This window comes from Rhopalosiphum maidis, chromosome 1 (genome assembly GCF_003676215.2).
Source record: "Rhopalosiphum maidis isolate BTI-1 chromosome 1, ASM367621v3, whole genome shotgun sequence".
NCBI classification, from domain to species: Eukaryota; Metazoa; Arthropoda; class Insecta; order Hemiptera; family Aphididae; genus Rhopalosiphum; species Rhopalosiphum maidis.
Genome location: NC_040877.1, coordinates 13,850,807 through 13,922,895, shown reverse-complemented (window position 1 = coordinate 13,922,895; position 72,089 = coordinate 13,850,807). Strand labels below are relative to the sequence as shown.

The following is a 72,089-nucleotide window of genomic DNA, read 5'->3' as shown; positions in this document are numbered from 1 at the left end:
AATATACTTTATAAAGTGTCGTACCCAATCATATTTAAAACTATAAATGCATTAGTTCGTAATGCGCAGTTTATTATTATACATACATTATAATATACATCATATAGTTGATAGTATTAGTATACAGGTATATATATATATTCAGCTAAACGTTAATTGTGCATATACGATTTTAGGTCATGTATAATATTACTATTACATGGATATACACATTAGCAATTATTATTTTAATGCACATATTTGTTCGTGACTATAGAATAAAGATACGCAATACATATAGAATAATCGATGTATATGTCTGACAAAAACAAATCGTACAAAAGTGGTTATTATTAGGTACTTATTAAAGACTTAAAGACTCAAGTCGAAAAGAAGTTATAAAGACGAAAATATGACTAATTAAAAACAACAGTCTAATTTTTAACGTTTAAATTTTACTTGAGTATATTTAAATCCAGTGTTCGTTTAAATTATGTAAACTAGGTCAACGCGTTTTATTGTTTACCGTTTATAATACACAATAATATAATATGTGTGTCAATACTGCACTAATTTATCACGGTCACAGACGATCTTGAGACTACAATGTTTACCGATATGACGTGTGTAATTGAAAATATAGTAAAAGTGTGAAGTGAAAACAAAAACATTCTCTTATCAACCGCAAATATGTAATTAATTACAATTGAAAACAACAAAAGAATATTTAAGTATACACTAAACTAATTGATATATATATATATTATATAGGTACAAGTGTACAACCATTGATTATAATGCAAAGCTTACATAATATAACGAAAGTTACACTTCAATTAAGAAAATAATACTGTATAAAAATAAATTATTTAAAAAATAATAATAATAATAATATTATAATTATATTGTTTTGTTTTAAATAAATGCTAGGGTTATAAGTACATGGAAAATTTGCAGTTATAGTTTTATTCTTTTATATTTTTTTTCCTACACCGCAGTGGTCCTGCATCAACCCATTACAATATTTTGAAATATCGTCGGATTTAGACTTTGTAGAAAAATATTTATCCGATGTAAACGTACGGAACTGAAGTAATTACGATCAAAAATGATATAATTTGTGTATAATTCGTGTTTGAAACCAAAGTTGAGTATTTCAATTCGACGCAAATTAACATAAGAAAATAAAATATGAATTTTTTATTTGAAATAATTGATAATTTTTAAAGAAATTAATAATATATAAATATAGTGACTGTCGTTAGAATAGCACATAATATATATTATACATTTGTGTCCGGTATTTTAATGAACGTAATATAATGTATACTAAAGCAATATACTTTCATCGAATTTTCCATAATGTGTATTATATTATAATATATTTTATGTTTGTATTGCTTACACCGCTTAAAAGGAATTGTTTTGTTATAACTACGATGAAAAACGGAAGTACCTATAAAAAAAATTGGTCTGTCAAAAGAATTATAATAATTTCTCAGAAAATATCTGTTGACCTTTTAGGAGGAAATCGTATCGTTAAATAATTGTTCTCGGAGTCACAGGTTCTAAAAACGCTTTCACCAAATACGTATTCAGAAATGTATATTATACATTTTACGGTTGCTACCTAATATTTCATGAATTCTATTGATATAAAATAGAGTGTGGCGTGCATGTATATAGCGATATGAAAATACGACGTCGATACCATGAAATAATAATGTAGTACAAAAGTATCGCAGTTTTTGTATAGCTTCAGAAATGCAATGCACCTATTTAAGTATAAATACACATCAATTGAAATGTTGTACATTTCTTTATTAAAAAAAATTACAAACATACTCGTATAAATGTCAAACATTATAATTGTATCCAATATTGCAGCTGACCTTAATTATATTTATCATTATGAATTCCAAGAAAGTCGGGAGGATAATTAATTGAAACCTTGGATAATGATTTCCACGTGAAAAACCTCCAATATACGCAAAGTGATTCGCCAAGCAAACCCATCTTGTTTTTTTCTCCATTTTATTAAAAAATTCTGATTTTCGAAACTATTATGTAGATATACTTATAATACATACCAAATTTAAAAAACTAAGATTATTTATGCCAATTAAGAAGTTTTCTGTATCGATTCATATTTTTTTTTTACATCCATAAATGTATTTTCTCGAGAATCTATCTACAGATTATAAAATACTTTTTTTTATATACATCTGTGACTTATTATCAGTTAACATTAGATTACAATTCATTAAAATAAATTGTTATTAACACGTAAATAATATATGACCCTAAATAAATTTATTTTTTGAATTATTTGAAATTGAAAATTCATTGTTTATGATCTATTTTCTTTTTTTTTTTACTATAAATTGTTTAGCAGATCGTTTTATTAAATAATTTTGGTGTATTTAAATAGGAATTTAACTGATTAACTTCTTAATTATTAAATTTATATACTTTATATAAGGGTATAATTTCTCATGATACTTTGGCTTAAATATAATATGATCATTATGATTTTAAATTAAAATAAATAATAGTAATATATTATAAAAGATGTTTAAAAATATATTTTATATTAATGTAAAACCGTATAGCCGAACTAAGAGTACCTAAAGTTAAATAATCTAAAAATAAATAATTTTAATTACAATTTATAATCGCCAACATTTTCAAGAAAATAATTTGTTGACAAATTCGTTGTAAAAAAGTTTGTTTTCGTTTGAAAATCCAAAGTTTAAATCGAAACCGGAAGCTTTTTAAATGGTATAAAAATCTAAGAATTTATAAATATGATTTTTAAGTATACTTGAGAACATCTTAAATTACAACATGAATAAATGCATTTATTGAAAGATGAAATCACCCTGCATGATGATTCGTGAGAAATTTTTTGTTATATTTTGTACTAGGCATCTCTAAATATTATGCGTTAATGATTAACTCTGGTATATTCAAGTGAAATCCCTATAATATAGACGCAATCTTCTAAAATGAACTGTTTATAATTTAATTGTATGAACTTTAGCACTTTTGTGAGCACACAAAAAGACACACTTACTTACACACACCCACAAGTCACAATAAATTATAACGTGTTTACGAGAATCCCAGATTAATATTTGTAACGCTTTAATTAAGCCGGTATGATATTCCTAATTAAATCCTTCCTGTTTTAGTCTTAAAAGCGCCACTCTTACATATCGTGATTTGCATACAATTTTAAGAACGTGTATATAACAATATAGCTGTTTAACATCTTAAAATCTAACAGCGGTATAGCGATAAAAAATAAAACGGAATTAGTTCTATAATTTTTATCATAAAGTCTCTGGAACACACAGACTTAAATTAGTATAATATAAATATATAATAATAATAAATAAAGAACAAATAATGAATCATATTATACTTCCTGTACTTCCTGACTCCTTAAAGAAAATGAAAAATATACAATATAATACAGTACTTAGTTATTTTGGTTTTAATGTACCTCAGTTCGTGGAAAAGTCGATGCCAGCGTAGGTGGTATTCTCCTGATTTGAAACTAGTAAACTAAAATTAACACCGTCAGTGTACATCGTTGTGTGTGCAAATCTAATGGAGAATCAACAACGAAAAAAAAAATGATTTAACGCTATTCCGATGTAATTCAAATAATTGTTTATACTTTTTTTGATATTTAAAAAAAAAATTGAATTTTTGCAAAATTGGTGTAATTGTTTTTGAATTAATTAATTACAAATAATATACACAAAAATTCCTTGTATATATATATAAATACTGAATAGAAGAAATATCTATAGTTAATATAATTATTGAAATTCGTAGAGCTTAATTAATGGTAATTTTATTTGTATTTAATATTTACTGTGACTTTTTAAGTACATATTTAAAATTTTTATTTTTATGTCATTCTACAAATATTATTTCATGTGTGATGATTGTTTACGAAATCCGGGAAAACCTGTGACAAGACGTGATGTACTTAACTTTGCGTTTATAATAGTAGGTGCAACCTAAATAGTAAGCAAATAGTATATTCAATGATAGTAAGTATGTAAAGTACCTACCGGATATTAATAAATTATTCTCACAGTTAGTATATATAAAATAAAAAAATCTTGGTCTCTAAAATTACATAATAGTAGTACACGATATATAATAATTACATAATATTATGGATTCAAAGTTTGATTGCAATGAGAGATTTAATATCCACTCTTAGGATTTAAGAATAAAATAAAAGGTGAGCTAGGCACAACATATGAGACTATATAAGTTACATAAATTAAATACTCCTAACTTTATTAAATGCATAGTTGCTAACAAATTTATTGTTGATAGATCAAAAGTATATAAAATATTGTAAATATTATTGGACACTATAGTGTCTTATACTTAAGTATAAAGTTTAATTATGTATTTTTTTTTTTTTTGTAATTGAGTTAGTATAAACTAGAAACAATCTAAAAAGGCACTTCAGTCCACGAATTGAATTCGTTTAAAACTTAAATTATTATGGATGTTGCAAATAAATATAACGGTGGCAGAACCGCTGGACTCGGGAGAAAAAATACGTTTATGGTCACTGTTCAACATTTACGTTCTACGTCAAAGTAGTTTTAAAATTAAACTATACTATAATATATGTTTGTCATTGTATTGGAAATAAATAATTATGATTGATAAGAATAATATTGCCACCGATGTATTGATGCAATATGAACGATCACACAAGTAGTAGGTACCAGTAGTAATGTATTATAATTTTTAATATTATATTAGATCAATTTTCGCCGTACAATAGATAATAGATTGGCAATAGCATTATAAACGTCAGTCATATTAAATATTCTCTATTACGTACAACCTTCACTAGTGCGTGTTCGTCTTTTTTTAAGCTTAGGTACTATGCATTTTTATGAAGTTATGACTGTTTACAGACTACGTTATAATAATAATAATAATAATAAAAAAATGTTATTATCTGCTTTTGCACTTACCTTCAAGTATCTGCATATAATATTATAATAATACCTAACTTAAAATATTTAAATATTTTTAACTCAATTTTTTCGTATTAAATGCAAATAAATAATCTCTTTCCCTCTTGTATGATAGTATTTCACAAACATTTAAATCATATTACACCCTAAAAATTAAAAAAATAAATTATTATATTCTAATTTTTTATTTATATAAGCATTGGCAATCGGCATATTGGCTGGAGCTATATAGGTACTTCACATCTTAATTATAGAGTTACAGAAAAAAAATATATTATTAAGTAGCTATCCAAACCTATACATCTTACTATCTTACTGACACATATTTATTTCGTTGTACCTAATCGTGGTAAATTCTTTAGGGTCCACATAATATGATACGTTTATTAAATTATTGATTCACAATATTCACATTGCGTTTTTGATTTTTTGTTCTTCCGCTTTTAGCTCTTCTAATAAATCATTTAATAATAATTTGAATACATTTTTTATATCTAATTTAAATTATAATAGACGCAATTATTAGTATTTTTTACGATTGTGTACATTGTTAAATTGTTTATAAATCTATAATCACTTCGTATATTAAACTATAGCTCAAATAACGTCTAAATATCTTTAGACTTGTATCTATATAAGAAATATTAATGTAAATGTTTGATGAATATTTACGGTTACACACACAAAAAAAAAAAAAATCAAAATCTATTTTGTCGAAAATCTATTTTGCGTAAAAGTTCCCATTTATCCTTCTTTTTTTTTTACCCAATTATTTTGAAAAATACTGTACATTTTTATAAAAGACCTATTAAAAGTACTAACTACATTTAATTTGCTATCAAAAACCACCCCCAAAGACAAAGATCGAAGTTTTTTCTACTATAACACGTGTACACAAATGCAAAAATTTACAAAACAACTTACACATCATCATTGCAATGGAAAATCAATTCATCGGTCGTTGCTAAAAATCAAAAGTTATACAGAAGAAAAGACTGGAAAACGTAGGTTTTTATTTTTACAATAAATTATACTGTTTTTTTCTATGAAAAAATCAATACCGACCCCTCCACCTACGATTGCGCTCTTAATTTCATATAATTTTCTGCTAATTAATACCCGCCATTACATAAATATATTCTTATACCGTAAGGTCGAACTTCTATACTACATAAATATTATAATAAAATTTTAATACGCCGCTTATTATTATACGATAAAATCGCGCGAGGGGGTAAACATAAAAAGCGATCAAATTATTCGCCCCGTAGGCCACACATCACACTATTATTAAATATACTCCAATAGATATAATATATGTTTGTGTATGTTATCACTTATTTAGACATTATTTCGTTTGTTGCTCGTGGAGATATTTCTGACTTAAGCGCCAATGCGGTTCGGCGTCTGTGCGGAAATCAAAAAAACACCACAATAATATTATTACACGCTCATTATTATATACGTCGTACGATATTATCCTCCGCGTGTTTAACGAGTGCAACGTAAACGCGGTTGGTATATTATATATATTATATGTAAAATAATTACGAGCCGACTACCTCTATGGAATATTATACGCATTTACGGCGTGCACGATTTAGAGATCAAAGTGAATTCACTGTAATACGCACAGTATGTGTGGCTGTGTGCGTATGTTGTATACCTGTATATATAACCGGTGGATAAGTCGACATAAGTTAACATATTATTGTATTAATAGTTAATACTATACGCACGTGTGTATTTGCGTCAATCCGTTATTCTGCGGTTGATGTCTATACACAATTACTCATATTAGCTATAATCCATGTACCAAACAGTAAACATATTAGATGCTGTTCGCGATGACGATTTATGAAGATAATCCGCGTAATAGTAGTATGCATTTATAACAATTCCACTTTACTTATTACAATAAATATAACAATAACAATACACTAGATATAGCCATATAGGTATTTTGTTTTAAAACGCTCCTATCATCCTATGGTATACTCGTGCATTCTAGATAGGTGCAATTTGTTATTGGAAAAGAAAATCTGTAAAAAAAATTGGAAAAAATAATATAATTTACATTACGTTAACGTCATAATTTTGTTATACTACTTTTTATACTTTTTTTTTTTTCATAATTCCTATAATCCAAAAATAAATATTGAGAACATTTTCAATGTAATATTATCTTTCAGACAGGAGAAGGTTCAGAGTTACGTCTAGTCTGGGCTTCGAGGTTAGTTTCTACTCTGCAGTGTCTTAAGAATATCATCAAATCAAATCATAATATTGTCAGATTTTCTATATAATAATAACATATTTATTACAATTAAAAAGAGCAATAGATAAAAAAACTTTTTTGATTAAATACATTTTGTTGAGAAAAAAATGGTTCTGTTTAGTATTAAGATAAAAATAATTTTATATTTTTATGTATCATTAAGCTGGTTTTATATACAATTCTTGATTCATTTTTTGTTAAATATCATTATTATTATTAGAACAATACACGCATAAAAAAATTTAAATTAACAACTAGCTATATTCAAAATAACAAATAATTAAAAAAAATTTAAATGAATAAATAATAATGAATGAAAATTGTTAATAAATAAAAAGTACTAATATTTAACAATACAATGTAGCTACGTTTCTAGATAGTTTTAATATTATGTATAGATATGTATAGATACATATTATAAAACGTGTCTTAAAAATATTTGTTAAATTAAATAAACATTTTTATTGTACTTAAAAACTTTAATAAAGTGTCTTAAAGGTTAACTGATGATTCAATAAGATGACGATGTACAAGTTCAGATGTAGTTCCATGAATTTTTGGAAGTATTTTCATTTTAAGATGTTATCAAATACATTATATTGTCTAAGTTTTATCTTCTGTTTGTAGATCAACAAAATTTTTTGAATGGTTTACAATTAAATTACTATAAACATAATTTTTAAGACTTTAAATGAGTTTCTACTCATCTGAAATTATAAGTACAGATTTAAAATTTACCATTTCACTATTTAGTCTAGTACTTATTATTACACTCGATTACTCGAATAATTTCTACGAATTTTAATAATTTTAATGAATACTTTAATAATCTACATAATATACACATTCATATTTTATATTAGGTATTCAAATTAATAAATAAATTAATATAACAATATTTAATTCATCACAATCTCAACCTATTATCATGAAATATTAACTATTATTATGAACTAAGAAAATACTCGTTTAAACATTGATTTATAAAAATTTACAAATAATATTCAAAAAAAAAATTTGAATAAAATGTGGTCCTTGATTATATTTAAAAGTGTTAAAAATCATAATGTTTACACCATATTATTAAACAATGTAAATCTGTTTAAAAACAACATTCAACCATACTCCTCAAAGACCAGGTAGGATATATTATTCAATATTTATAATAGAAAACAGGATAATTTAATTAATTTATGCACAGCATTTGGAATAAATATGAAAAAAAAAATTAAATTATTATTATTAAACCGGCGTGCTGTCGCTGGATGGCTTTTTTACTCAAGCCATATGCCTATCAAACCAAATGATTCATCTTTTTGCTCATTTTACTAAGGAATAAGGATGTGCAGATTGTTGAATTTCTCAAAAAAAAATTTAAAAATAGACACAATTATTATTACTACTATTATTATTATTGAAAGTTCAGTTGTATCTTATTCAACAACATCTTAATTTAAGTCACTTTATATCGGATGATTTATTCATTTTCGAATCTAAATTAATTTTTAATTTTAATAAATAACATTCATAATTGCGTACGTACTATTATTTTAAACACGAAACGTATGCAATTTGTTGTAATACTAATATAAAAATGCAGCACAATAGTCATACAATTATATTTTGTAATAATTATTTAAAAAAAAAATTACTGCAGTATGACATTTATTTATTATAATATAATATAGAGTACTTAACCCGCAATACTACTGGTACGTATTATTACTTTGTTTTGTTGATATATACCATATTATATTGCTTAATTCAATTTTATCGTGTGCTCATAAGCGAATACAAAATATTCACGTTTATAATAGTTTTTGTGAACTGAAATTCGAGTTTTATTAGATATATACATACAAAATATATGCATCTAATATTAGTCGAATTAAAAGAAGGTTCGTTAAAATGTGACTTCTGTAAATAAAACGTAATTCGTGACGTGATGTCCTATTATACTGCAATGTGTATATACTATATTATTTAATTATCCGTCTGGTAAATGTAACTATAAGACGTCGAGACAATATTATACGCCACGTCCACAACGTAAAAACAAACCGCATTAAATGATAATATAAAAAATATTCATCGATTTACAAAATGCACTTCGCAGTAGTTAAGTTTTCGTACTCGAGCGGAGTATAATGCGATCTCGGGACAATCGTTACGCCTTTACATTATCTATGTTATATTATATACTATTTGTCACATTCGTTATTCGAGTATAATTATTTGAGTTAAAGTAAAAATTTAACATCCAACACTGGCTTATAAATTAGACATTAAATAGTAAAACGTCGTTTAAAAAATTGTTATACTGAAAATATGAGCATGTTTTGTATGTTATTTAGAGATAACTGCTTAAAAATATTTTATTTAAAAAAATTTGACATATTCTATTCCGTATATATATATATATGTACATATATTTTTATATAATAAAATTGAAGGTATATACATTATAAATAAATACAATACAATATCTTTCTCAGACGTACAAGGATAATAATAAATTAATAAATAATAATATTTTATAATATACATCATATTCTATAGTCAGTAATGACCATTTGATTGTTTTATAATATTTTTCATACATTTAAATAATTGTAAAGTTTTAAACCAAGTTTATCCAAAAATTGATGTCTAAAAATATAATTCATCTTATAATTATTTTTAGCATAATTTGATCTTCTTTCACTAGTTTGTTTAGTGTTATCCACGTTTTATTAGTTTTTTATATCCTTTATAACTTAGAATTAGAAATTTTTATTAACTACTTCATAGTTAAAAGTACCATCAGCAAATATTACAAAAAACTGTTTACATATTATTTATTATATTATACGTAAATCTAATAAAAAAATATTAACTTATTACAAGGTAAGTCAGTTAAATTTTAATGCATAAACAGATATGCATTATCACTAGTTAAATTAAAATACGACACATTTAAAATCACTAATTTTAGCTGTTAAATCGTACATTGGTTTCAGAAAAACCTAATTAAAAAGTACCTGTAAGGCTGTAAGTATAATATTTAGATATTATTGTTATTCACACTTCTATTAATTGTTTATTGTACTCATATATATCTTCAGTCCAAAGTATATATAATATATGAGTAATATTATTAACTTGTATGTTGTTTGATAATTATGGAACGAGCGATATGCCATAATCAAAATTCTACAACATTTTTAAACTATAAATAATTTTATAGAATGTTAGAAAAGTTATTATTATTAAATCTCACTACAAAACAAATAAAATAAGGCGATGAATAGTCTTAAGATTTGAGAAGACAGTTTTCAATATTTTATATTATTTCCATTTAGATTATGTACGAAAAGTATGCAATCCGTTTATTAAATAAAAATGCCAATATTAATCGTTAAAATATGTAAATTGTATGTACATAATATTATTGTTATTTTAATTTCTAGTTACTCTAATTTTGTTCGATATTGTATGGGAATCACTATTAGTAAATTTATTCAATTGCAAATAAAATAAAACTGTTTTTATTACGAATACTTACTATAATATAGTGTAATATGGATAAACGTCGTTGCCTATTTCATCGAGTAGTTTTTAAATGTACAATATTATTCGGTCTTGATTCGATGAATATAATAACTATACATGCATGCTGTTTCGTATTATGTTCAATAGTCTATACGACTTAACGTTTTGTTAGACAACTGTGGTCTAGGAATGAGCATTAATGTTACAACGCGATTGACCGATAATGAAACTGCATTTGTTCTACAATTGTTATTATTCGCATTTTACTGCTATGTATTTCTACACGCGGACTTTATGTATAATTTCGTCTTCTTAAGAAATGACATTAGCCAACTGATTTTTCGGTCAGATTTCGATCTGATATAATAATTTCTGTAGCGTATTACTGTAATGGAAAACAATAAACATCGATGTGATTATTACGTGGTGTATAAAATTGTTTGTACACTTTCAAGGTTATACAATTTGCTTAAACGATTTCACCTATATTTGCTGGTAGTTGTATAAGAACATTATGCCTCTATGTTTAGTATTATGGTCAATTATATAGCGAATTCATAATTATTCCAAGTTTCTTATGAAATTAAAGGTAAAAAACCCATTATAGTTTCACTCGGAGTAAAAGAGTAAGAAAATAATATGTCGAAAGAAATTCGCGTCCCATGTGTATATAATACACGTAGGTAAGTGAACAATACTATTATAATTATCAAAAAATTTATATTACAAATATTATTGTGGATTTGGCTTTTCATCGGAATAATATTTCAAATCGATTGATATATATTAAATTAATTAATTAACTATGTAAGTGCATTATTTGTTTTTAGGGCCTTGTATAATAAGGCCACATCTATTGATAGCGGGTGTGGATCCAGGGGTCCCTCCTCTCGTATCCACCGGCAGAATATTTAAAACTTACATTTATTTTAGATTGATAAAATTCAATTCTATAAAATATAATTTGGAAGAAAAAAAACAATTATATTATTAATTTATGACCTCCGCCAAAATCAAATATTTGGCCTTGTGTTGACGGTTTTGAAGTGCCGTATACTATTTATTTTTATTATATTATGTATACGAATAAACGCAAATCTAACACATTTTATTATATCGAAAGTTAATAATGAAAACATAATACTACGACCAGCACGACAACATTGCCAGTAGGTAAAATAAATTTAAATGGAAAAACGAATTATATTGTTGTACATTATTAAACATTTATAATATTATCGCATTGATATTGTATATTGTTGAATTGTGTGTACGGTGTATGTATAGTAAATCCGTTATGGTTACCGCATAACACGTCGTACGCAGACGTATTTATATGGGTATTATGTTATTAGATATTATTATCCGTTCTCTCACGAAATATCGAGAATATCACGTAGATGAAAATATAACTCTGGTGTACATGGTGCTGTTATGCGCGTTATGAAATATTATTTAAAAAAATTAATAGGTACGTGTTAACACTGTTAACCTCATAATAATGTGTATACATACGGATAGATAATATTATATTAATTTCGAATGATGTATCGTATTGGAATTTTCACGGCCGAGCTACATAGGTAGGTACTGTAACGCTGTTTTTGTTGTACTTGGCCGCACTTGCATTATTGCCGCATTTCAATAGTTTTGTTATCGTTTCGCGTGCTGTGATTTCGTTCCTAAAAATCTAAAAATTATTTTTAATACAAGTCTAAAATATGAAACACGTGTTACATTTCACACCAGCATCCGTAATGCTATTGGCATAAATTCCAATGGATTTATATACGGAGACGATAATACTTAAGATTATTATATATTATATAGGTACGCGACAAGATATTACTATAGACAATATTCCGGAACAAAATAAAAGTTTATAAAAATAATATTATTATATTATAGCTCGAATGTAAATTCACTTAAAAGCATATAGGCAATATGCATATAATATATACTCATAAAATATTATACCTGTATAGTATATATATTTATATTATATAGGTACATATTATGTAGTTAAAATTACGGTAGGTATTCTAATATATTATGGTATATAATAATATGAAACTTGAGTGTCAATTTAATTTTAAAATTTTGTCAGAAAAAGTATAGTACATAACATATATAATTACATTTTCTATTACACACTAAAATAACATGATTTCCAACAAGTTAAATGTTTCTGAAAAAAAAATTAATAACGAGGTATCTATAGTTAGTTGAAATCGTAAGAATACGCCGCAAAAGAGATTTCTTTTGCGGTTACGATTGTAACCATCGTTCATGAATTGTTTGTTTCAGACGCCGAAGGAGGCGATTCGATGGGACGGGGCCCGTCGCTTAAAGAAAATGATAACTGTAACGATTAAAGACATCGTCATAATATCAGTGTATGGGCAGATATAGAATAATATCACTCGGGCCACTGTTTACTCTCGTTTCGTCGTTCAACGAAGACGGGGAAACTGAAAATCACGGTGGGCCATTACCGTCTCTACGCGTATATACCTCATTCTCGGGAAAAACGCTCGGGGGGCCTCCGTTTGTGTACAAGACGACATATCCTACACACACGTCACACATATTATAATATTATCACCGTACCGTGCAATAAGTGAGCGGGTTCGTGTGCGAATTTCCACATATATCTTAACACATCGCGCGTGCGGGTATTATATTAGCGGACGTGACGCGCGTGTACAACAGTGTCGGCGACCAATGCGTATGTATTATTATTATTATTATTATCATCATTATTATCATCATCATTATTATTTACTTGCTACGACTATGGTATGTGTACTATAATATTATGTTATACTGTACCAGACTATACAATGCGTTTCGTATAAATATTTTCTTCCCGGGCCGCGGGCGCGAAATGAAAAATGTGCCACCTGTTCGCATTCAGGATTTTCGAGGAAATACATCGTAAACAAATTATATTAGCCCTGCAAGTTTGTCATCACTCGAATTGTAAGAACGAGACGTGTAGCGCACAAAGAAAAGAAATCTTTTATAAATGTATACGTATGCGCTCTATAGTGTGTGCCTACCTACACACACACACACACACACACACACACACACTCAAATGCGCTCTGTAAACAGTTTTTCATCCTGCGGACGCGCTCGTAAATACTTACACAAAACCTTTCTCGATATAGACTCGCGCGACATATTATCTTGCGCCCGACCATTGTTGTATAACACTGTGGTTTGAATTCGAAAGTTTTTATGTTCCGTGCGAAAACGCAACTGAAATGATGACGATAATAATAATGAACATTCCGCCTACGACATACTGTACTCCTTAAATAAAAAGACACGCTCCGCGTCACGGTCTACAGTTTTAATTTATCGAAAAGAAAATTCTCATAAATATAACCTTCGTATAAAGAGAATAATAATTAGACGTGTAACGGTGAAAAGATTCAAGTTCTTAAAATTCATATTTTTTTTAAATACCATAAATAAAATAACTGATTTTGTTAAAATTCAAACTTCAAATACCTATCTATATATAAAAAAAAATATGTAGACAAACTATAATTATATATTTTTGGAATTACTTAAGACCAACTATAATGAAACATATTGTACTAAGATGTTAAGCCTCTGTTATCAAAATTGAAAATTATTTTTAACTATGTAATCGTTTAAAAATTTGTTTACATATAAAAGCTTATAAAAAAAGTTACAGCTACTTATGTACTTACTATTTTTGATAACAATCTATCGATTTTTTGGTAAAAGGTTGTTAAAATGTTCGAAAATGGTTGAACGGTTGGATACTTACCAAAGTAGTTATTCCATGGATACAATAACAGAACAAGTTAATACTTAAATGATCACAAGACTATATAATGTTATGCAATTTGCACAATTAGTACTGTATACTATGTAATACAGAGTATATTATAGCTATATAAGTATACACGAGTGTAATCAGAGACGTATTCAGAAATTTGACGCCCGGGTGCTAACGTTTTTCCACCTCCCTCCCCCCACCCAAAAATAAAATTATTTAACTTTTAACCTACCGACCGCGTCGAAGCTAACTTTCCGGTGACCATTACCCGTTATCGTTATGCTTTTTGACGCTTTCTAACATATTTGTTTTTAATATTTAATACATATACTCACTTTTTGTAATCTCTGTAATGGTGGAAAATTAAAAATTTAATCAAAAATATCTATAAAACAATTTTTAGTCGTTAAATACAATTACTTTTCAATATTGGAATCTATAATATAAGAGTAACTAAAGAATTAAATGGCCTATTAATTGGTGGTTATTATATCAATGAAAGAAAGAAATATCTCAGTTTGTTGGTCTACGTTCACTAATTTCATATTTAACAATTTAACATACTGCAATACATTTAAATTACAATTACGCTTAAGGCTTTACACATACAAATCAAAATGATTTACGTCTACGAGAAGTTGATTAAAAGTTAGTAACAAAATAAAGCTGTTTTTAAACTTTAAACATTGTATCATATTTATAAGTTAGTCACAATTAAAAAATCTGATGCCGCCCAGGGCGATCACCCCCTCTACCACCCCTAAATACATCACTGGGTGTAGTCCATCAAACGGTAGTGTTGGTTTCACAACAATTGAAAGGTTTCAAAAAAAAAATTCACCTCTGCAAGTATTAACAAAATAACGAAAATAACAAAATATAATCGCGTTTAACGTTCAAATATCGTCACAATTTTTATACGTAAACGTATAGTATGCTATAGTATTTTATATTATTGTCATTATATTATTATTACATTATACATAATATCTCGCTTAGGTGAACAATATGTAATACACAATAATATTTAAGTATGCGTATATTAATGTAAGCGATGGCGGTGGTATAATTTTGAAGTATCAATATGATATATAATGTAATATAATGTCACGGCTGTGTCGAAAAACACCGAACTTAAAATAATCGATAATATATTATATACATATTATACGATTATAAGCTATACATCAGACTATCAATAAATGTGACTGATCATATAATATCACTTATTACTACGTTCGACAATTCGACTAGGAGAGCAAATACTGAGATGGTTCAATTTATGTGGCCCCCTTTGATATTCACTGATATAAGTTTATCAATGAAAATATATCAAATATCTGAAAAATTATACAATAATCTGACGGATTGGAGTCTCATTAAATATTGTGATGCTCCTCAGTAGTGCCGATTTCTACGTACTGTGTGGCTTATGGTAAATAATAGTTGTTGAATATATACAGTATTAAATGGTACCGATTATGTACGACTTATTCGTCCCATTTATTAAAAAAAAATATAATATCAAGTCAGAATTGTCTTGCGAACTGTAATACGAGTAAGTTGCTAATAACTATATAATCTCAATTAATCATAATAATGTGATAGAAAAAAATATTTAATAAAAAATTAGCGTTCAAAATGAGACAAAATAATGTTTATATATTATTTTTGATTATTTTCCAACGTTGGGTACGAATAATATTATTTTTGTTTATAATTTTCAGATGTTTTTAAAAACACCAGTGTAGTTTTAAGTCTGGCGCATACTGTAAGTTTACTCGTGCAAAAACATTAAAAACACAGTTTCTTCCATCGCAACTAAGCCACTAATTGTACCGAGAATCTAGATACTGTAATTATATTGCTGTAGAATCTAATGACGATTAAATAAATGCATATAAATTAGAAATTGCAAGCGTTACGATGTCATGTCGTTTTTATTTCAAATAATTTGAATATAAATCACGCGTTTTATTTAGATCGAGAAAAGTAAATAATATATAATTTTTCATTTGTAGGTAATAAAATGTCTTATTTTTGCGTGGTAATATTACGGCTTACTGTAGATCAAAAATCATTAGCAATATTAATTATGTATTAAATAATAAATACACACAATTATTTGTTAAAATAAAATAATTTTATCGTATATAAACATTTACTATGTTAAAAAAGGTGTTTACTGTCTAAATATGGTAAGTATTTCATACTTTCTAAATTAAATTGTAACACATAAAAATAATTTATTTAGTTGTACTAGCAGTGAACGTAATAAAAAACAAAAGATGAGATTAAATATTTAAAAAACGGTAATATTGCGTATGTAATCATATTAAATGAACCATTATAAAATTATATTCAAGAATTTAATTGTTATATATAATTTTAAAACAACGTTATAACAATAAGAAAAAAAAACCAAAAAAATGATTTAAAATATTTTCACTTTTTCTTATAAATCTTCTTGCAATAAGTAAAATTATTAATAAAACAGACTTGTTAAAATATAATAGTACTAAGCAGTTTATGTATTTAGTGTACAATATACACATTGAGTATTATTGTGTATATTCGTATGTTGTTTTGAAGTATAAAAATTCTAAATTGGACGAAAATATGATGGTAAAACTGTAGTTTTCTACAGCGGATTCAAGTAAAATAAAATATTGTTTACATCTTAGGAACCTATCTAATAACACTCAAAAATGATTAAATCCACGATTTATAGAAAGAGTTTAATCAAAATTTAAACCAAACGAATCTCCAGTTTTTCTAGTAGCAGTTTAGAGTTCACGAACGAACGAATACTTTATTATTATAGTATTAATAACATATAATTTATAAACTTCTGCTTGATCGTTATTAAACAACATTTAATTTCTTGACATTTCGGACAAGTAGACGTTTCGCTTTAACGAATGTAAGTTTATAGATAAAATATTACAACGGAAACAAATAACCCAGAGTCCTACAGCAGCAGCAGCAGCAGCAGCAGTTATTTATCTATGACTATAGTCTCAATTGAATTAGAAGTTGATTCAATATTTGAAAAGTGTATAGCTATATTAACACAAACCAACTTTTAAATATAGCAATTACTCCATTAACTGTTCGATATTTACTTTATTATCTTACAATAATAACACAAAATAGGGCGATTGTTATTTTTATTATACCATTTTAGTTTCATAAAATACATTTTTTGCACTAAACAAAGAAAATAATATGTTATTTCAGCCTTTGGCAACAGTGTTAGCGTAATAGCTAGCATATCATCCTGTCTTAAGTAGTTTCATCAAGCGAAAAGTTTGTATATGATATTCCATAGGTAGATCGTTTAAAATATTTAATATTTGACATATAATATCTTTGAGGTATAAAATCTTAATGGAATAAATTCATACAAAATACCTTAAATAGTTATCCTTTGCATGTCTTTAAGCAGAATTTGTTATTTCTGAGCTCTTTATTTGTATAAAAGGACGATTAAAACTGTTGAGGACGTATTATTTACTTAATATTCTCTTTTACGCGTAAATCGCAAAAATGATGGAATGGAATTTCGTTCGACAAAAGTTAATTTTTTCCTCTTTAATTTCGTGATATAATCCAGTTAATATAACATTACTTAAAAGTCTTCTTGTAAAAGCTTTTTGTTAAGTAAGAAAAAAGAGATTCAAAGAGGAGACTAAGCATTAACCGGAAAAATTCAAGACTATTTTATAGTGGAACATAATGGTGAGTACGTGTTGTATATTATATATATACTGTAGTACGTATATAATGTATAACATTCATTATGAATATATTATAGCTTTTTATAGTTCAAATTTTGGAATGCAAACTTATTATCACAGAGTATAACATGCTGTTATTCACGGTAAGTCTGTGCTAATAAATTATTTACTCAAAAATCGACGTAATTTTAGACTTTAAAGACTTTATAGCAAATTAGCAGCTACGTGTATAAACTAGTGACTACGTGTTAGGAACACGTCGCTTATATTATATTAATACAGACGTCTTCGGTTCGTCGTATACGCATAAAATAATATGCTGTTGGTCCGAGGGGTGGGGTTATCATACGTACAATATATGGACCGATATTTTGTTAATTCAGTGTTCGTACTTAATGTGCACAAACAATCAAGGGACATTTAACTTTCGGCATACGGTGAACTACGTGTTGAATTATAAATTGCATTGTTATCCTTAACCAGTATAACTGCACGCCACTGCAATTTTTAACAATAGATATGTATACATATAAATTCACGGGACATGTACGATGTACCTACCAATTAAATTCTCGTTGTAGTATGTTTTTTTTGCGATCAGCCACACACGTTAATATTATACAATTTATGTAGTGGTTTCGAGTTTTCGAGTTTTTAACTACCAAAAAATGACAAAAATTGATATTTTTTCTTGTAGTAGAGGTATAGGTTAATTTTTAATCTTAGCAAGTGATGTTTACGCGGTTATGTGACATAAAATGTGTACTAGTCACATTAGTGCGACGCAAGTACTAAATTCGTAAAATCTGTAAAAGCGAATAAAACGCGGAAATTATCATAACTGAATAATATTTTCCCCAAACGTTTTGCAAACTCTATAATTTGATCATTTTATTTGTTCGATACAAACATATTTTACATAATAATAACAACGTAAATTGTTTAAATTGTGTGCTCACTGTACAATCATATATCTTAGACATCGTGAATTTATTATTATGTACGCGTCCCAATACTCCAAATACTACACTTATGGGTATGTATCGAAGGTTTTAAGTTTAGATACTTAAAAGTTGGAAAATGTTGATTGAACAATATATTGTGTTATTTTATTTTAAAACCTTCCGTTTTAGCATATAAACATTATTCTCAAAGTTAGAACTAATATATTATTATGTTAACGAAGAAGAAAAAAAATTTTAAACATGTTAATATTTTTTTTTTAAATTAAAATATTATAGAATATTCAAATGTCCTTAAAATATATACTTCTATGGCTTATGAAAAGGTAGGTACTGCCTTTTTTATGTGCGATATTATTATTAAAATTTAGAAATTTAGAAAGTGTTTGACAAGTTAAAGTTTTAAAAAATATATGATTCCATAGCGTAGGCAACGCTCGCTGTATAAAGTCAAAATACTGAATAAGTCTCATCGTCAAAATAAAATTCATACCATAGAGAAATTCGTTAAAAGCAAATATATATAAATTTGGATTGGTTCTCAAAAATATTTCGTTAAATAGAAAATGTCGATGAATGGAAGTTCGTTATAGTCTTTATAATGATATCAAGTTTACTGTCAGCGTAAGTATATAAATATATACTTTATAAAAGCACTCATAGTTTGTCAACTAAAATTACTTTAAATCTATCCAATAAATAAACTGCGATTTTTAGGGGTTTTTTTATCTTTTAAAATCGAATCACCAAACCACTCGTTTTCGGTTATTAACTTTAGTGTCGTTAAAGTTTAAGCTGGATTTTCGCATTGTGCGTTTCTTCTGCACCCGCGCGCGTCATGTCGTCGCCGAATTTACGTACACAGTAAACGTCTCAAGCAACCTAATTATTCTACGAGAAAAACACGTTCAGTCCTCGTTGGATTCGAAACGGATTGACGTGATTGGATTTAGAATCGTATTATATTTCGTACGACTAAAACAGCAGTAAAATTTACTATCGCCTAATATAATTATTATAAAATACACAACACGTAAATGTAAACGACGACCAGTATAATATTATTTGAGGATGCCTGAAAGCTCGGTACGTTATAGTAAATATTTTAATAATAATATACATAACTAAAAACTCTACATAATATTTGTATATTTCTGGGAAACACGCGCTGCTGTTCGGAAGTCAATTTTATAATAATTACATTGTTGATTAACGCGACAGAGTTAACGAAGTAAGAATAATTACTAAATAATTCAGCAAGGTATATTTTCTTCAAAAATATTTTCTCCTCTGACTAACACAATTTTAATTTATCGCAAGTGCGTTAGTGTTTTAATTAATTTCGTTAACGAATTTGCATTCACCGTGAAATTAACTTAAATCTCGACTTTGGAAAAACACGCCAAGAAATTTTAATACAAACAAGTACGTATAAGTCCATACTTTGCTATTCATATACGAATATAATATCATAATTATAAGTACATCGAGATAAAATTTAGAAAATATATAAAATTTAAATATTAATATTATTGCTAATGAAAGCATAACATGGCATTAAAAAAAAAAAAAAAAAAAATATTTAACTTGTGACTTTAAAATTGTAACGTCAGTCGACGTGTGTACATACGAATCAGTAGCGTAACTACCCTCGTCTGCACCACGAAGTAAAATATACTTTTTGCCCTACTTAATATAAATTCGATTTTTCGATCTTTGTCATTAAAACTTTGAGGTGACAAAATGTATGTTTTTTTTTTTTTAATAAGATTAACTCAATCACACTTATATCACATTAAATAATTTGTTTCAAATTAAATAAAAATAAATTTACAATTACAACCGATATTATTTTATTTGTTATTTTGCGTTCTGAGGCAACTACCTCTTTTGCCCTTGTGGTGACTATGCCTACTGATACGAATAACTGTTAAGTTAACTGCGAATAATACACATATTAATGTTATACTCGCTTATTTGGCGCAAATTTAATAACTACAAAAAATACTATATTATGCAGTAGTGGCATAATTTCAATTTTTTTTTTTAATCAAAACTTTGAGTTGATCTTATGTCTATGCTCTATAGAATACAATATTTGTCGAAAACTACCTACAATAATATGTGGTGCGTATATATTAATATATACATTACAGTGATCAGATGTTTCTATAGTAAAAATATATTTTGTAAACGGTCAAAATTATTGTTTTTATTACGTGAATATCTTCATCAGGACAACGATACAACGAAAAATCGATATTTTAATGGCTACGTTTGATTATAATATTATGTGATTAATGCGTTTTCAGATTAACCTTCGAGAATGTATGTTTGGTTTTGTATAAAGTTGAAAAAATCATAGAAAATGTCAAAATATTATCAAATTATCTTCACAATGTTATGTAGATAATAAAATGCGCCAGGTCTTCTCATCGTGTATAAAAAAGTGGAATTTATTCTCGTAAAGGCTACACATATAAGGTCATAGGGATAGGTTGGAAAGAAAAATCATAGTAAATTATCCGTTTCAAACGGCGGCGCGTGAGACAAAACCACGCCAACGTCCTGGGTGGACCGATACAGCAATAGTGCCTTAAACGAATCACGCACAATATCATATTGATTAAAGCACACACTCACACACACACACACACACACACACACACAGATACCATATAATGTGCGTACTGATTGGGTTAAGTCCGACTGGTGGTGCGTTCTTCTTTGAAGAAAATTACAAAGCTCGTCGTACTAAGCATGAACACACACACACACTCAGTGAATAATCAAATCAAATTCGTGCGGGATTTTGACGGAAAAACGACGACGAACTGCAGGTCAGCCGTTGAATAGTGTAGGTACTTATTTACAATACATAGACGATATAAGCCGGTCGTCCGTCGTATATAATCCGTCAAACGAAAAATCTCGTTAATGAATTTAGTTTTCGAAAACGACCGGCGGCGGACGAATGGATGAGACGAGACCAGAATCTGATCGAAAAACGTCTATACACTTCGTCATGTATATGATATACAGCAGTGTATTTCGTTTTTGTAATATGTATGTGGCTTATGCGACCGCGGACGAAACAGAGTTGGGTCACGACAGCGGTTGATGTCGTTGACGATTTCCGCCTTTCCGGTCAGAACACTAAGTATATGGCGTATACGTACGTATAACATAAAGCATACAATGTGCGTTAAGTTTACCACTGGATATCCAACGATATACTATACTATAGTAATACAAATGTATATTACATTAAATTACATGTTTGCACGGTGTACACCGGTATTTCCGGCGGATTTGTAGGGCCGGACTCGCGCTCGCTCTGTGCGCGGCGTATACAATTGCAAGCCACGTGAACGAGCCACATAATAAACGTCCGTCGAAAACCGATAGATATTTTCGTATTATCGTAATGCGTTGACGAAGCCCATTGCTTCGTTCGCCAGAGAAATGAAACACTAAATACGTTGTCGTTTTGTGGTGATGTAGAGGGTGCTGCAAAGTCACAAGTAAGACATGGACCGCGTAGCTGTGTCGGCTTACATATATTATACAAAACAAATAGGATAGCCGGTAATGAGTAAGTGACGGCAGCGGTGGCGTTTCAATTAGAAAAACGGGTATGTTAACACGGCAGTAGCCGAGAGATAACGGAAGTGCTATATTATACCATAATTTATTGTTACTTATAGCTAGAATGTCTCGGTTTACCGGTCGTTTGAGACGAATATTATTTTTTTTTCAATTTATAACGATATTATTAATGAAAAATAATTACAATATTATTACAATTTACAAATTAAAAATAATAACCCGCTTACTGCCATAAAAAAATTCTTTGCGTTATTGTTGTAGATTGTTGATAAATTACATAAACGAGGCGGCCACGATCAACTATATTATACTGCAGTCTATACTATTGAAATTTTGAATGCTTGTTATACTTTGACCACAGAGTATAGGGCGTAAAAGAGTTAAGTAAATTGCGCACGGAGTTTTTCTAGATTTCTAAAATGAGTATGATAATTCGCGCCCATATAATACCTAAGTGACCTTGAACTCATCAGTATCTGTTTTAAACACAATTGTACGTAGATTGGTTTAAACCTTGATATTTTTTGCTTTAATCATTTATAATCAATGATTTTACGAGTCAATCGTTTGTGAAACATACAGGGCATCTTATGTAGTTACGTACCTGGTTTATTTAAAATACAATAATAATTTTAAAAAAATACAAAATTAATATGCAAATTTCCTTTAGGCGAAACAAAATTGAAACGTAAAATAAAAATGTGTATAATATTTTTGATAGCATTTTGTAGTAAGTGAGCAATTGTAAATATCATTGAAAAAACTAAAAAGTTTAATATTACGCAGAAATTATATTACAATCAAAAATCAAATCATAGAAATAATATTACTTAAAAAAATCTCCTCGGAGCTATTAGCTGCACAAAAATGGATTTCAAAAAATGTAGCATTGACCATTGGGTATAATTTTCAATTTTGGTCCTGTGTTGAGATAATGTATATTTGTCCGAAATTCTTCTCCAAGTTTATTTTGAAAGATTTAGGTCATGTTTATCCAATATTAAATTGTTATCCATCATTAAAATCAATTCGTCTTGATCACATGGTCAAAGTTTGTTTAATACAATAATAATATACTGATATGTATAATATTATTATTATAGTTGTATTGCGATTACCGTGGAAATGATTTATAGTGCGTCTATAGTGTATTTGTACGTAAATCATAATAATCACGTAATTAATATACAATAGTATAAATAACGAACAATAATTATACGATTATATGCGAACATCCATCAAGAATAATCACACAGATCACAGTAACACTAAAATACGATGTTTGTAGTTTGTGTTCTATATAAACCATCTCGGTTCGTTTACTTACGTTAGGGGGAGATGTGACTATGCGTTGAAAAATACAATGATGTGAATATATGCATATTGTGCACGGTGTACAGAGTCCGTTAGATACTTTCAGTGTGATTGTTGTATTATATACTAAGTATAAGTGTATAGTACCTAAATACGTAATTATACATATACTATTATATTGTGTTTATACATGAATAATGATTATCAATAATTATACAGTACCGTATCGTAATCGGATTCGATTCGACCAGCCTCATCATCATGGTTCACTGAGCGTTTGACGTAGTACTATTCGTTAGGCTGAGAAATACTAAACTAAACCTTTACCTCTGAAGAAATCTCTATAGTAATTAACCTTATATTTTTTATTGAAAATAAACAAAATGAGTATTTTTGAATAATACACTTGATTAAAATAATAATTACACTATATAACATAGTTATGAATTGTCGTGAAAATACAAGGTCCTTTATCTATAAAGCTAGTTCTATCAGTAAATTTATTTGTTTTTGAAAATAAATAAAATTTTAAAAACAATTTTCAATACATACTACAATAATTATTATATTTATATAAAATTGTCTAGTGATCATTTAATCACTGTGCACATTTATTATCTAATATTTTTACGGTACAAGTGGTTAACATAGTAATTCTCTGAATTAAAATGCATATTGTAAGGAAAAAAGAAAATATTTTTCATTTGTTTCTCTATAACGTATGACTTGCGACTGCGGTTATAAATAAAGTGTGTACTGACTCACTATGTATGTACGTGTGTTAAAGCTACCGCAGCCAGCAGGTAAATCGCGTAAGTATATTTTTTATTCTAAAAGTGGTTTTGTATTACTCGTAATATTTTTTTTTTTTTTATAAATTAAAATCCTATTAACGCGCTTTGTGATTATTGAATTGTCATCGTTGCGGTCGGTCGATTTAACTTTGAAAAAAACATAAAATGTTCATAACAACTATTTTATAGCTGTACATACAGTACATGGAACCCAAACACTTAAGTTCACAGCAACAAAAAAAAAAACAATTAGATTACACCATATACGAGAGCACGTAGGTCATATAAAATATAAAGATTATAATGTGTTCGTGTACAGGGCTTTATAAAGAGAAGTAGGTCAAGTGATGTCCGGGGAGGCAAATTTATAGGTCATCCAGGGCGTGAGACATTTTAATTCATTACGATTACGTCTTTACTTTGTATGTGCTATTATTTATTTTTATATGTTTTCCACTCGAAAGTCGCAAATACATAACCATCACGAACTAACATTATATTATTTAAACATATTAAGGCAATAATAATATAATCAACGCACAAGTTCGTTAGTCGAAAATAAATTGGTTATATTTTACAACTACTGTCAACAGGTATAATGATCACAATGATAATTTATTATAACTTTGGTTATTGACATGATGATAATATTAAAATCACAGTGTGCGGAATCGTTTCGACCGCGTTCATCTTTTAAATATACTGATAGATGTCACAGCGAATCATAATGATATCAAATATTGAAATACAAGTATGAGACCAAGGCTAATCGTTCGTGGCGTAATTAGGATTTTGGAGGAGCACAAATGTAGAGATGTAGAGCACAAACTACATTTACTAAAAACCATTACGCTCCTCAGTGATCATTTTCAAACACTTATTCAATTATTATACTATAATAATTGAATGGAGCAATAAATATACCTTTGTTAGTATGTACAACGAGACTGTTTTAATTGTCTAATTTACAACTGGTGTTTAGAAAGTAAATTATTAATTTATATAAACATCTACTAGAATATATAATTGTGTTATGTATAGAAAACTATGTGATTGTACATCGTGTTTATATCGATAAAAACATGCTAACTTTTGATGATCTAAAATGTATAGACGATGATTGAATCTTAATAATAATATTATTATTAAAACAATACACCGCGAGTGCTACCTAAAAAGTCTAACCTATTGTCGTAATTGCAAATAACCATAGACTTATGCATACAGGATGATTCGCCATGTATGTTTTAGCCCCATTTTTCTTTAATATTCTTAATAAAAGTATACTAATTAACTATATACGTCATAAGGATTCAAATAATCAGATTTTTAAATTAGGTATTTAAAGTGCCTTATCTTGTGGTATTATATAAACTTTTTTTACAAATGAAATCTGCAATTTTTTACAATATATTTTTGTTGACATAATTTTTCAAATATTTTTAATTTATTTATCATTGTAAATCAAATTTAAATTTAAACATTTAATATCCGAGTCATGCAGCTGTATCTAATATAGATATTCGTCCATAAATCATGATATTATTATGTTTAGAAATTGGGTATGATGATTTAGAAAAAAAAAATAGTACTTTATTCATATTATTTTATATCAATTATAAACATTTAAAAAATTATTAACATTATCTGATTTTGATCAGATATTTAGTATTTATTTTAATAAATACTAGACTAAATATTCCATTTATTTTATATTTGATTTAAACGTGTAAAAGCAATATCCTTTATTTGAGCAATATTATACATTTATCTAAGTGCACAAAGTATAATAACTTTGAAACTGCTCGTTCAAATTCTGAGTTAGTTACATTAACATTTTAAAAACAAAATCATAAGCTTTGTACAATAAAACTGTTATTTTTACTTAAAACATTAAGTTTATATTATGGCCGCAGCACAATCCTTAAATGTTGTAAAAAATCTAAGATCTTAAAAATATGACAGTAATTAAATATTTAAATGTTATATAAAAGGGTCATGGATATTGTTAGATAGTTGTAAATACCCGGAACTCCTTCGAAATGAAAACTTGCTGTCAACTTGTCAAAAGTTATCAAGTTGGCGGGTGCGTTGTACTCATGTTGGAACAGCCACGTAGGCAGCACATGTAAATTCTAGGTACAGATAAATTAACAATGTTTATTATAAATTATAATGCCTTCCGTTCGTAAATGAAACGGTTACGGAGAAATATCGTGACGACCATGGTGACGTACGATGGACCATGAACATCAAAATCGAAATGATAAAAAATGATCGATGTTTTTATTGTGCTTTCTCCATTATACACGATTCATAAACGAGTCATATAGCAAGGTGAATGGTGATCGTAAACCAGAGAATCAATTTTACCAAATATAAGGCAATTTTTTTTTTTTTTTTTTTTTAATGTCCTATAGAACTTAAAATATATAGACTTGAACCATAATATTTTACATTTGTTCTGTCATAATAAAAATATAAAATTGTCTAGTTTAAAGAATCACTACCTGTATAAGATAATACGTAGTAAAACTGAAAAAAAGTACCACGAAAAATCAAACGCACGAATGTGCTCTTTGATAAAAAAAAAAAAAGCTCTTATTTTCGAAAATAACGACGAGAATAAAAATACATTTTTGTAAGCTTTTATGTTTTTGTAAAACGTAAGATTGAACGCAAACTTTTTAAAGAAGAGTTCAACAACAACACCAATTTATATTATACACAATATGTACTATACCTACTACCTAGTAGAAACACGTAGGTTTGCTATAGGTTTTTTTTTTTTTATTATTTATTATTATTATTTTCTATATCGTTTTTCCACGGAAAGAAACAATCTGTTATAACTACTTGTGTTCTTATTCAATTCTTTTTGCATAGCGGAAAATGTTGAAATTCATATTTTTCTCAAATGCGTTTTTCTCCCCGGGTGGCGTGTAATCGGGTATTTATATTCGTTGATATTTCCTTTTGATATTCGTTTCAGGTCGTAAACTGTTTCGTGGCTATACAATGTATTTCATCAATTGTCTAGGTTTAGCGTGTCTTCATACGTAAAATATAAAGGCATTTGTACTTTACTTAAGATATTATATTGTGTTTTATACGTTTGATCAGTGTTTTTTTTATTATTATTATTATTAAGGAATAATATACAATCTAAACGTTGAAAAAATAAGTAAATTTGATCATAAAGTACTTTTATTTTAATTTTTTTACAAGAGCAAAAACTTGTTCATTCGTAGAGAAAACAATTATTTTACTGTGGAAATTAGATTAAAGTTGATAAATAAACACCACTAACATTTTAGGTGGCGCATTGAATTTAAAGAAACTAATTTGATGAAAATCTATACCTAGTGGTGTTTGGTTCCTATTATTATCATAATATTTTGATTTTTAAATTATTGTCGAATGTGTCATATGTTATTAATGTTATTTACTGGGGTTTAAAATTGATAAGATGGAACAGGATGAGAATCTTAAGTTTGGCTTTTATAAATAATAATACCTAGATATCTTATCTTAAATCTGAGAAAATAAAAATATTTTCTCCTTGAAAATATTATTTTAAATCTCTAACGAATATTAGGAACGAATTCAAAGGGTATATGATAAAATTACCTTTATAAAAACCATAATCAAAAAAAATAGTGCAAGTTCACTACTTACTACATCTCCACTCAAAAATTCCAAATTCTATTTAACATTATCAGACAAGTTGAAATTCATCCATTATACACGGGACCATAGAATTCATTCAATATATTAATGTATACTTAAAAGAAAATTAAATATTGTGAACATCTGCACCCATCTCGAGTATTATACAAAATGTAGTTTCGGTAACAAAGGAATTCAGTATTTTTTTTTTTCTTTACTAATAACTACAAAGTCAGTACAAATATAAAATTTGAATCAAAAAAATATGCATACGCCCAATGCCACAATTATATTAAACATACATAATAAGTAGATTGTCCTATAATACGAGTATATTATAATATAACAAGGATCAAAAATAAATAATTTTTTAAGTGCTGAGAATTAAAAAATTGATCTGTAGCTATCGAGATTGAATATAAATATTACTTATTATATTATGTTTATTAAAAAAAACAAAAAAATTCTTCGTCAAAATAATAATTAAAAAAATATTCCTCTCTGTAGACCAGATAGAGTTTGTATAATTTGGCAACATCTTTAATATATTAAATAATTATGCATTTAACCTATACAAAATGGGTCTGTATTATAAAATACAAGTAAGCACTGGATTACACTTGTATTATAACGATATAAATAATCAAAAGTCTCATCAAATTATTTTTTATTATGGTAAATGTATTAACCTTTCAATGCGTATTTTTTTTTTGGAATTTAATTTTTTTAACTAATTTTTAGTCATTTTATAGTGTTTTTTACCTATTACAAAATTAAAACGACAAACCTTATATTATAATAAAATATATAATGTCATATTAGTATGTTTTTTATTTAGTTAGGTTAGTTAAAAACAATTGTATATAAATAAAAAATATATATTTTGTGAAACACGCGCCTATTAAACGCATGGCCCGGATCACAGTTAATAACAATTAGCCTTAATTATAAGTATTAAATAATAAGTAATACATAACAATTAATCAATTTGTATGTAAAAACTATAAGTGTAATTGTATTGTCTATATTCGAAAACGAGACGAGCCTAATGGCACGATATCGACAACGTTCAAATACATATTACATATTATAGGTATAATAAAACATCGAATAGTCATATAGATTCATCGTATAAATATACAATACGATTAATTAACTATACAATACACTTGGCGATAATGATGGCTGATTTCGTCATTTAGACAATGGGCCATATAGCTAGGGTGAGTGGATAAATAGTTACAATATTGCTTAAAGGAATACGGAACGAAAGAAGGTTACGGGGAGTGAAGGCATGAACCAATAAAGTTCACTCTAATATCCTTCGACTACGTGATCCGTGTATTTTTTTTAATAAATCATAATGTTCCACAAAACTGTTTAATCAGAACTGCACTTTTTAATTTCGTGTAAATACTTCAATTTTTTTTTTTTTTTTATTATTATCGTTTTATCGTGTCGTTACGATTGATGTCAGCGTGGACCGCGTACCGATAAGGAAATAGCAAAATAAAAATGACTACATATTATGTCCCGCTAACCACTACCTATTGTGTACATTAAGATTGAATACGTATTCGCTAGACACATATTAAATATTTTAAGTACACTAAAGTCCGCGGTAACGTTATCTCGTGTTATTATACCGTCTCGAGCTGTCACGGTCGTGATCGGCACAAAAATCACACGACAATCGACGCGATTAAATAAAAAACAAAAAAAAAAACTGACTCTTATAATATCGATAGGCACCGCGCGCGTCTTGTTGTCAGTTATTGTACGCACGACGTATAATAATAATAATATTATGTGTGTATCATATTATAGCGCGCCGCTCATAATGGGACAGCGCCGACCCCATGCCGAGAGTTCGCGAATCCATTTTCGGTGTACCTACTGCAGACGAGAGCTACTGTTTTTAATTTTTTCCATTATTATTATTTTTGCACAGCCGTTAAACAAATTAATTACTCTGGAAAAATCGCCTATTGTCGTCCTTAAATTCTATTATCTGCGCGGTTTATGGGGTCAAACGCGGCGCGCGTATCGGTGCTACAATAACGCTGCAGCCGTGACACGAATGATGCCGTACCATCATCGTCGCATTATGTCATTATTTTATCTCTGAAAAATATACGTGCGCGGCGGCGGCCTTGTCCGTTTCCCAATGTCATGGAGGCCGATTTTATTTCTAACGCCCGACAAACGCGTACACAAAATATATTTCTCTTATCAAGTCGCGTTTGCGTTTAATTTTTGCGACACGCCGGCCACGCGTGTGCCGAGTGTTCGCGCGCGCGCTCGCGACCGAGAGCTTTGACGCGCGCCGTTCGTTTGTATAGACTTTCACGGTTCCCGAGGTTGGAGCCCGCGCCTCGTTCGAACGAAACGAGAAAAATAATAATAATAAACGCACCGGAGTGACGTTTTGAGTTTTCATAATACATTGTCGACGGAACGCGTCCGGAATATTAAACGGTACACTTACTAAATACGATCATTATATAATGTTCTGAAACGTTACTTCTGATGCACTGCGATGACGACTGGTGGTCTTACGCGGCTCGTCGTTAGATATAATATAATTATTACTTGAATGTCCTGCACATCCATATTAAAACAGTTCTTATTTTTATGCGAGGAACGATTCAAATTTGCCGTGTTAACAAGTTTTTTTAAGAACGGCACAATATTATGTAAAATTCGAGCTGAACATATATGTGAATACATCATTTTGAATATTATAGTCACTTTTAATCATTTTTACTTTTAAAGTTCAAATTTTGAATAATAAAACAACTTTTTTTGTTTTATATTACATACCTATGATAAAATGTCGGTTGAGTTATAAAAACAATTTATAATAATCGTACTTTTTCCTTTGATCTCCGTATTGCTAAAAACTCATAAAAATCTATTAGTATTACAAATCTCAAGGATTACACGAGCTAAAAATTGTACCTGTTGACGAAACATAAAATATTACAGAGACATACTTATTACAAGTAAAATAATCAAAAAAATTATAAACAAAAAAAAACCTAATTTGATTCTATCACTTGATAGTCTCTCCCTCTTCACTGTATACCACAATTTATCTATAGTGTATATTTAAATAATATACATGTTATTTGTTTATTGTGACGTATGAACACAAGTTGTGAATATTTTTTAATTAAATAAAAAATACAAAATCCCCATACATATTCACGTTTTGTTCAAATTTTACGTAGATGCGCAAAGATTGGTTTTTCATGTGAAAATACTAATTAATCATAATAATATATCATATAGTTTTATACGTGTGCAGTACTGTGTATAAGTCCGAATAATGTTTATCTTTGCTGTCCTTATACAAATAAGCGTAGTCGTAATATTGTAAGATATCTAATAAATATAGATACACACTTTTCTTTGGAAATTTAAGAAACATTTTCAAATTATTTTTTATTGGCTAAAATAGCGTTCTTTCTAGTTTTCCATGCACCCCATATAACTGCGAAAAATCCTACGGCCTTGGACGCGATCATTATACAATGCAAATATCGCGTCCAAGTATAGGTATACAAGAATATTATGGATATCGGTACGCTAGACAGCTGATTAATGCGCATTATGCACCTACCTACACTAGGAAAAAAAACCGCGTATTACTAAAATATGTAATAGCCTAAAAAACATATTATGTACATTTATTTTGTTCGAAAGGAAGTAAGTATAGTATACGTTTTGTTTTTTGTGCGATTGTTATCAGCAATTTATCACAATTCATTTCTAAAGAATTACCTTCGAAATTCTGTAACCAAAAAATGTAGGTACAATTATTATTATTGCCCGTAAATAATTCTGTTCGATCCAGTGGTTATATATTTATATTTAATACATTTTAAAAAATATAATATAGAAACACCGATTTTGCCAAACATAATATTACGACGGTGATGTAATTGTGTTAATAGTTTGACCCCATTCGCATTATTGTCTTTACGAACCCGGCACAACTATTGTGTCTAAAATAGATTTTTAAACGTTTCGATAATTATTCCGTGAAACTATATTTACATTATATTTTAATTTTTGTTTTATGCACTGACGTAAAACGATGTACCTGATACTCAGATTTATCTCTACTTAAAAGCGTATATTGTTAATAGTACGAACAAGGCATATTGTTTGGAAATCTTTTCAAAATAATTATCTACCTGTTAAGTATATCTTGACCATGAATATTATTATTCTAATATGTTGTTTGTGTATGGAAAAAGCTGTTATAACGTGTGTACCGACTTTGTAGAAATAATTACTGTAGGTTTCCACGAATCATGTTTGATGAATTTGAATAATAACAATTATGAATTATGACGCAAACATTAATATATAGGCGAGTTTTAATTGCAAAAAATAAAATATGATGAAAATACTATAAATATTGTGATATGAAATAAAACGATTAAACAAGCGTTATACTTAACCTACTACAATAACTCCATTTTTTTACACATAAAATTAATTTTTACATAAATTGAAATAATTTAAAAAAATTGAACACGCATTATTAAACCTGGTGATAATAATGTAAAATGAAACATTAAATATTTACGCATGACAATTTGTTTTTAAATATATATAGGCATAATTGATTAAAATCGTCGCTCCATTATAATTCTAGACAGTTTAACGGATAATTAAAATGAACAATTATAAGTTCTGAAAATTAATTTTTAGTTTAGAGTACTTAACCAAATAAATATTTTACATTACTTTTTTTTTGACCTAGTAAATCGATATTGCGTAATGCATATTATAAAATTAATGTATTTACAAAGTGATTTTTTAAGTAAACGACTAGATGATGCAAATATTATCTTTAAAAACTATTTGTATATTTTGTTTTAGTTTAAGTATATTTCCTATTTAAAATGCCTATTTTTTTCATAACATCATTCATTACAATATATAAAGTTGTCACATCGTTACCCATTTTTCTTATTTGTTAAAACAATATAAAAAGTTGAAATTTGGAGATCGATAATTGATTAATTTTTACATTTGATCGTAAAATACTATAACTAGATCCACTTTGGTACTAGAAACTATCTCCAAAGTTAAAAATTGAGATTTTTCGCTAACCCAAAAAATTATGATAAACATTATAAAAACCACACATTATTTTCATCGCTCCGCTTTTAATCATGAAGGTATTTTAATTTTGTTATTTAAGTAATATTTTAAATCAAAATAATCAAATTATTACCTGTCTATAAATAAAATTCATACTTTAAGTTTAGGACTATAATAATAGGAAATGGAAAAACCTCGATATTTCTTTTTATGTTACTTTTTTATGTCTTTCAATAATGAAAAATAACTGTTTCGGCAAAAAATCATACAGTTTAATAAATTATTAGATTGCTGCCTATGTTATTTTTGGAATTACAAAACAATATAATATTCAAATTGTATCAAATTATTTATGATTTAAATAGAACACTTTATAATACTTTATAGTATATAATATTGAAAGTTTGTTTATTCTGCATTCAAATTTGATGAATAATTTTTGCTTCATTCTCCATTCGACAGATTACGAAATTCGTTTAGTTTCTTCTCGTTATTTTGCTTACCATAAATATACGCGTACCATCTACAAGGTTTGAAAATGTTCACGGTTCACTATTTTTTTTTAGAATTAATTAATCATAAACAAGTGATAATCTATTATACCAATGATAAGCTTTTATCGCATGCTAAGCAAAATCAAATATGATGGTTGAGAACCAAGGCTCTATCTAACATAATACCTATAGTGTGTTATATTTGAACACCCATATAAATCTTATCATAGGTAAAATTAAAAAATGCGTGAAATATGCAAATTGTGCCCATATCGTCATTATTGTCAATAAAATATCTACTGACTGTCGCTATTCCGATAACTAAATAAATGTTAAAATAAATAAAAAAAGAGCATTTTATTTATTATTACAAAATATACATACGCATTCGTCGTTCGATAAGATATATAAGTTGTATAAAGTTTATATTTTATAGTATCGTTAAAAAGGATGACGTCCAAAATTTATTGCGTCGTACGTAGCACTTGCCTGCGTCCATCGTGTACAATAATATTATTATTCGAGTTACGATATTTTTCATAACTTGCAACGATTTCGTTTTTACGATCTGAAGTTGTAACGGCTATCGGATTGCGCGGACGTTATGCATATAGATAATGATTCACTCGTATAAACTCGGAGACCCGTACGTAGTATAAAGCACTATTTACTAAATAGTATAAGTATATATAAATTGGACACAAAAATGACAAGTAAAATACAAAATTTAACGAGTGTATTCAATATGATATACGATAAAAATATAATGTACAAAGATATTTAGGTCATATACTTCCACCAGTTACCCTGTCTTTACTGTGTACGATTATTACACGAAACCCGTCATTTATTTTTGATTTATTAAATATACAATATTATTTTATAACCTGCAATTTATTATTAATTTCATTTTTCCACAAATCCGTGACTTAAACCCTTAAGGCTTTGTGCGGTAATTTTTTATTGGTGATATTGTTGAATCGAGTCGGTGTGACGAGCTGTAACAACGGTATTATTTATCGTTTATACAAATATCATCGTTATTATAACGACTACTAAGATGTATCTAACATATTATTTTATTTACATCCACATCAAGCTATGGTTTTGTAATTAGATAATTACTTATTTAAAATATTGTAGTTATTTGTTTGTATACATTTTACCTATAGTTATTTATAGTAAAGTTCTGAATAATTGACACGATTTTAAAAATGTGTGCTAAATGTCATTACCCATTAGATTAAAAAAAAAAAAAAAACATAAAAACATTTACGCAGCTTGCATGGCTAGACAATATGTATGTCATATATTAATACTGATGAGTTATGAATGAGTAAAATTGGACATAACTAATTGCATCGCCTATTACAATTTACGTAGTTCGAAATATTATACCTTCAATTAAATGAGACATAAACTACACTACGTATTGCGTGTTTGTTTTATATTCTATTAAAGATGTTATATGATTAAATGAATTTAGCCATAACTAGTGTCCGTTACAAATAAATATTTTTAACGCATTCAAGCATGAATTCTACATGTTAGATACATAAATGTATATCTTTTAGAGTAAATTTATTTGTTCAAAAAATCATAATAAAAAAGTTGTTAAAAATTGTGTATAATGTTATATTCGCCAAACACCTTATTTTTTTAAATGACATTTATAAATGTATAACGTAGGTAATTCAAAATAAATACAACAATTTTAAAACGTTTTTATATAGAAAATTAGAGAAAATTAATCATTATCGTGATCAACATTTAATAGAAATTTTGAATCAAATGTAGCAACTAGATTATTCTCTTAATTTAGTTCCTAACAAAATTGGTTTAACTCATATTGTATTGTTGGCGTTAAAGCACCACGGAAGTTAATAATATATAATGTTAAATATTAAAATATCTAAATTTGTCATATTCATGGATTGTGAATTTATGTAATAAGTAAAAACGTTTACCTTAGCTACAAATTGGAACGCCGCAGATATTTGACCACAACCAACCAAACACGGTGTTTGAAATACAAGTTTTAGCTAGGGGTCGATAGAAAATATTAGCGCTACACAACATGGGAAAACCGACTATCTACGTAGAAACGAAAAAAAAACACGATTTAGATAAGAATATTTAATGCTAGATATAAAGTTACAATATATTAAGTTTTAATGAGAAACAAAACAGTAAATCCGAGATAAAACAACGGAAGAATTGTGAATTATATGTTTAGGTCGATTGATAACAAATAGTAGAAACGATAAACACCATACATATTACACCTATTTTATAATTATTTTTTTTTATCGATTTTAATATTAGTACTATTACTATAGTGCTATTATTATTATTATTATTATGTTATCCCATGATAATAATTACTTTTTTAAACTTTAATCTTTTGTGACAATTTGTATTTTTAAAAAAAATACAAATCGATTTTTATTCGTTTGCCAGCAAATTTAAATAACATTGATACACAATGAATCCGTTTAATTAGCTAAAAATTATCCGGCTATATAAACCTATATTTATCAATATATCTATGCTTATATTATAGGAATATAATGAAAATCTAGAGTAATTTAGATTTACTGGTTGATTATTAGTTACTTTATGATAATATAAAAAAATCCTAACAATATAATTGTTTACTCAAAGTTTATTAGTCTGGTTTCAATTTATTATAACTTTAATATTTTAGATTTAAAAATAACATCATAATACATTCTCAACTAATCGATTTAAGACGATTTTGAACCACAGAAATATTATGTTGATATTTCTCTCTACAGACTATGGCCATAGTGTAGTGCTGACTACTGACAACAGTAAAGTGCAACGTGTGCTTAGAAGATATAAATATAACACCGTGATTAGATATAATATTAGGTATATTGTTTATAGATAAGTGTCCAAGTTTGGTTTTTTGCGATGTCGATTCAGTGCGTATATTGGTTAGACAGAACCATCAACCCGTCCATCCTTGAATTGATATCACAAAATACACGTGATTTTTTCGACCGTTCTAGGTTAGGCTATGGGTCGTGCGAAGCTCGCTTGTTGTAGACCATCGCGGGTTATTAACTGCGCGTATTACACCCGCGAACGTAACGACATTAGAGGACGTGACAGTGAACCGAATGATGTCACCGTAATAATATACGACGAAACATGTGGGATACGTCTGATCCATTATTCTCAATCGGTTCTTTTTCCTCCCCCATGATTCACTCCGATTCCGCCGAAATCTATGCATAGATTCGTCCGCGTGTATAGGCGTTTATCGTTTGTCCGGCACGGTTGGTGTGTGGAAATTAGAACGCGACCTAGAAACCGCGGTAGTGGCTGATACACATGCTCACCCGACCCGTGTCGGACAGCGTTATCAGCACATAAACCACATTGCGGAAGCCTCGCGTCGTTCACACCCGGCCGGCGCCTCATCCACTATCACAATCATCGCCGTCGTCATTAACATTGCCGCCATCGCCGTCGTTATTATTATTATTATTATTAACATCTGCCGGTGCGCGGACGGCCGGCCGGCAAGGCCCGGAGCCGACCATGACCTCGGTATTGGTCGAAATCATACGCGGACGCGATGCGCGCGATCGCGATATGCGACGCGAAAAACCGGCGTAAAAAAAAATTCCGCGTCGCGTGATATAAATACTCGCGTCCGTCGCGAGTTAATCATCAGTACAGTTCATCCAATCGAACAGTAGACACACCACCTCACCGTCTGCATCCGAAATCCGAACGTTTATTCGATTTTTGTATTTACATCGTACCTACAACGCGAAATTGTCATCCGTCGCGTTTTCAGAAACCACCGTACATACATAATATCCGACCATGTGGAACGTCTTGTGTGTGTTGACCGTCGCGGCGCTAGTCGGACCCTCTTGCCAGCGGGCACCGGTGAGTGGAGATGACGAACCGATTAATGATTTATTTCGGCGATATATTTTCGCTGTTTTTATTGACACCTGTGTGTGTGTGTGTATGTTATTTTTAAGGTACTCATCACGGACCGTTACACTGCTGGCAAGCCCGGCGATCTCAGTCAATCGGCGTTTGCGGATTACGTCAACTGGTGGCAAAACATCATCGGCATCATTAGCCACAACGAAGAACCCGCCGCAGAGCCACCAGTAACGCCAATCGATCAGTCTACGTGCACCCCATGCAGTAAGTACCTACTGAAACGGTATAGTTACAAGTCGATCGTTAATATTCGTATTCATCGTATAAAATTTACGCGAATACAAGGCGGGCCACGGTGTTTTTCCGCTAAGGATAACCACGTATAGTCACTGCAAAAAACGGGAAACCACTGCACCTCGTATTATTATACTTATCACCGCGTTCCTAATGTACACGTATTTTTTTTGTTATTCAAGCTTGCGGAGCTTTGGGTAAGAAAAACAGAATCGTCGGCGGTACCCCCACGTACGTGCACCAATACCCGTGGATGGCCATGCTCACGTACAAGGGAAAATTCTACTGCGGCGCGTCAGTAATCAATCACAAATATGTCATGACAGCCGCCCATTGCGTACACGGGTAAGTATATTCAATTTTTGACGCTACAGCGGTTCGTAAAACACATTTTCGAACGACGACAAACATAATAATGGACTTTCACTAACAATGGGGTGCCTTAGCAATACCTTAGCAATCCGCCAAAGACTTTTATTTTGTAAAAGCTTTTAAAAAGTCCATACGATTTCCATCGAGTGAGGCGTCTAAAACAGATCGACTGAGTTATAATGATTATCGATCATCGATATCCGGGGAAAATGTCTACGAAATCTCTGTGAATGCAAAAAAAAAAATCTTAGAAAGTTCTAAAGTATATAATTTAATTTTAAACATAATGTTCCAGAATATTCCATTAGTCAAAACGATTTTTTAAAATTCGTTCGGAATTAAATTTGTGTACTATTATCGCGTTATATAATTATATTATTTACCTACAGCTGTGACTTGATGGATTATATTTTTGTTTTCGATTACCCGTACATATTCTCACAGAGTACTCATACCTATACATGTTATACAACATAACCGTTGCTTATATATTAAAAAAATATCGATTAACATATTCCGTACGATTTTTAACACAGGTTCGAAGCGAAAAACATCGGCGTGCGTCTTTTGGAACACGATCGTAGCGATACAGAAGAAGCTAAACACATCGACTTCAAAGTATTGAGAGTGGTCAAACACAAGGGTTACAGCCCGACGTCTTACAACAACGACATCGCACTGTTACGTATGGACACCGATGGGGTAGAATTCGGATCCAACACCGGAATCAATCCGGTCTGTCTGCCAGTCGAAGGTAACGTATTCGAATCGGGGTTATGGTCGGCTCGGGGTCGTACCCGACGACGAGGTCGCGACGTGCACGTAAATATATATATGACCGTTTTCCGTTGCAGGCAAGAGTTTCGCTGGCTACGAGGGCGTCATCACCGGTTGGGGAGCGAAGAAACAGGGAGGCTCGTCGTCGCAGGTATTGCACGAAGTGTACGTGCCGATCATGAGCAACGACGATTGCAAGAAGACGGAATACGACGAGAAACGCATTACGGCCAACATGATGTGCGCCGGTTATTCGGAAGGCAAAAAGGACTCGTGCCAAGTAATGATATTCTTCAATCGAATGTTTTTCCCGTTAAAATATAATTTTAAGTAACGTTTACAGTGCGGGGGTGGGGGGAGCTCACCTAAAACGGATTACACCGTTAGAATAATTACGCCATTGCCGCGGATGCAAACGGTTTAGAGGAAACCCGTGTCTAATTATTATACAGGAAACGATGACTACGGTTTTTGTACGCGCGCCGCGAGGTTAGTTGGTTGGGGGTGGTTTATGATTTCCGACGCGTCACGAACAGAACGAACGAGCGAATATCGTTTTGATATTACGAACAAGCGATAATATTATATTATTATTGCTATTATTACCGTGATAATTATTTTGCGCGTCTCGTCGTCACATTATACCGAGACGGATGTTCACGGTTATGAACGCCCGTAAGTCACGATCACCGTTCCTCGAAAAGCGTTTGAAATCCGACTCGCGGCCGCCCAAAGTTCGTTGGGTAAGTTTCGAGAAGAAAACGCGGTTCGCCGATTCGCGTTTATAATTAATGCGCTTCCTGTGCGCGTGTATGTTATTTTTGTTATACTTATATACGTCGTGGCTGCGAATCGCATTCGGCACGGCTGAATCTGACGTTTTCAGATTTACAACTGTGTAATAATAATAATAATAATAATAAATAATATTATACACCGAGTACCTACCTAGTAAGAACAACGATATTACAACGAAACCTGCTGCCGAAACATAGAAACGTTTGGCAAATACGAAAAAGCGCTCACGGCGTAATAATATTATTTTATACAGTAATTATAATGATAACAAAATAATTGAATAATTTTAATTAACGAAATCGGCGTGCCGCGGTTAAAGTTTTCGCTCGATTCCCCGCAGCCACAGGTATTATAACAAACTGACGAACGCTATCACGACTTCAAAATACGGAATAGCATTTATAATATTATACCCATCGCCATGTGTTGTGCGCTTCAGGAAATGTTCGCGCAATGTTACCTGCGTATACACAGGCAGAAATCCTGTACCAGTTCGAGTTCAGGGACTTTGAAGCGCCAAATTTTTCACTGCCTTTGACACCGATCGTTGACGATTTTCGGTCATGGCAATCGCCATTTTTTTTTTATATATTTAATATCACCAAGTACTTTACCGGGGTCTTAAATTGCGTTTTCCGTTTGTATTCGCAGGGCGACAGCGGCGGCCCGATGCACATCGCCAACAACACGGCTTACCACATAGTCGGTGAGTGCAGTACAAATAATTATTCATCGAAATACGAACATTTCGGTAAAACTTTCGATTTAATTTTTTTGTGCGTGCGTGTTTCCAGGAGTGGTATCCTGGGGAGAAGGATGCGCCCAAGCCAACCGACCCGGTGTGTACTCCCGTGTAAACAGATACCTGAATTGGGTGGCCAACCATACTGCAGACGCCTGTCCGTGTTCGAACGTTTACACTCCGTCAGAATAATTCATCTCCAACCGTAGCTGCAGTACTCAACTTGCAGAACGCACACATACATCAGGATGAACTTTTATTTGGATCTCACATTATCGCGACTCGCTATTATAATCGATATCGTATCATTATTATTATATTTATTGATCATATAATTTATCGCAACACTATTATTATTATTTATTATTATAATTGTATTTATTGATGAAATAATTTATCGCAATACTATTATTATTATTATTACTATTATTTATTACATTATATTATATAAATGTACAACTGGCGAGTCAAAAATAAACAAATATATTTATATTCTAAAAACGTATTATGCGATGTCATTTCCTAATACTACAATCCAAACATTTAAAACGGACTTACGGCGTACATCGATTCATTCTACCAAAGCGGTTGAAACTTTTTGTTGTAACTAACGGTTGATCAGGTATTTCTAGTATGAATCATCTAAAGAAATCAAAATGCGAAAACGTTCATCTCACGCGTAGACACTGGGACGTGGAAAATTGTTTGTAATCTAACGCATTATACTATACTATACTATACTAGACTAGACTGGACTGTTTTGTTGTAAATCGGCGGTGAATCACTGCAGTCGCCTACGCTGTCGATCACTGTAATATAACTATTAAATACGCAAACACTATTGCACACGTATAAATTGTTGCCGATGTCGAACCCCTCCAATTTCATATAAAAGCGTATACGATTTTCGTGTGTGAACTGCAGGGACTAAGAACCCCGAGCCGGCGGTCGACGAGCCAACAGTATTATTAATTGTAATGCTACGGCTACCACTGATAGTGTCGATGGTGTAAATACACTTCGTGGCACATCAGATTATACGTTTTAACGTTACACATTATAACGATACGCCCAAAGCACACGGGACAACGGTTACAGATTTTCGAGAGAAAAAAAAATAACGAGCACACTCGACACGTGATAAACCTGTACACGAATATTACAAGAAGTAATTATTAGTAATATATTTTTAAGTACTTATGTACCTAATTCAATCGTATGGATTAGCTACCGAGTATAGAACTGGTGAACATTTTAGCTCACAATGGTGCTAAATTTTATGCATTAGCATTTTCCCGTCAAATGAAATATTTGCAGCATTGAATGAAATAAAACAGTACCTACATCAATCGAGATTTAAAATTGGTTTGATAAGACCTATGTAAATGGAAAAATTCAACGAACATTGTTTATTAAGATAATATTACGTACCTGCGTATTTTTTTTTTTTTATTCATAATTAAAACTAAATAGGTCAATTAAAATTAATACTATCAGGTGAACCAAAGCATCGAAAATATCCAAAAAATGCTGCTAAAAATATTATTAATACTAATAGGACCCTTATAGATTTTTAAAAGTTATAACTTATAATATAAAACTATAAATGTATTTTTTTTTTTTTTTTTTGACAGTTATATTAATAGAAAAACGAATAATAAATTTAATTATACTTTAGTAGTATATTTTTAATTTTATTTTTTATCTATAATATATAACCTGTAAGCTTGATATCCCGTCAGCCTACTGATTATCGGCTCAACGTTGTGATTCGGTACTATATAATATAGTCAGTGGACAAATACAAATAATAATTAGTGTATACCTTTTTATGTCTGAAGGAAAAAATAAACTGAATAATATTTATGTTAAAGACATTATTTACATCGCTAAAAATACGAATGATTTATTAGATAAAATGATTAAAATATATTATGAACATTTTAAATTTAAATTTAATATTACAGTGTTTTGTTTTTATTAGTTTATGTTTAACAAAGTTTAAAATGCGACATAGATATTGTTCTATTAAATTTCAATGTAAACATGGATTTATGGCCTATAAAAGCCCAAAATATACTCAAGATGAAACAAATAAAGTAGTTTCCCGAGACAATTTTTTTTGATAATGAGGGTTGATGAAAAACTGAAGTTGACATAATTATAGCATAGTACATTATACGAGTTTAATCATTGAATATTATTTGTTTATTTATGTAACATTGCTGAATTATACTAGTAAACTTTAAATTACAATAATTTAAAAAAAAAAAAAACATCTTAACTTCAGTACGTGTATGCATAGGATCCGATTATGTAAACTGACATATTGTTTGACCATTTATCAATATCCTGCATTCTAGTTAAATTTAAGCAATGCATAATTATTCAAATACGACTCAGATATTGCAGAAAATATATTTTGAATTAAACCTATTCAAGTAATAGCTATACTAAGTTTATTACGAAAAATATAATTATTTTTTAAATGAAAACTTATAAAAAGTAAATAATTGAGTGTAATATAATATATGAATAATGCAAAATTAGCTTCCGGGAAAATATTTTAAAATGCCAAAAACTAAATTAAACTTAAAAAAATCATGGACATTAGTACAATGTTATTAGAAAAGGAAGAAAAGGTTCTAACGTAACTTTAAGGCAGGATCACAGAAATATTGTAAATGCAAAATAATATTTAAAAATAATAATAATTGAAAAAAACAAACATAAATAACTATAAAAAAAAAAATAAGTCGGAATGACACGTGAAACGACACAACTGAATATTTCAATATAATATGAATTATGATATTTTATATATTTATATACAATTTTTCATTTTATATAAATTGTATTTATTTCAGTAGTTTTTAATTATCTAAAATAACTTTCTCGTATATTTTGATTATCTTTTTTTTAAGGTTGCTATAAGAACTTATGAGTGAACTTGTGTTACATGTTTTACTCACGAAAAAAAATATTACCGTGCTTGAATCTAAAAAAATTAAAATTTATTTACTTATTGCCATCGTTCATCACTTTCTATAAAATAATTTTAAACCCAATATTCTAGAAACTTTTATAAAATGAAGTTTAAAAAAAAAGAAATCAACACTAAAAAGTCAAAACTTTCTACCACTTACAATTTTCATCGCGACCCTTCGATTATAAATAATTGATGTAGGTACCTATAATCATGTTTGAATGTCGCGCCTGGTTAAAACAATTTTTGATAAAATCACAAGTTCTTAAACCTTAACAAAAGTTTTGGAGATGATTATATATAATTTTCATGTACTAATTCGTTTTTTTATTTTAAAATTCAATTTGGTAGGTGCTTTGTATAATGTTATACCAGCGACTTGATGGATTATTTTTGTGCAGATTTATAACTATATTTGTTCATGATATTATTATGTAGCAAATTAAAACACAATTTTAAGATTCTTTTTCGAGTGTTAATGGTTATAATAATAAAACGAAAATTGAACGTACCATATACAACAGAATATTCACATAGTTCTATAATAGTTTCACGTTTTTCAGTTACTTATTGTTTGATCACGAAAAGTATTTTATACGATCAAATATGTATACATATCGTGTATTATCATCAAAATTAAGATAAATGTAAATGTATAAAACTCCAACCTATCGTTTTACATTTTGAACAATTTTTTATTTTCATAATTGATTTATGTGAACGCGCCTGGTATTGTTACGGTTTACACGGCAAAAATAAGTACCACCACTACATAGCCTTTACAAAATCAGTTCTCTCAATAAATTTATTTAATATTTCCATTATAAATATTAATCGGGACATGTGCCCGTCGAATTTCAGCCACAATATTATTTCAGAAATTAATTAGTTATTATTATTCTATTGTTTTAACATTTATAAAAATATATTGTTATGTGCAAACCGAAAAACGAACCGAATTTTCTACCCGAAATTATTGATAATAAATTCGATACAATACCTACATAACTACCTACTCGATATCGGACTGAAGGGTGCTCTTTCTCATTTCATTAAATGTAAGTAGTTTTTATGGTGCATGACAATATTAACAAAACAACGCGGTTTCCCAAATGACAAACGTAATGGTACGGTTGCATTCGAACGAAACGAAGAGTTTTGTTATTGTTATTTTCGTGTCTCGGGTAGAACTATTAGAACTTTATAATATTATTGTTTTTGACTTATTGCAAAAAACGCTGACAACTAATTAACATTGATAAGTTGCCTTTCTTCTCTGCGTGATACGTTAGCCAAGTAACACAATAGTGGGCTAGTTATTAAAAAAAAAATTAAGTTAGTCAAGTTAAGTTAACGTTCAGAACATTCTTGATTTCATCGGTAATACGTATTTTCCTGTATAGGCGTTGCACACCATAGAATATAATCAAAAGTCTAATTAAATACTCTAAAACTTCCACAAGACTGTTGTATTTAAAATTGCATTTGCTGAATTGTGTATTACCGTTAATAGTATTTTATCGTAATAAAACCTCTTATGTTAAAACTAACAAATAATCTAAAATGTCTATGTTATTTCAAACATAAAGAACGTTTTAAACCATTTTCATTTTCAACAAAGGCATTTTGCTTAAAACTTTCCAAACAATTTCTTATTCACAGAAAATTCTGAATGCAAGAGAAATTGAAGTTTTAAGAATGAAATGTTTTATTTGGCTGTCGATTTTAATTTAACTTACCAGATCTATCTTGTTGTGATAATTATCTTTCGAACAAAATTACTACCATTATCATTAAAATTAATCAATATAATATATATTTTATTGAGTATAAGAACATTAAATTTTGAGCTTAAAGAACCAAAATAAACAATATAACATAAACATTATTAATTACCCGTTCTTTATTTTGATTGTTCGTTTAGTTCCGCGTCAGTTGTACACACAATTTAATTTTTCTCTGCAATACAATACAAGTGCAAAAAAAAATTACGTTATTAAAATAACACTGTAAGAATTAGTCGATGTTAACAACCGTGTGCGTGGATTTGGCCCCTCATAACATTGGAAGTTGATTTTTTCAGGCTGTTAAGAAATTATACTGTTAATCTGAACGGCAATTTTCAAATTTTTCCGTTATATTATTATCGCTTTTGTAGCATTAAAGGGTTTTAAAATGTAATAGTCTATAATATGATTGAGAAGTACTATCGGTTACGACTGCAATGACGTGCGAACACGTGGATAACGATGATAATATGTTTTCAAAATATTATGCGACCGTTTATCATAGAAATTAACCACGTTAATATTAGCAAATTAAATTTTGCATTTTACATTTCTGACCGAACACGATAGTTTAATAAATTTAATTTACATAAACCGTCCAGTGGCTTATGAAAGATACGTACTAGACGCAGGTATACGTACCAATGGTACATTTAAATATTTTACTAACCTGTGTTTTTCCGAATACCAAAGATCGCAATGTGCAGTAATATTATATATAATATCAAAATGTAAAGATCGCAATGGCGGTGAACGTGTTTCCTGAATTATTAACATTATAGGTATATCTAATAATATTTCGAACGACATATTCATGTAAATTGTATTGTAATCGTTTTACGAGTATTTTAAAACGTTCAGTCGGTGTAAACAATTCATTGATGTTGAGAAAACAATATAAACAGACACGATATTTATTAGGTAATATAATTATTATAAAATTAAAGTAAACAATCGATTTCAAACGATCAAAGACTGTGACGTTTTTCCATTTGCGGGCTTTGGGGTTTTCTTTCGACCCAAAACGTTTCCATTTTACCTTTCCCCTGAAAATAAAAACAGTATTATAACTTCTTATAGTTTCTCGATAATAATATGCGTATGCCGTAAACTGTTTTGTTATTGTGTGTCTTACCTTAACCGCCACGAGTCCCCTTGACGTCAACTTATACATATTTTGTGGCAAAAGTCGCTTGGTCGTGATAGAGATATGAATTTTTCCTGGCTGAACAGATAAAATAAACGAAATACACAATAAAGTCGAATAAACCCACCGACCCATTACGACTTAGTGATGGGTGCGAGCAGGCAGTAGATACAACGGTAGTATTATCCGTAGATACATAAAAACATGTACAGATTTTGAATTTCGAAATTCAGTTCATCGTTTACCTGGCTGGTTGTTTGCATCCTAGACGCCGTGTTGACGGTGTCCCCGAACAAACAGTAACGCGGAACTTTCATGCCAACAACTCCGGCGACGACGGGGCCCGAATGAATGCCTATGCATATTTTATATTTATACAAAATTACTGTGTAAACTATATAAGATAAAACATATGTGGAGTTTGTGCCTATCAACAGCCCAATTTATAACAATTATAAACCACTAAATTATGATAAATGCTATACGTAACTAACATAATCGATAATTTTATTTTTTATATATTAACTCTACAAAAACTATTAATAAACCCAAAAGTTATTTATTTGTCTTTTAGTAAGCACAAATAAAAGAATTGTTTACATCTCATTAATTGTGGATCTACCCTAATAAAGTACGTACTAAGTTTTAAAAAAGTTATTGACGATGATCAAAACAATTATATCATAAACACTGATAGATGTTATCTATTACTAATACATTAGTATAATATCGATCCAAAAATAATAACTTATAAGAACCAAACACTTCAAATCATGAAAAATGCATACCGGATATGTGTTTAATAAGGTCTAATAGGGGAAGTAGCAATAATAATACACCCGAATTTATCGAACAAACCTAAACCTTATAATATTTAATAATCTTAAATAATAATAATAATAATAATATTTTTTTTTATTATTATTATTATTATATATTGTTATTATTTTTACATAAGTCATTTTTCAATTCCTACTCGTGCTTAACTAATCAATACATTATTGAACACATTGTGTCTTATTTTAGTATACTTAACCCTAGTTATATCATTTTGTTTACGTGGGATGAATATCTCCGTTCTCAGGGAGTACAACTATAAGAAACGCCGTAAATGTCGTAATATAACAACGAAAAGTTTACTGAAAAAAAATATTTATTCCATAATGGTACACTGGTACCTAATACCTGTTTTAGGTAAGCTTGGGGTAACCGGGGTAATATTAATAAGTAATAACGATGACGGCGATGGCAGCGATTATCATTAAACCAATAAATCTAAGCTCAACTCGAACAGACTATAAAACATATAATATTATATTAAGTTTAGATACCGATTTTGATCTGGATCTTAATATTGCACGGAAACTGCAAGTCTCTAATATTTTCCGCAAACTCTAAGCTCAGGTCGGTGACGTTGCGCGCGTGCTCTCTCGTGTACTCGGGAGCTCCGCTAACGGCCATGTACACTTGGTTCACGGTTTCCACCTGTTTTCGGGAAAATAAGCGAACGAAATGTAATTAATATGCACCCCGGAAAACGTGACAGACACCATATCGAATTGAATTAAACGTTACACGGCAACAGCGGGGACAACATAAGCGTCTCAGATTATCGTATTAATTTTACAAACCACGCGATTTGCACGGCTCGCGCGGCTTTATATACCTATAATACGCGTTTATGCATTCCAAAAACACAAACAATATATGAAGTATCATTCGTCAGGTTTGCTTTATCGATTGCCATTATTTATAGTATACATTAATATTATACGGTCGTATGCACCACGTATAGAGTACTAGACGATATAAATATAATATGAATGTATCAAAATATAAACACGCGGATTTTTCTGTTAATAATATTATCAATCATTATTTTTTTCGTAAATTTGAAATCGTGACTACGCGTAGGTACTATTATATAATACACATATTTTAACGGTTTTTATATCGTTATGGTTATACTGATGCAGTGGCACGCACGCCTAAAAATTGATTTCTTTTTACAACATAAATATATTATAATATATTATTATTAAAATATTGAGTTTATTTCTCGTCCTGTTCTTTTTTCGATTTCAATTTTATTAATATATTTTTAACGCATACCGTATGATCTACGATTACCGATAAACCGAAAACCCTAATAAAAATAATATAATTTATTACCTTATAGACATTAAATCGGTCCGTGAGCGAATCGAAACAGCTGAAAACGGTATTCATACATTCAACGACATCCATAACTCCTTTTATTGTTGCTTGTGGTCTTAGCCCTTCGACTTCACAAAACATCACAGATATCAAGTTAAAAGCCTATATATAAAAAAAAAACCTGGCCATTATTATATAAATTCTAAAGACGTATATGAATATAATAATAAAATATGTTTAAAAAATGTAAACCAGTAATTGATTATTATTTATAGCAAGTTTAAATCATAGTTATGGAAGCAAGAGTGCCATCCCTTAACGCGATTACGTAGCAACTAATCGAGTAATAAATACAAAAACATTTTATGGACGAGATAGATAATATTATGGTCAGTGTACTTTTCAGAATACATATTATAAGTGTAAATACCTACTTATAAACTAGTAAGTTATTTCATAATGCTAATACCTTCCATGTTGTTTATATCTAATTTTGGGTCATAATACGTTTTAAAAATATAGTCACGTATAAGTCAATCATTGACATAATCAAAAACATGTTTAAGGATATGCAAGTATTTATCACAATGATCTTTTTTTTTTTCATTAATTTTTTACACTAATGTACTCATTATGAATTTAATTTCTTTCTAAGTATAGTGTGAAAATAAAATAACACATATATCGGTTCATAATTCGCAGGCGCTTCAGTACCAATTAATATTATTATATTCAATCGCCCCGAGCACTCACAATAATAATTGTTATAATGTCGGGCGTCGACCTCGCAATAACGTCAAAACATAAAATAAATCCGTTCATGTTGTTTTAGTATAACTGCGAATTTCGATAATCCTGTATAGTGCTAAAACGGTCTCTCTGGATTTTGACTGTGCTGGTTTTAAAATTACGCATAGCCACATAGGTATAGTATCTAAACAATACTCGGCATAACGTAATACATTATGTAAATAATAATGTATTTACAGTCGGCATAATCTTCTCATTTGAAAAAATAAATAATAATTATATGTGAAATGATTCCGGCGGACGATTGAATTTCCGAATGAAATAAATGAGAATTGATTGACGGAATGAGGTGATACTAAATATTATAATTTATATTCGTCCCATCCCCCCTCACGAGTCATTTTTTATAAACATACAATTTTGACTTTTAGTTATATTTTTATAAGTTTACTCGTTTTTTTTTTCAATTTGTTTTTGTTGAGTGTTTTATTATTAATTATTAGTAATTAGGTACCTATAATTGTATTATGATGTAATAAACAATAAATTTATACATATATTAATCATGGCAAAGTGACATTCAATCGATAGAGATAGAGTAGGTCACCGGTATTAGCAAGGCTCGAGAGATATTAGAACGCTGGTGTATAATAATTAGTATATTTAAATCTGGGGGCGTAATACGTAAATATGATATTTGCCTTGCACGTGTTCATCGTGCTCTGTTCGTTTTGTAACTGATCGGCGACGCTTCTAGGTAACATCGAATATAACAACGAATCACCCTTGCGTTTCCACTTGTCCAACTGTTCGTAGTTGTCTTCTAAATCCTGCGACCACTGTTCCGCCCTTTCAAACATAAGTTCCAGCCTAAAAAAGTCAACATATTCCACGTGATATAAAACGAAATAATAATTAAATCTTTCAATGAAGTCCCTATAAATCAATGTAATGCTCGATTCTCTCACAACATGTCGTAAAATACATATCATAGTGTCACACATCATACACACGACATAATATAAGTGCATTTAATTTATTTATTTTTGAGTTAACGGGATATTTCCCAGTAAACTTTTTTTGTTCTGTAAAGTTAGTTATCACTTTGACCGTAACTATATAAGTTTCTACAATCTACTCAAAAATAAAACAACATTATTTTATTATTAGATTTTTAATTCCAAACTGACTGGATGGCGAGTGTGGTGACGAAAATTAAACATTACTAAAATATCCAAATTGTTTTTTTTTTTTTTATAAATGTTCACTTTTGCTAAAAAAAAAGTATAATAATGTACTTAACAGCATAATCGCGTAAAGAACACAATACAAAATGGAAGTGGAATTTGTACACGCGTAAATTGCATTTCGCAGAGAACATAATAGTATTTAAAAATTTGTAAAAAAATACTCGCCAAACGTACTGCAGATGATAGATATCGCACAAAAGCATACTACAAAATTACAATATCAGATATCTAGAGTTGCTAGCTTATTATTATTAAAAAAAAAAATACACAAAACGATTCATCATAGATTTCGAATTTAAAAATGACATTGTCCCCCCACAATACAAAATATATGATAATACGCTCGCCCCAGAATCATATTTTCTAAGTCCCTGTAGCGATACGCGACGCACGTTCGACATTTTATTTAAATATTATGTTTGTACTCCAAGCGAATCCATCATAATAATCAAACACCACCGTGCGGGTTTGCTATCTCAACACGTTTCGCATAACTCGTGTGTGTACGTAAAACACTGCGGCCAGCGCGTTAGTATATTACATGTATGTATATTTTATATAATTTAAAATATTTTCGATTTATTTTTCAGCACGGTGTTATAAGAGGACATAATATTTCGTACGTGGGTACAACGAGTAAAACCGAAAACCATTCTGGCGTCGGACAGTTAGATTATCGAAATCACGAATTTATAAATTCAAAACGTTAGCGGTATACAGGAATACTCTGTGGTTATATATAAATATTAAAAAATAAATATTCGAGATATTTCATTACCGGTGTTCAAAGTTCGTATAATTTTTCAGTAATGGAGCGATGGAATTTCACAAGCCTTCAGCAAAATTCCAAATATTGCAAGATGCCAATCGTGTATGAATATATCATAATATTATACTCCACGCGAATCCATCATAATAATCGAACGTTTCTGTGCGGGTTCGCCATTTAAAAATACGTATACATATTTATATATATATATAATATGATAATCCCCTTTCGTAATTTGACAAATTTAAATATTTTACGAAAATTCCGAAATCGATGACGTTGCTAAATTATGATTTCCTCGAAACAATGTACCAGAAAAATAAGATGAGTTATTACTATACGTATTAACGCGGAAATTATGTAAATAATTTTACTGTAATACAGGTATGAAAGTTAATAAAAACAGTTTATATATTATTTATTATGGATGATTCACTAAGTATGCATATTCATTTAAATTCTTATTTTTGATATTTTTAAATAATATATAAGGACCATATTTATATATTTCATACACATTTATAATATGTTTATGTAGTATTATTTTACCTGGAACAGTGTTGCCAGCCGGCCAGTACCAGTTCTCTGCTTAATCCGTGTAAGTTCAGGTCGTTCATAAAAAGACTCATGGCCTGTAGTTCATCCAAGTTGTTCACTCTGAAATCGATAATTAATATATAAGCACGTCGATTTTAGTCATTTATGTCGTAGTAAAACATATAATTTTAATATTCAGGGCGATTATTAAACAGTAAACGCGTGTTACTCACTAATTTCTTTTAATAATACAATTATTCAAAATCGTATTTGGCATTTTTAAATAAACCTATTAAAATTACATTTTCAAATTATTGAAATATTTTGTAATACTTAAGAACTATCCTATGGAGATTCAAACTTCTGATTTTTGAATAAGAACTCTTTTGAGTGTTGTAAATTATTTAGCAAATAATATTTATGAAAATTTTAACGTGTCATTATTAAAATTCAATCGATTATTTCTTAAGTGATTTACCTTTATGTATTAATAATACTTTTATAAGAGCCTATGTCAACGATAAAGGTTTGGAAGTTTATTAAGTTAATAACAATACAAAGAGTGAAGACATTAACTAATAATTAGATAATTTATGAAGTAGGTATTTACATTCTCTGTTCTACAATGATTGTAATTTTATATTCAAGTATTTGTTTAACAAACGCAATGTGTGCTTAATGTTTTTTTGAAGAGCGTCTCTAGAGAATTAACAAAAAACTGAAGCCAGTTTGTAAAAACATATATTTTCAATTTACTCACACGGGACTGCATAAGAACACGACTACGTCAATCTCTTTGAAGTGTCTCATCTGTCCTTTGAGAAGTATACTCCGTGATCCATAACTACCCCTTCTATCCAATGTGGCTGGCAACGGGCTCACTGATTTTTTTTCTCCTTTTGTTGAACTAAGTTTTTTTTCAGGCATCGTGGCATGTGTTCCACGTAGCACTTCAAGTTCAAAGGTCACAGATGCCAAATACATCAACTAATCAATATTTCATAAAAAAAAATCGTATTAAAACTTTAAAAGGTAGTAGCATATTGTAACACAATATTACACGCGTCCTTACATCTACATATAGTTAGTATGATTTATAATGAGATATTATGGTAAAAAGTTAAGCCCGGGTAATTACTAATTTCTGTCACTAAATTAGTACAACATAAGCTGTTAATTGTTGTGTAAGTGTTTTTACAAAAAATTTACAAAATCGATTAAATAATTGTGACACGAAATATTTTATATTATTAAAGGTAAATTAAATATTTTCTGCCAAACATGTTCCTTTACGAAATACATATCCATATTATATTATGTAAACTGAGTATTGGTTGTTTCGGAAAATGTTTTCTTCGATCTAAAAGCTTTTAGATCTTTCCGTTTACTTATAGTTTAAAATTCCGACAGACTAATCATTTGGCTAACAATTTACTGTTCAAACAAAACTCACTTCAAGTATTCGATTACTTTGATGAACTTCTATATAGTTGCTTATATGAGTATTATTTTACTTTAATTTTATGTTTTACTGTATTTACGTCATATTGTAAATTAACTATCAATACTTATAATCATAGGCAATACTTATCCATAAAAACAAAGTATCGTTCTATGTGCATTATTTATTAACAAATATGTGATTTCAAAATACTATGTATGGTAGTGGTAGGCAACATTTTTGGATTCTCAAGAAACATTCATAAATCTTCTCCACTGGGGTGGTCTTTTTAATACGTTATTCATATCCGTATATAATTATATCAGTCATCACTTAAGTTTATTGTTCAAATTATAACAGATCGTTTAATTCAAAATTATGTTATAAAAAAAATAATAATTTCGTATTTTAAAATGACTAAAACAGTCGAGTCATAATTTTAAGTATATTTTTAATTTTCATGGTATTTTTTGATAAGACGTTTAAACACAATTTCTTGGAACTCTAACTTGTAGCGGTGGTAATACAAAATTCGTGCTATCTCATTGATTGAGCCGCAACCATGTTTTAATCTTTTAACTTATGGACAGAACTACAAAAGAACTTCTAAAACGCATAAATGTATAGTTATTATTTCTTCTTTACAAAACATTGAAAAACGAAATAATACGTTTTTACAAGTTATAATTTTAAATAATTACATTTTTAAAATCATCATAGCTCCCATATTTTCCAAAAACATTATCAATTATCATGGTATATTATCCTGGTAGAAAAAGTTAAAGAACTCAACAACTACTCGTTCGAACTTTGATTTTGATACATACCAATTTTCAGAAAAATTATCAACTAACTTTTAGTGAAAAAAGGATTCTCAATTTGAAAATAATATTGTCTTAAGTATATTTAGTTATTTCGAAAATCAGATTTCAAATAACCGCATAGTTGTAGAAAAAAAGACGATAAGCATGTTTGGTGAGCGAGTCATCCTGTATATTATGTATTATACGATTAATACGCACCCCAGTAATATACCTACCACTATATATTATTTCGGTACGAATAGACAATTTGTTGTTAATGGAAAATGATTTTCCGCGACAATGTCGTGCGGTCGTCGCAGGACAGTGACGGAACATCTGCAGGCAGTGTTATACTTAGACTAGGATGTCGACCGAACCCAGATATTATGCGTAGTGTATACATATTATTGCGCATAATAATTGTCAGGAATATCGTTGGGTTAATCGTCTATAAACGACAGCACTATAGTTGTGTACGATATTTCACCGATGTACTAGAGCGTAATAATTGTATTACCTCGGCGTCATTATACCAAAAACCGTTTTCGGTTCATTTCGTAGACGTATCGACAACGATTTGCAGCGACGTAGGTACACTGAAATGTATATATTATTATCACCGTCCACATATTGCTTCGGCGACTAGGAAAATCATTGTTGATGTTATCGACTCAGACGACAGAAATTCCAGAAACGGAATTCCGGTACTTAGGTTAGGTTAGGTTATATAATATAAAATGTAGGTATAGGTAAATAATATATAATATTATTTGCACATTGAGGTAATGGTGCCGTACTAGCAAATACTACTCACCATTAATACGAATCAATTTCATTAATAATATTAGTATATTTTGTAGTCACACTATTATAGATTATCGATAAAATTACAACGATATTTCTATAGGATTTCGAATTTTATTGCCTTGACGGTTTTATGGATAGCGAGTCGATTTTTTTTAAACACCGTCGAACGACAAAATATGATATTTATAAAATTATAACTGTACAGTAAATTATATTTAATCAGTACGAATAAGTATACAATTTTGTTGATCCATCGAGGTTCAGTATGAGATGATAAGTAATAGTTTTTAATTCCCGATTTTCCAATTCCGTTCAAATACAGTCGGATAATTGTGAATATTGTAATGCATATTATTACTAAATAGTCTAATAATATTTTTAGTGAAATAAATATTTGCGACTAATTATTTTACTCTAAAATGATATATATTAAATATATATAACGGCAATAATAATCATTATTACATAAATTTTTGTTTTAAAACTAAAAATAATAAACTTTATTATTTCTTTACGAACAAAACTATCGAGACGGCTTAATGCAAAAATAATAAATATACCAATATCATTATGGATGTATTTTTTTTATAGTAAAATATTTTTATACTGATGTAAGTATACTAATTTCCAAAATGATATTAAAATAAGCCACGGATAAAGATTAATAACAACTTGATATTTATTTTATATAAGCAGGTTTATTTTTAAAATACTTTAAAAATAATAATTTTGTTTTAAAATAATTGCAGCTATACTTTTAAAATATTACCTAAATATTAACAACGAATCTATGTAAAAAAAAGTAACAAAATAAGCACCACAAATCACATCTGTATATTTTTCTATCAAAATACGATTTTTAAAGTGCGCAAAAGAATAATAAAAATAAACACGTAAAACGAAAAACAACATGTTGGTAATAAGTAATATAATATAAAATATAAAATAATATAAAGTGATCTAGTTAATTATATTTACATACTTTATAATATACATTTGTTATTATTATTAGGTATTTTATAATATAATATAGCTAGAATCTAGAATTAAATTCCCTAAAAACAGTAAAAACTATCGAAAAATACATTTCTGACACAATAATGCTGCCTTTAAAAATAACCTAATTTTTTTCAATAGGGGCACAGGTTTTAAGAAAATGATAGTTTAACTTTTGTCATGTTTTTTTAACACTTTTTATCTTAATCTAACTATCAATATTATGAATTTACGAAAGTAAAGTATCCAAATGAGGCATGTATAATAAATAAACAGTATTATTGAAATAAATTCGATTATTGTGGTATAGCTCCTACATAACTTTATTTGTTTGAACAAAAAACGGCGAGTCGGTAAGACACTACATAATATATTACATCCAATAATTGCTAATATAATGCAACGTTAATAAATTTATAAATAATACGATTGAAATTGTTTACGGATGAAAAACACCAAAAAAACTATTAAAGCAAAATAATATTATAAAAACTAGTTAATAGGTATAGGTCCTCGGCCTGTAAAACACAATAATTTAAATATGTGGAGATGATTTAAATAATTTTGACAATATTTTTTTAATTCATAACGATCTTAATATTATGTCTAATTTTCATAAGTGTGTCTGCATCATATAATATGGGTTTAATATTCACTTGTATCATCATAATAACATATAAGTCTCATCAATCATTTCATAATTAAAGCACATTCAACGGATGCAACGGAAAGCCATTAAACGTCGAAAAGGTTAATAAATTTACAGCGTACATCGCCACAATGACGTGAAAAACCACGATCAGTGGCGTCAGTACGACATACCTATTAAACGCACGTCGAAACGAATAAAGTATTATTATTATTATTCCGATTAACTTGACGACTAAATCGAATCTATCACAACCAACCCCATATGTCATTCAACCACCGCCACCCGCAATCTACACGAACGCCGTAAAATTTCCCAGTAAAACGTATAAAATGTAATAACACATAATGTATGGTCAGATTTTTTTTAATGAAAATCTCCCCTCGAAAACTACCCGACTGAGTTTCACAATTACTTCATAAATATTATTATGTCAGGATCACCGCGTGGACGTCACGCGTTGATCTGAGTCGTCAGTTTTCATCACATCATCGCAGCGGTGAACTTGAATAGAATCGTTTTCGTCACCTCATACAATTTATATGTTAATGACGGACGATGATAATTATTTTCGTTTTTAATTCGTTTTGTGTCAATTTCGTGAATCCGTTCGTCATTTCGATGGGTCACGTATAAGTACCTACCTAACATATCGTCACTATTTATATAATCGCATCTAAATATTTGAGTCATACAACTATAGAAATAACATTTTATTCGCACGTTTGACAAACAATGTTATTTAATTAAAAATAAAAATTATATGGCCGGATCCGTGGTTACTCAACTTTGTACCATAAACCATACCTAATATAGATTGTAACTAATTTAGTCGAAGCAAATCAAATTTTATGAAATAATACATTAAAAAGACTATTTGATCATATCCAGCGCTAGTTTCAAATGATTCGTGTTATAACGAATAAAACAAGCAATTGAAAAAACCCGTAGAATTCAAAGCGTGTCAAAGAATTGTCATTTCGATTTAACACCAATTGAACTGTACAATATTGGCAAACTAATATAATATAGCCATATTGAATTATGTATAAGATACATGTGTTTACCAAGAAAACAGAAAAAGTGAAAAAGTGGAAAAACTCATTTTACAAAAAAAAAATAACGTACGTAATAAGCTGTATTTTTTTTTATAAATGATGTCATTGGTTTAAAAAGGACAAAATTAGAAATTGATATTTTAGTTCTAGTTTTTTTTTCAAAGTTCAAAAGAAAAATGTTTCGTAAAAAATGCGTTCAAATAATTCACTGCTATGGATATTTTGTTTGGAAACTCATGATTGTATTTAACTTTAAGTTACATTGAGGGGTGAGCTATTCGTAAAGTTGTGAATTCTGTTAGAAGTACTAACATAACTATATAGTTTATTAAATTCATCCGTTTTTATTTATTTTGTTGATTTAATGACTGTATATTTCTTACCTAATAACATTAAGTTAATCAAGTTCATAAAATCGTAAACAACTTATGTTTTATTGTCAACCGCAATATTATTATCTATATTATGGTTGAAATGCTTTAGAAAATATTTGAAACTCCTATGTACTATATAATATACTATTAGGTGTATCTATTAAATTGTAGTCTTTCTGTTAACATTTTTTTTTTTTTTCATTAATAAAAATGTTAAATAAATTACACTTTATATTTCATTCAGAGATAATAATTTGTTTAAATAACTAGTATACAGGATGATTCTTTTATCAAAAAACACTCATTATTTCAAAAAGTATTAATGTTTTTGAAAATATTTTTTTACATAGTTTCAAATTATTAAAAAACAACGTTTTTATTAAAAATTTATATTTTTAAATATTTTTTAAGTTTTTTACTTTTTTGAATGACAACATAGTGTTTTAATTTCATATTCCAAAGCAAAATAATTTTCTGAATATTTTGATACATCAAATTCGAATTTAGTTTAGACAAGCGGAGTAGTAGACAAACATTTTGCGGGGTAAAATCTCCGCGCAACTAAACTTTAAATACGTATAACTCATAAACTACTCGCCCTAAATTCGATTTTTATGTATCAAAATACTCAACAAATTATTCTGCTATGGAATATGAAATTAAAAAACTATGTTGTTATTCAAAAAAGTAAAAAACTTAAAAAATATTAAGGATAAAAAATATTTAAAAACATAAATTTTTTAATAAAAACGTTGTTTTTTAACAATTTGAAACTATGTAAAAAAATATTTTCAAAAACATTAATAATTTTTGAAATAATGAGTGTTGTTTGATAAAATAATCACCCTGTATACTAAATATTTAATATTTTAGATAAAAAATATACGCTATCTATATTAATATTTTATAATAATTGATTTGAATATTCAAAAAGATATTATCTTCTTTGTGTACAAAATAGTATTCTATAGCTGCACCCTATAAAAACTACTTATTTTAATTTCAATACATCAGCTCTTAAAAAAAAAAATGATTTACTTAAAATAAAACATATACGTAGAAAAATCAAAGGTTTTCGTTTGCAATTCAAATAGTGATGTTACTTTCACGTAATCCCCCCTCAAATACTTTGGAAAAAAATCTTCGTGTTTTTAAGTATATTAAGTATAACGATATTTGAGAATAAACAAATAATTCTAAAAATATATCGAAATACAAACATATTCGAAGTTCAAACGTGAAAAATCAAGCACGTTTAAAATAAAATATTCCTAAATATTCAATACGTATCTACTAATTAATTATATGTACGAGTGCTTTAACAAACAATGATTTTCGCATGATTGATGGCATAACGATGTAGTGATAAGATTGATTTTGTGCAGGTAGTAACGAAGTAAAAAAGGGGTTAGTGTATTTATATTTAGAGTAGCTTAGCGATAAGAGTGGACAATGTAGATTCGGATGGTCATAATTGTACGGGATAATTTGCTCGCAACTGATTGATCTTAAAAGTTCGTCACGTCACTGTATATTATATTATATTTATACTCATATAACATCACGTATGAGTCTAATGTCTGTATGAGTGTACTCACGTTGGTCCACGTGAACGGTATGTCCCTGGGTCGCCTGAGCACCAAGTGTTGGACCAGCAGGTGGCCGCGGACGTCGTCAGCCGTGGACGCACCCCACACGCTGAGCAGCTTCTCGCCGGCGTCCATGATGCGTATGTCCTGGTCGATTACCACGCCGAACGGGAAAAGCCGGAGCAGCAGCTTGATGGGTATGGACGGAAGCTGTAGACTACGGTCGAAGGTATGCACGGCCGCGTGCTGGTCGACGAACGCGCTGTTGTCGAAGTCCAACCGGTACTTGACGAGCACGTTCTGCAAGCCAGCCGCCGTTGCCGCCGCAGCCGCCGCCGCCGAAAGGTGTGAAGATACGGAGGTCGTGGACGTATTTTCGCTCTGCAGCACGCGGATTCTGAGGTTCGTATCGTACACCTCCTCGGCGATCTGGTCCAGTTGCCCTGAAAAGTAAAAGTATGGGAGTTATTTGTATTATAGCCGTTACTCGTTACTTAATGTTATACGATGAGTGCTGAACATTAAAAAAAACGGCGATTAAGTTACACGGATTGTAATTATTTTTACGAGTAGTCAGTAAGTACAAAAATATAATAATATATGCGTTTAACTATTCATAAACTAATATATTAATCGAAAGTTAATATAAACTTAAATTTTTTTCAAACTTTATTTTTAGTCGTTTTTTCGCCATCTATGTATGACGTACTTTTTTTAGGCAATGTGATAACGATAAAAATAAAAATAAATACTCAGACTTATAATTTCAGTGTACAAAGTAAGTATCATGTATTTTATTAATTTTTATAGCTAAATCGGACTTTGTTAAAAATAGGATAAGCATAGTTGTACACCATCACCAACATATTTCATATATTTTTATCATTAGATTTTCAACTTAAAAACTTTTATTCGATTTCAAAAACGCCATATTTTTTAGTCGCGTGCGTATTTTAGTCTATCGATATAGTACTATAGATTTTCTTAAATCAAAAACATCTAAAATAATATTAATTGCTCAGCGAATATATTTTATTTAACTATGTGTTATTGTTAGATGCTATAAATTAAATTACATATTGGAAAGACATAATGTTGGTCGTCCTTAGTGTTTCATGTGTTTATAGTAATAATTTCAGACTAATAAAATTGATAAATTTATATAAAAAATAAAATATTAGTTATTGTTAAAAAAAAATTCAACGAATCGTTATATTAAAATATTGTAATCGTCCTCTCTCTCTCTCTCTCTCTCTCTCTCATATCCAAACTTTAGATATACCCCTACGTATTCGTCTGTTATATGTTTATAAACATTATTATTGTTGGGTGGTGAACTCTCGACGTCTGCAGTATATTATACTGTGTACTATAGGATCTCCGAAAGAATCATTTCACAGAATTCCCCGTGTGTTAGGTATACGAACTGCATCGTATCACTATCTGCGTTAAACTACAATTATAATAAAAAATAATATGAAGTAATACTAATAATGCATGATGGTATGTTTGACGAGTCTGATTGAATATTGCTGCCGAGCCGATGGTGAAGGTTTAAAAAGTTTCTCCGCGAGCAGTACATACGCTATAACCCATACCACGTTGCACTAAGTGAATTTCTGAGCGTGTATGGTGTTTATATTAATATAATGGATTACGCGGTGCACGAGTGCATGATAATATAATATAATATATAACTGACGACGGGCTGGTTGCGTTGCGTGCATTTGATTTGCCACGGACGACCTTTGAAAGTTTATGGATCATGACAGTACGGATCGGACGATAAAATCGGTAAGGGTAAAATTCGTTATTTGACGTTTTCGACGATTGCAGTAGCGGCGTGTTTTTCCGACGATGGCAAAGTTTAATTGAACGATTGCCAGGGATGATGTGCACGCCAGATGCATTTGTTTCGGGACTTAATCCGCGATACTGCAGCACTGTATAATAATAGTAATTATTTCACCGAGACTTTTGATATAACTAATATTATTCTCCCCCATAGTATTATATATATACCACTATATTACTACCGTTTCGACTTCCGTTTCTCTCTCCATCGCCGTGCGAATGGGTGTACAAATTGATTTGGCGGGCATATCATTATATTATAAAACTGCAGTGTGCGGTGCGCCGCAGACCGTCAATCATCCTGTTGCTTTTACAATCCTCACTGCGGGGAACAGATGTTTTTCAGACAGTTTGTTCCACATAAGCTATCGAATCAACTTAAAACTTTGTGTATAGACGTTAGCGCGTATGCGGGCACTACTATAGCTGTGGCGTCGTGGGTGTACGTATACAACAAAAGAAAAATGCAATATCCAGATTAATCTCAATAAAAAAAATTACGGTGGTCGTCTAGTACGCGAATCGGATTCAATGTGTGCACGTAGGTGAAGAGACACGCGATAATAACATATATTATTATAGCTTATAGTCAACTATGTTATACTTTACGGGCTTTACGAATGGTATCAACATATAATATTGATATTGAAATGTTACACCGCAATAGCAACCGTTATTGAAATACCACGAGATATATGCACATCATCTGGACATTTTTCTCTAGATAAATTGTATTAAAATATGTGAATGTACGGTATTATTAATGTGTATTATGATATTGTGTACTCGTCATCATCATGTTATTAAACATGCATAACTAAATCACAAGAAATAAATTATTTTTCTTTTCATACAGTGTTTTGAATATAACACGTGCTGGTACAATTATACGTATATTGTATTCAAATAAATAAATATTATTTTGATACTAAGTTGAATTTAAAGACGTATTATACATAAATATTCAATTAAATTATTTGAAACGTTAACGAAAATTCAATTTCATTTTAAATTGAAATTAAAGACCCACGTGTTCATTGAACCAATAAAAATAAACTGCATGCATTTATAATAAACTGATATTTTTTATATGTAAAAATAGTCAGTTGTAATTTTAACTTTTATATTATACATTATATATTATATATAGTTCCTACAGAAAAATTTAATAACCACTATTGTGCCAGAAAAGCAGTGGAAATAATTGAAGGTAATGGGGGAATACATTTCGTCGGATTCCTATATATTTCAACATACTTTGCATATTCTGAACTCTGTAACGTAACAATATTTTCTTACCTTACCTTATCTACCTTACACTTATGAGGTTTCAGGATACCAATATAATTGGCTACCAATTTTATTGTTCAAAGTCGTTGTGATTCAATAGGTAACGTTAACACATTTTTCTGACGCATAATTGTATAAAATTAGTATGCGGGTGTAGTTGAAGAGATTTTAAAAATAAATTAGAAACCTTTTTTTTTGTACATTTAATTTAATGTTGTCTTAACAACTGTATACTTTACAATACTCGGTACACGTTTTTGGCGATACTTTTTTGGGCATCCTATGAGTATAATACCTATTCGTTGTGTAAAAAATTTGACAATATAATAATTATTATGAATACGCGGCGTTTTGTATAGGCTATTTAGGTACAACACAGTTGCAAGTCAGTTTTTCCAATATCTTATACCTAGTATTTTATTGCTTAATATATTTCTATAATGCTAATTTTATGATCACATAAAATTAAATGGTGATTAAACTGGATGTGGCTGTAGAAAAGAACTTCAACGACGTTTATCTCGTTAAAATAAAATTTTTTTAAAAGTGAAATTTGTAAATTTGTTTTTGCCAAAAATCAAATTTCGAATGGTTTAACAAAAAAAAAAAAAAAAAAACGAAAAAATAATTTAATTCTTCATAAAGTTTGAAAGTTAGTAAGGTATTTTTTAATTATTTATAAAAATATACACGTCTATTTAATCAGTGTTTTAACTTCTAATAAATTACACTTTTAAAATAAAATCTATTTGTTTTTAAGTTTTTAGTTTTGTATAAACGTGATATTAAACGAATACTTTTTATTAAAAACGCAAGTATCAAACATGTGGAGTAAATAATATGCTCCAATGCATAATAAGCAATATTCTCAACGCATCTATATTACCAATATAAAACTATTTTACCCGATATTTAACTTAAGAAACAAGTTCAAAGTAAAAAGTAAAAAGTAAAAAATACATAACCCTTACGAAAACCATTGAGTAATTTACGCACTTTACGACAAAAAAAAAATACTTAGAAAATTAGGACGATCACTGTCAAACGCGCGTTGTCGACCGGGGTAACTGAAAACTCAACACTCTAAAAGCACCCTACTATCCCTCCACCAATCACGCGACACCGTCTACAGTTAATACACAAACTTTCGTTTACTGATTATTATATTATATGTCTACTGGTACCGTCGTCGACATCCGCTGTCGATGGACCAGATTCACATATTATAATTTATATAAATACATATTATCTATGAGACTCACCCATGAAGTACTGCGTGAACCCGCGCCTGGTGCTCCGGTAGACGAGCACACATCCGTTGCGGTCCACGTGCGACATGTACATGGACGGGCTCTTCATTTTCGGGTACGCGAACCGCATCTGCAGGTGCAGGTTGTCCACGTTCTTGAGGAACTCGCAAAAGTACCGGCCCGTGGCCCGGATTGGCGCGTCGTAGCCCAAATTGCTGAAGAACCGCACGAAGCACCGGCCGAAGTACCGCATAAACCCGTCGGCGGTCGGCTCGACGTTCTCGCCGCTCCGGTCCGTCGGGTCCGTGAGCAGCTGCGCCGCGGCGGCCGCCAGCTCGGGCATCAGTCCGTCCGGGTATATCTGGTGCGTGTTGAACACGTACCACTTACACCGGGCCAACCGGACCACCTCGCGCCAGGCGCTCTCGCCGTACTCGAGCTACAGTGTGAATAATAATATATACATATATATGTGAAAAAAATTACACGATGTAAAATCGGAGTGACCACATTTCGTGAAATATTTTCGCCTAAGCGCGGATTAAGCACTTCGACGTTTTTTAATTACGTATATAATAATGCATAATTATTTACATACTATAGTAGTATAATCTATACGAGTATACTTATATTGCACGTTAAAAAAATTACAACTAATTAGATATATTTGAATGTGGAAATCGTTTCGTCGTAGTTTGGGTTTCGCTGCGTGATAAAATTTATCACAATACTGTTGACATCGAATCACGCCGTTTTATCGTATCATCTTGTAAATATAACCCTACCACCACCTGTCAATCTGATTTTTATTTTTGTACAACGTCCCCATTATATATACGAGTTCAGATATCGTTATATTTTTCGATAGATACGTGATAATATATGATACTATGATGTACACCAGGCATGTATACAGGGGCGTTGAGCGCCCCCCCCTCTCCCGGAAATAATTTCGAGTAACGAGGAAAAAACTATTTTATTATGCTGCGGCACAATTTATATTGCTATATTTTGTACTCGAAGTTTTTTTTTTTTGTATACGTGCCTGATGTACACTGTAAAATAGACGACGATTATAAGACTCACAGATACAAGGTTTAGACGCATATTACGCTCAAAATCGTCTGGAATGGTCCGAACGTAAGCAAATACATTATTTTTAAATGAAGACTCAATTTGTAAGATTCACCACTTCGGATATAAAACTCAAATTTCGTAAAACACTGTAGAAAATGTAGACATTTTTGAAATAAATTAGTTTTGAAAAGTTATTTTTATTGTCGTGATTTCACTTCATGTATTATTCTAATATACAATACGGGTAAGAGCAAAAGTCAAAAATCATAAAAAAAACAAATAAAGTCCAAAATGTATTTTAATACTTTTTTTCAGTAGATAATAAATATGATTAATCGTATAATGCAAAATATTAAATATTATATGATTTCATTTGTAATGAGTAAAAGTAATAATAAAGTTTAAAATGTATGTATATTATATATGTATTTAATTATTAATATATAATAATGCATAATATGTACCTAACTGTAAAAGAAAAATAGCAAAATAAAGTTAATAATTAATTAAAATTTTTGTTTGTTTTTTCCACTTTACCTATACGATTTATTCGATTATAAGACTTACTTTGTGCTGGTCCCAAACTGAGTCTTACAGCAATAAGCGACGTCCACTGTATGAGTTTATCAATCAGAATTCAGGACCGTGAGCATAAAATTCGACACCCCCATGACCCCATAACAATATTATATATTTTCTTCAAACGTATTAATACAATGTATAAATGAAAATTACTGAAATATAAATTTATTGAATTATTTTTATATTCAATGTACACTCTACAATTTGTATAAATGTATGAAATATTAATGACATGCCTGTTATAGGCCTATTGTATAGCGTAAATAATAAATTCCATTAAAAAAAAACAACAGTAGGTAACAAAATAAAGTTATTTTCAGTTGTCAGTAATTTGATTACATGTGTGCAATACTTAACGAGTATTTACTTGCATTAAACATTTCAAAATTAAAAGTGTGACACTTATGAATACTGAATAGTTTTTTTTCTATAAATATAAAATAGGCTCTAGTGAAAATAATTAATATAGATAGTATAATATGTACATATCAGGATCGCAAACATCAAACACCGACAGTAACCCAATAAGTAAGCAGTTACAAAAATAAATGTCAATTAATCGTTTTTCAAAAAAGTTCATAAATAATGTCGTACATCATAAAAATTACTTGTATAAAGTAATCAAACTAATACACCAAAATTTAATCCTTCTACGGTAAGAATAATAGATATATAAAAAAAAAACCAAATACAATAATTATAGGTAATTCAAAATGCAAAGTAAAAGTATAGAAAAAAACATTAAAAAAAAAGGTTATAAAATACACATCAAATATTCCAAAATTATATCATTTTGATATTATATATCACATAAGCTCGTGTCATATATGATAAATTTATAAGGTTTTGGGACCACAAAGAAAGAAGATATTATAATGAAATACTTAAGCATATCAACTTATAATGTAAAGATTTTAAAAAAAAAACACGTTTAACGCTCGTCTAAGAAAAACATGTACGCATAACATTATTTCCACAAAACTAAATCCTGGACGAGACACTTTTTTATACCATTTATCGAAGAAGGGGATTACCCGATTACGCAATATTATATTTTATATCACAAACGTACATAAAATATTTTTATGTAACTGATTATTGTCGGTAACCAATCGGACATTTTGTTTTATTGAATTATAATAAAATAGTTTTATTATGTTATAAAATCCAGCATCGTAGCAGTATACGGTTAGTGAATTAAACTGGAGATATCATATTATATATATGATGTTAAAGCTATAAAACCAATTGATTCTGATTTGTTTGTATATTATATTGATTTAACAACATATAATAGTCAAAATATTTTTAAAACTCACAGTAAGTATTACTGTTATTATTTTTTTTTAACGATGATCCATACCATACATTTATTTACTTTAACAAATGAGAGATTTCTAAAAGCGTGCAAAAATAACATAAAATTGTATTTACCAAAAACGAGCGTATTTTAATTATATTTTTGGTATATAAAATATTTATTATTTTTAACAGTTTTTGAAATGTTATTAAAAATCAAATCGTCAACTTTTAATTTATATTCAATCATGCGTAATGTTAACTATATAGCGATTAGTGTTATTTTTAATAAAAATATATTGGTATTATATTAGAGTTGAATAATTATAAGTTTTTATCATAACAAGAATTTTAAAACTGATGATAATATATAATTTTTTTTTTTTATTTTTAATTATTTTTACTCTATTGCCATTCAAAATATTCATTAATTTATATATATTTGACGAGTACTAGTGGAATGTTAAAATTAATTTCAGATATTTTCACAACATAAATACCACTAAACTACTTATTAACTTAAACTTAATTGTTAGTTTTAATAAAATTACTATAGTTTTCACCTAAAATAATAATATTTAAAATCAGTTTATTCTATGATTCTTAATTTTATTTATATTGATGTTAATAAAAATAATTTAGAGTAAATAATTTTTAATTTTAGTTGTTCTCTTATATTATTTATCCATGTATAAATTAATAAAGTACATATTATTATATTATTATAATATAGATTCTTTGTGAACACTGCTCTATCGTAAAGGGTGATGAAATATCATCAGATACTTACTAACATTACTGTTCATACCATAAACAATTTTAGGATCTTGTAATGTTATTATTATTATAAGCTATATTCAATGTATGGTTAATTAATGGAAATCAGTGCGGTACTAATGCGAAGTATTACTAGACGGTATAACTAGAATATTCGAAATACTCATTAATGGTTTTCAATGCAAATATTAAATGAGTATTAATGTAATAAACGTTATTATTGTTTATAATTTAACAACCAAGTACCTATCTATTATTCTAGAAAATATATTTTTTAAATTTTTTTACCGAATTCCGATAGTCAGTGCTATTATTAATTTAAGACGTAAATAGTGATTATCGTTGATAAATTAGGACCACAACCACGGTACAGACGAATATGAGATGTTTGATGTTACGTATATCTTGTGCTTGTTTTCTCAGAGTGTAATATGCAAGAAACATAGAGTAGAGGGAATAGTTAACATTAACGTTAAATTTGAAGGATTACAACAAGAAGATTTGTAACGTGTACACAATGAATGCAACTTGCAAATTACAAAATACATATAAATGTACCTGAAAATACAACTTGTTTTTTATTCAAATTTCAATCAGCTTATGAACAGTGGTTGATCAAAACACCCAAGACCGCAAATGGTATGTTTGATGTAATTACACAATCTATTAAAATATAATTCGTGTAAGGAAAGTTTAGTAAAACTAAAAAAAAACTTAAAACAAGCAAAAATAAAACGCTCCACTATTATAATATATTTATTATACCTATTTAACACGTGCGTACCATTATTATTATATATATATATATAATATATCAAATCAACACGTATATAAGATAAACTCAACTCACTACTCACTACCTAATATAGGTAGATCGTTTTCGTAGTTTATTACTTATTGGGCTAGGGACTCTCTGAACAATCGAAAACATCAACTCGTCAAGTCGAGTATAATTTCCACACCATTCAAATGGAAATAACAATCGAGTTGACATTTTAGTCACGCGTGACAAGATCGGGAACGGAATACATAACTGCACTGAGATATGGCAATTTACTATTTAAAATCAGCGTAGAATATAGACAGAAGCATAAGAGGGGGTTACGTGAAAATCTTGTAAACTCAGAAATGTCGGGCAAATAACAACATGCCAATGCCGATCGCTATACTAAATCTGAATATATTTTAGGTTAGATTTGTGCACTATTGATTTTACGGTGATTTTTTTTAATTTATTAAAATAGTGGTATGAAATTATGTCACCGGATACAGAGTCTAGTATTTTTATTAATATGTAAATGTCGGTTTTCGAAAATATTTTATCCAATGTTTACGTTTAACAATGTAGTAAGATATAAAAATCCTATTACACTCGTCAAAAACGTGGTAAAAAAAGAAGTTACGATTTACCAAATTATTGTTCTATAGTTATTTACCCTACAAATATTATAACACTGTCATAAAGTCCTGCAGTTTTATATAAAACACAGTTGTATGTGTAAATATTAATAACCCATCAAAAGACTTGAGTGGTGGCTATCCACAAAATAATATTTGTCGCTGATGACGATTCTGATAACCCGCGTACTTATAAACTATGGCTGTAGAAAATATAAAACTTAATAAAAATTATACTCGTGTTGGTACCACAAAATATATTTATTATTACAAATATTCAATTAGAGAACCGCATATGATTTCCATTTTTTTGAAAGATGTCAAATTATAATTAAGCTAACAGTTTAAAAATAATTTTGTCCGACGCAAAAAAATATACAAACTTTTATTCCAAGAGTGATGACTTGTATCAAATTGAACCTATAGTGGATATTTTGGTGACAAAATTAAAAGTGTTCCAGTACTTATAAAATAAAACGATTTGAGAAAAACTGAAATTTCTACACAGTTTTTAACAAAATTGATTTTTTTTTTTTTAGCTAACTTAAAAATTAATATGCCGCAGTTTTAATTTTAATGACTTAAATCTTTAAAAAAATATTATTGAGTACTAGACATGAAAAACTTTTAAAATATTTTTATTAGATTTATATATTATATTATATTAGCATATAGCAATTAAATTAATAATTATTTATTTAATTTATTAAACAATTATTTTACTCTTTAAAGAGTCAGTATAAAACAAATAATTATCAATCACTCAACATATAACCACCCAACTAAATAACATGTGTTACTCAAGCATCATAAGATAGCGGCTATCTGAACAGCTTGTACAAAACTTAAATCTTACCAGAAGGCAATAATCAAAGAAATAATTTGCAAATAATATATAACTCATATATACCTGAATGAAGTATTGTACGCTTTCTAATAACATCCCGTACATTTTGTGAAGTTTCCTTAAACAAACCGTGACACAGGCACTTCAATAACACACTGATTATTTTTACAGGTAAACATAATGGTTCCGTTGCGACGCACGATTTTTAAACGTGCCGAAAATAATTAATTATCATTTGACGCAATTGACGATGTGCAGCCCGTAAACATCATAATAATGAAGTAAAAATAATTCGATTCAATGAAGGACAATATATTTTATAATTATGTTCAAAACTGACTAAGTACCAGATACACGTAAACAAATATACTTTTATTCCTATCGTGAATCATAATAGTCCATGCTAATTTCTCTAATTTTGATTATTTAATTTGGATTTAAAAATGTTTATGATGTTTTGGAACAGTAAAAAAGCTTCAAATTTAACTTTTATTTTAAATTTTGGTAGAAAATTAGTACTTTAGGGGATTTTTAAAGTAAAAATACCCGTAATTTTTCAAAATAAGCCGGTTAAGAAATAATAATTATAAAACAGAAAAATAGTACCATTTAACACATATAACATTACTTTTTTATCGGATATTTACATTTTCATTTTCTAATATTATTGATATTTTTGTCAAGATATTAATTTCAATTCTTATTAAACTATTTGAAGACATTTCAGATTATATAACTAGTTAAGTTTTTTTTCAATAAATATTAAAACAATTTTTAATGCTGCGAAAAAAAGCTTAAAAATTTAACACGATATTCCTCATAAGTTATTCAATCTAAAATTTAAAAGTTTAATGTAAATTCGAATTTATTTTATAACGTTTTTATACATGTACAAATGTACAATAACTATATCTTGTCAAAAAATATTTAATTTTTCTATTTTAATTCAATACATTTGAATCAAAATACTTGAAATATTCCAATTTTATTTAGATGTGTGTTTTAGATGTGATTCTGTACATGATAAAATTTTTAAAATATATACTTTTTCTATTTTTTTTTTTTTTTTTTTTTGTTAGTTTTTATCTGTGCATTTTAATAAATATTATATCATCACACAATTGTATATTAAAACCTTCGAAAAAATCCTTGATGGACAGGGAAATAAGTATCTACTTGAAATCGCATATTAGTTCTCATAATATCATTACGTTTAAGATATAATTGTAAATATTATCAAATATATCTATAAATTTATTTTTAAAATAACTAGAAATTAAAATTATTCAACTGACCAGATATTCTCTAAAAATGTAACCCAAAATTCACTTATGTGTATGATGTGTAAATGTCTGCAATCCAAAATT

General features: G+C 29.1%; 2 protein-coding genes across 2 annotated transcripts; one reads left to right on the top strand and one right to left on the bottom strand.

Annotated features, from left to right (window-relative positions):
• The first annotated feature begins 38,043 nt into the window (after nucleotides 1-38,043).
• On the top strand, nucleotides 38,044-41,736 carry LOC113549862 (trypsin-1-like). The gene is made up of 7 exons (XM_026951346.1): nucleotides 38,044-38,259; nucleotides 38,358-38,529; nucleotides 38,742-38,904; nucleotides 39,468-39,685; nucleotides 39,786-39,988; nucleotides 41,158-41,212; nucleotides 41,301-41,736. Exons 1-7 carry the CDS (start codon nucleotides 38,194-38,196, stop codon nucleotides 41,438-41,440), a joined length of 1,017 nt encoding a protein of 338 aa, XP_026807147.1. The 5' UTR covers nucleotides 38,044-38,193; the 3' UTR covers nucleotides 41,441-41,736.
• Nucleotides 41,737-46,641: 4,905 nt separating this feature from the next.
• On the bottom strand, nucleotides 46,642-70,827 carry LOC113549861 (soluble guanylate cyclase 89Db-like). The gene is made up of 11 exons (XM_026951344.1): nucleotides 70,786-70,827; nucleotides 64,755-65,181; nucleotides 60,358-60,791; nucleotides 53,392-53,618; nucleotides 52,644-52,751; nucleotides 50,777-50,945; nucleotides 49,341-49,487; nucleotides 48,500-48,653; nucleotides 47,414-47,523; nucleotides 47,157-47,246; nucleotides 46,642-47,067 (listed from the first exon to the last, which is right to left on the bottom strand). Exons 1-11 carry the CDS (start codon nucleotides 70,825-70,827, stop codon nucleotides 46,990-46,992), a joined length of 1,986 nt encoding a protein of 661 aa, XP_026807145.1. The 3' UTR covers nucleotides 46,642-46,989.
• Between the last annotated feature and the right edge of the window lie 1,262 nt (nucleotides 70,828-72,089).

Excerpts from the sequence above, each read along its gene's own strand:
- LOC113549862 (XM_026951346.1), top strand. The coding sequence starts at position 38,194 with ATGTGGAACGTCTTGTGTGTGTTGACCGTCGCGGCGCTAGTCGGACCC. Across the intron at positions 39,686-39,785 it reads GGTCTGTCTGCCAGTCGAAG|GCAAGAGTTTCGCTGGCTAC; the intron begins GTAACGTATTCG and ends TTTCCGTTGCAG. Across the intron at positions 41,213-41,300 it reads CACGGCTTACCACATAGTCG|GAGTGGTATCCTGGGGAGAA; the intron begins GTGAGTGCAGTA and ends GCGTGTTTCCAG.
- LOC113549861 (XM_026951344.1), bottom strand. The coding sequence starts at position 70,827 with ATGTACGGGATGTTATTAGAAAGCGTACAATACTTCATTCAG. Across the intron at positions 52,752-53,391 it reads GTGTTCTTATGCAGTCCCGT|AGTGAACAACTTGGATGAAC; the intron begins GTGAGTAAATTG and ends TATCGATTTCAG. Across the intron at positions 47,068-47,156 it reads GGGGACTCGTGGCGGTTAAG|GGGAAAGGTAAAATGGAAAC; the intron begins GTAAGACACACA and ends TTTTATTTTCAG.